This window comes from Xenopus tropicalis, chromosome 2 (assembly GCF_000004195.4).
Source record: "Xenopus tropicalis strain Nigerian chromosome 2, UCB_Xtro_10.0, whole genome shotgun sequence".
In the NCBI taxonomy this organism is placed as follows: domain Eukaryota; kingdom Metazoa; phylum Chordata; class Amphibia; order Anura; family Pipidae; genus Xenopus; species Xenopus tropicalis.
Window position 1 is genome coordinate 51,191,714 of NC_030678.2, and position 72,089 is coordinate 51,263,802.

Below are 72,089 nucleotides of genomic sequence, written 5' to 3' on the forward strand. Positions count from 1 at the left end.
TAATTACTGAGCAGTTACTGATTGGTTATATAAGTTTCTAAAAAGAAACAGTCAGCTACTGCCATGTGTGGGGAGCTGTGGGTTCACATAACTTCAAACACACCTATTCCAGACATACACCAGGCTAAATAACAAACCTAAAAATAGTCTGAAATTCTAAATGTTAAAGCAAATCTCACTAATTTAAATAAAATCATGAAACTAAGAGGGACTCGCTTTTGATGTCAGCAGCATTTAGCAACTAAAGGTTATTAAGCTTTTGCTAAACAACAATTGATCATACATATTATTGACTTAATGGAGAACTAAAGCTTAACTAAAGAAGTAGGTTAGAAATGTTGTACATTATGTTTTGGGCTTCAGTATCAGCCCAAAGCAACTACAGCTTTTTGTACTAAAGATCTGTGCCTCGAAAGATGCCCCAGTAGCTCCCCATCTTCTTTTTTGCTGATTCAGTTACTGAGCTTAGGGACTGATGCATATTATACAGTATATATATAGAATGTAAAAGTCACAATATAAGGCTGATTTTAATACACATCACTACTACATGGCAGCTCTGAAACCAGTGCAACTAGCAACAGAATTTAATAATCAGCATTATACTGTATTACAGGCCAATCTCATTTTCTCTAACCTCAAAAGTTAGCTTTTAACAGAGCAGCATGTTTAGCCATTTTTAACCATATTCATTTTTAGGGTTTAGTTCTCCTTTAAGCAACTGAAAGACTACACTTGCAAATGCCTCCAATTAATGAGCACTCGGAGTATATTGTGATAATGCCGTTTCATTGCATGGCATTTTGGATCTACTCTACTGTTTAGGAAGCCTCCAGTCAGTTAACTATGTCCTATGAAAAGGGCAGTTTAGGCATAGTTTAGCAGTAACATATTCCCCAGTCTATAAAGAGGGAGGAAATATGTGCTCTCTTTGGGCTCAAGCTGAGAAGGGAATAGATGTGCCTAAAAAGGAGGAGAAAGGCCTCAGTATCCATGAAGAAGCTTGTAATGCCCAAAGTAACCATATCCTTAGTGAAGTTGGGGATATGGGTCCCACTGAATGAGGCTTAGCTAGTGACAGACTAGGCCCTGTTGTAGTATGCTCAGGAGTGTAAGATTCAGGGCTAGTCAGACCAGTTATGTGTTCCATCAAGGAGAAATAGTTTGGGGTTAGTATTCCGCAGACAACAACTGCCAAGTGTAGGGCTTAAAGTGGTTAAGTGATCTAGGCTATATTTATCCCTAGGAGACTTCCACTGACATGACCAGTATCTAGAGATCTGTAGGGAAGGCTAAACTTTCACACTATGCTGCTTGTATGCCTAGTATATAGTTTAGAACCAGTAGCACCATTTTTTTCTATCATTTCTACTGTCACATTGCCAAAAGTACAAGTTCACATACAGCGCCCTTCCTCCAGGCACTTCTAGCTAGAACATAGTTGAGAAAAAGGGTTGCAATGTAACAGCTAGTCCATTCAGGATATGGGTTAAAAGTGTTCCTGACCTGTTCCAATCAATTGGCATTTTATAGATCCCTCCCCCTCTGGCTCATTACCTGAGCAACCAGGTTTAGATTGGGGTGGTTGTTGGTGTTCTTGGCAATTCTGTGAATTTCAGTGATTTCATTAGTTTCTGACCCCTGGCTTGTTTGACCTCTTTTGAAACATCGCCTGGTACTGTATTGACCTAGCCTTTAGTACTGTTACATTGAGGGCAGTTAGGTCTACATTTACTGTATGGTTTCGATGATTTCTTGAAAAAAATAATATGCAAAGCTATAGTGATACTAAAATCTACAACTAGTATAGATACTGACAGAATATAGTTAACATATGTCAGTGTATACATAGGTGTGTATAAGCATATGTAAGTATGTATATATATGGGCTCTTGGGTTCACTTTGAGTTGTAGCTCTAATTGAATTGTGCTAATCTTTTTCAGTGTGTGCAGTTACATTGTACATATTACTACTGGACTGAGTGCCAAATACTGGTTAGACTGGTAAGTGCTGATTATATACTGTACACTGACACTGCTTCTGAAATCCTTTTCTGCTAGGACTTGTTAAAGAGGAACGCCACCCAAACACAACTTAAGCTTTTTTGAAAAGTAAACATAAATACAAGCAACTTTGAGAAATACATCAGTTAAAAATATGCAGCCTTTTAAGGATTTTTAATGTAATAATATGGTTTGGAACAGTTCCCTAAGCCTGGCCCCGAGTTCTCCTGCTGATCTGGCTGACTACTTTGGGACTCAAATAAAATGTAACAGTAGTTTACTGTCCTCAGCTTGCCTTCAGCCTGCATCCTCCAAATCTCACAATCCCCTGCACACGTGATGTCAATTAGGAAAGGAATGTCACAATGCACTGCACACTGGATTATGTAGTTCCTGCATGCTGCCTGTAAGCTGTGGAGAATGTTGCAATTTGTAACATCAATGTTTTAGTCCCTCCTCCCCCGCCAGGATTTCAAATGATGCAGATTGAAGAACTGTTTTGTAGCTGGATTTCAGCATAAGATCACAGTATATGAGGGGTTTCTGTACTGTATGGGCAATGTCGGACTGGGATGTCCGGTGCCCACCAGGGCTGTTGCCTGTGGACCCCCACCCCAGTCCAGAGCTGCTACACCCCTCTTCCCAACCACCACATACTACACTTCCTCCTTACTGCAGCGATAGGAGGGGAAGCCACAACTTTTTTGATGGGACTGAGACTTTTTTCTTTCTCTGCAAATTTTTTGTTGCAGCAAATTTTTTCAGCAGTCTTGTGAAAGAATGTGCCAATTGCAAAATATAGAATTTTACAGGGAATCCATGTCTGGCAAAAAAAACAAAAAACGCTCATCACATATCTTTAGGGCTGTGACACACAGGGGGGATTAGTCGCCGTGCACCACGTATGCCACCCCACCGGCGATTTACATTCTAGCCAGTGGGATGGCATTTCAGGGAGATTAGTTGCCCGTGACAAGGGAGATCTCCCCGTGTGTCGTAGCCCTTATAGTAACTTTCCAGCAACTGGACTCATTAATAATGATATTCTAACAGTAACAATGCTCTACTGTAGTGAGTAGGGGAATCATTTGACCCCCTTATTTATAATCTTATATTACCAATTATCATTATAATGACATGAGGTTAGTTGACTTACCTAAAAACTCCAAATGCTCTTTCTCTTTAACTGATTTATAGGCATATTTATCAATGGGTGAAAAGAAAGCTCAACACAGTTCCCTAGGGGAAAATTTAAGGGTGAAATTAGAGTGAACTGTATTTTCATCTTTTAAAAAAAAAGTCCCTACAAATTTTATTCAGGTGAAAAGAGAGCTTTGTTAAACCATAGTGAAGTCTATTTTCACTCTTGAAAAAATATGCCCCATTGATATGTTAGTTTGGCTGGGGAGTTCCCCTCTGGTGAACTATGGTGAGCACTGCTTTCATGCTTTGAATAATATGCCCCTTGAAATATTCATTTTTTTAATACAAATGACAGTTTGTGCACTGATATAAACATAAAATAATTCCTTGTTCAATAAAGATTTGCGTGTATCATCACAATCCCATTTCTGTCTGTACACATAACGGTATTCTCTTATCTGTCAGAACTGATAGCAGCGTTCATTAAACTTGTCTATACAAATTGCCCTAGCTAATCAATACAACATCTTAAGTAATCATTACTCCTCACTAGATCTAACACTTTTTATGACATGTAACTTACAGCTAATGCATTACTCAGATTAAATTGGTATTCATTTACACAAAATGGGCCTGATATTTCTCACAAATTGAATGTTAATTAGATTTAATTATGTGCATGATGCAATGCTATCATCTTCACATGAGACTATTTCTAAATAGTGTTCTTAAGGGACTAGTATTAATAACGTATTTATCTCAAGCTAAGCATCCGCATGTCTGCCCAATAATGCACAGATGGAACAAACATTGTTCTAACATCTCACACAGTGCCCAATGACACAACATGTCACACCTTTCATTTTGATGGAAAGGTGTGATAATGAATGTGGATATAATTTTAATACTGCAAATAAAATACAGTTCTCAAAAAACATTGAAACCTCAACATTTTAAGATGCAAGAAGCTTTTTTACTGTCATAACCAAAATATAAATTAGCACTAGTGCTATCGCAAAGTTACACTACATGCACATTTTCAAGTATTATAACATGCTGTGGTTTGGTTTGTATTTATAACATGTAGGTGTTATAGGGCTATGGCTGCACAGGATGCTTCTTGGTAAGGTGCATTTCCGCCAGTTGAACTTTATTCAAAAGGCAGACATTCAGAACACATCCCTTTCAGCCTGAATATGTTCCTTTGAGGTTTGGGGCATTTCACATTCTAATGAATGGCAGCTGCAGAAGGCAACTGGCCTGGCTAAGAAGCATCATGTATCATGTGATATCAGCCTTGTTGTATGTGTGAATTTGATCAAGAGATCCAGAGACAGATACTGATGTGAATGATAAACAATTTATAAATAAATACAGGTATAAGCTCTATTATATAGAGACTTGTGATATGGGGTTTTCAGGATAATCTTCCATAATTTGGTTCACTATACCTTACATCAACTAACAAATCATTTAAAGGGATTCTGTCATGATTTTTATGGTGTTCTTCTTATTTCTAAATTACATAGCAAAAAAGGATTGCATCCTTGAACCAACGAATGTATCATTTTTTTAGTTGTAATATTAATGTGTAGGCAGTAAACTCAGTGCATTGTGCCTGATTCTGAGCTTTCAGAAGGACCAATGCTACACATTAGAACTGCTTTCAGATAACCTATTGTTTCTCCTAATCCCATGTAACTGGAGGAGTCCCAAGCTGGACTTGAATTTCATATTATTGAGTGCTCCCTTCCCATTGTTCTACTGATCGGCTGCTGGGAAGTGGGTGATATCACTTCAACTGGCAGCGCAGCATTAAATTATCAGAGCACAGGTCACATCAGAGCACAGGTCACATGGCTGTGGCATCCACAAAACAAAAATAATATTTTTTACACTGAACAAATTTACTAGTTTACTGCTTTTTTTCATCCCTTCTCAATGCCAGCTGTAAAAAAATGATTAAGAAGTATAAATCTCTGTTCTTGGCTGCCTGGAGGCTTTTAAATATAATATATACATAATATATAATTGATTAATGTGCTAAGTCATTCACTTATATAAAATAGTAAAGGTAATTAATGTGCTAATATGTCAGTATTTTAATTGAGAAGTCAGTGAAGTTTATACATGTTATGTAGGTTTCTTTGAAAGTAATATAAGTTTAAGCATAAGCTACATAAACTTTGTAAGTTTAGGGGCCCAATGATATTGCTGTGGAGCCCAATAACTAGTCAGTAATGGTTCATAAAAATAGTATAAATAGAATTCACTTATATAAAATAGTAAAAATAATTAATGTGCTAATATGTCAGTATTTTAATTGGGAAGTCAGTGAAGTTTATACATGTTATGTAGGTTTCTTTGAAAGTAATATAAGTTTAAGCATAAGCTACATAAACTTTGTAAGTTTAGGGGCCCAATGATATTGCTGTGGAGCCCAATAACTAGTCAGTAATGGTTCATAAAAATAGTATAAATGATTAATGTGCTAATAAGTCAGTATTTTGATTAGGAGGTTAGTGAAGTTTATACGTAAGTCACGTTACTTCTTTAGAAAGTAACATAAATTTTTGCACAAGTTACATAAATTGCATAAGCGTAGGGACCCAATAGAGTTGCTGTGGAGCCCAATAACTAGTGAGTTCCCTGCTTGAAAGTTTATGCAGAAGACTCTGATAGAATTCAGTAAAATACTCTCAATATAAATAGTTGATTTTACTCTATAATAAGCAGTTTCTAAAATGAGTTACAATAAATAATTAATGTGCTAATAAGTCAGTCAGTTCACTTCTTTTTGGGGTCTCTAAATGCCAGATACTTTGGTGATCCTATGCCACAATGGGCATCAAACTGTTCAGTGGACCCTTGACTTTCATTTCTAGGATGTTTTCTCTTGGTACCTAATGTTATGTGGGAGAAAAGATGTTTGAAAGTGGAAGGTTTGATGCAAATTTTTAGAGATTTCATAAAAAAAGCCAATTTTGGGAAAGCATCTCGATTCTGTAGTTTGGAGTAGAAAGACATGGGTGCCCATTTTTAATTCATCCGAATGTGTACTTTCCAAAAATATATGATTTTGAGGGGTTCAACATTTTTTTGTGTTTTTACCCAACAAAAATGCAGTAAATGTGTTGAATGTTCAGTTGAATGTTCAGTAGGTGAAGTGATCTCAGGGACAGTTTGAGGTGATTTTCATTCACTATTTGTTACATTTTGATGCACTAACTTCCTTTTGGGGGTCTCTAAATGCCAGATACTTTGGTAATCCTATGCACAATGGGCATCAAACTGTTTAGTGGACCCTTGGCTTTCATATTTAGGATATTTGTTTTGGTACCTAATGTTATGTGGGGGATGTTTGAAAATGGAAGCTTTGATGTTTTAGAATTTTTATACATTTTTTAAATACTTTGGAGTTGGAAGACATGGGTACCCATTTTGGATTTGGCAGAATGTGTACTTTTCAAAAATATATGGTTTCCTGGGGTAAACCTAATGTTTTTGGATTTGGAATCTAAAGTATCTAATGCTTTGAGAATTCGGTAATTTACTGCTGGGAGTTTTTGATCTATAGAAGTCTGAAATCTCCTATAAAAACCTATACTTATCTAGTATTGGCACGTTCAAGAGACATGAGGCTTTCCGAAGCAGTTGAAATTTGCTTCATAATATAAAATATTTTTCTGGTATAAATTCCTATATCATAAAAAATAACAAATTTTCTTTTGTTTTTTTTATTTTTATATATTTGGAGCTCTAAATCTTGTTCCAGAAGTGGAAATACATAAAAACAGATTTGATAAAGCTCAGGTTCTCCTAAAAAAAAAAAACAATATATAGTTTTTCTTCCTAAACTAGCCCCTAACCCCAATAAATGCCCCTGAAATGAGAGAGCACAAAATATTCAAAAAACGTCTGGTGCTGATCGTAACTGTGATGGGCTTTATATATTGCAGCCCAGTGTACTAATTCTAGACACAACTCCACTGATATACAGAAAGGGAGGTCATAATTGGCCCATACCTCATACTATTTCTACAAGAGCCTGAAAGTTGCCACTGCCTAGATTTTATAATAATGTATATTTGTGAATGTTGTTAAATAACCAATTATAGTAATTAGAATGGTTGCACAAAAACATTTAGCCTTATTGTGTTTTTGGAGATCCCAGACAAGCACCTAATTATTGTAAAGGTTCTTGTACAGAAAGAAGAATCATCAAACCAAATTGTAGATTTCAGATTATGGAAAACATTTGCAATATGTTTCCCTTTGACCCTGTGAAGTACTCCTGCTTCTCTCAACCATTTACTATATTTTGAACCACTGGAGAGAGAAGACACTATAGGGGCATTTACTAGCATTACATTTTTTTCACAATTCATATTTTTTTTTTGCACCAAAATACAATTTTTTATTTATTATTCAACAACAAAACTGTAACAAATCCAAAAGAAAAGGATATGACATCTAAAAACTGTCAAGATCATTTAATAGTCAATGGCAGGTGGCAGCTGGAAGATCTTTCTTTGCTTCATGGTAGTTAGAGTTTTTACTGTCTAAAAATTAGAAAAAGTGGTGAAAACAGAAAATGAATGAACAGTATGTGGTGTCTGGAAGTGTACGAAAAATTGGGAAGTTCTTTATTTCCAGCTGGTGCAGAGGGGCAAAAGTAATAAAATAAAATATGTCCAGATCCAACATCAAATAATAATCACATTAACATCTCTGTTAATGCTGTATGAAGAAAATATATGTTTCTAGCCTTTACAAGGTAAATTTTTTATGTTGAGTTTCTCTCCAGCACAGTTGGTGTTGTCCAGAAGATAAAAAGCCTTTCATTTTTGTTGAAAGAGGCTGTAAATTAGATTTGCCAAGGAAATCTCCCCTGAGCACAACAGATTCATTTCAGTCCTGTGACTGTTTGAACCAAAACAGAAAGCCTGAGATACTGGGATTTTCTTTTCAGCCCCCTTCAGGAGAAAACACACGTCTACCTTCGTTATATAAAGAAAGAAGGAAGATAGCCATTTAGCCTTTTTGTAAATGGTGCTCGATGACTATAAAAAAGGTTAAGTCTGCAGGCTGAATACTTTTATGCAGTTTATGGATTTTGAAGGTTGTTATATTATAATAAATTGTGACATCACTAAGCACACCCTATAAGGATAAATATATATATATATATATATATATATATTGTCTGGGCTTCTCTTTGTGTTCATGGGTGGGTTTGTGTTATGATCAATTGGGGGGGATGTGTAAAGGAGGTGTATTGTGTTAACATGTAGATTTGGAAGAGCACCATCTCTATAACAAATTGCAACTGATGAGCTTTTTAATATTTAGATAAAGAATGCCACTGGCAGAAAACTGCATTGAAGGGAAAACAGCCATTAACTAGGATTTTAATATAAATTTTCATTCTAGAGTATGTATTCATTTTGCTATGAGAAAATGTAAAAGGTACCTTTCTAAATGAACAAAGTAACAATAATGATAGCTTATAATTGCACATCTCATATAAACAGTGTATATTCACTTTGTAACTAGTCTACATCCCCATCTGAACCCTCTGTATCTGTGCTGTCCATATTTATTTCCTCTGCAACCTCTGCCATATCAGGGGATAAGTTAAGGTCAAAATTATCAATTCCAGAAATACTAAAAACCAGCAGATAAATAAGGGCAGCCAAGACAGCTCCTCCAATATAACCAATAATTAGCCCATATAACACAGGCCACATCCAGTCAGTCAGGGTCTGATTAAATGGTGGGAGATCTTTTTGTTCAATAATGAACTCCAAGTGATCATCTTCCTTATTATAAAGTGATTTTCCTGAAAGGAAACAGAAACAGATATAATGTAATTAATCTTATCTTTAAATTCACTTTTGTAAGTGGTTCAAATATAACTGCAAAATTCTGCTCAGAATACAGATATTTCAGGCCCGTATTGCAAACAGAACACATTATAGAACCAGTTATAGCGGAAACCAACTAGAAGAGGGGACACTGCTGCACTGAACTGCAAACATTTCTCCAGTTTCCAGGTACTGCAGCTTCAATAAAGTGCAGAATTATCCTCCCATGAGAATCCAGCATTGGACTTGAATGCGTGAGGCCCACTGGGGGTGCTACCCCAGGGGCCCCCACACACCCTCAGGAGCCCCCACTGCCCTCTTGCTCACCACCAGCCCCTTCCACTCCCTGCAAGTGTACCTTACACTATCTTTGCCACGACTGGAGAATGAAGGCTGCAGGGAACTGACAGCAACAGGGCAGTGACCTTACTTGCAGGTTGGGAACAGTCTGGTTTGTGGGGCCCATCTTAGATAATATTTAGGCCAAAAATACTTTCTCTCTCCCTCCCTAGGGGATGGATAGGGTTGGGAGACGATGGCATCTACTTGTTGCGGGCGACTAATCTCCCCGTCTACCACGGCCCTAAGAAGTACTGACTGGAATAAGCTTTGTGTAAATTAAGGAGAAGGAGTACAAGATAATGGTGATGGAAAAAGGTGCAATGTGCTTGGAATGCTAGTACCCGCCGTTGCTCTCATTATACAGTGAGAAGCAATGGGTACTGCCATCTCCACCACATTATACAGATTTCACACTACATTTTTCTGAATAATGTCAAATATTTTAGGGTTGCCATCACATTGTCATTTAATTAAAGGTTCACATCTGTTTAATTAAATCATGATCCTTATTATTTAACCCCATGCATGCTGTTCATGCCAGCATGGTTGACACCACACATAACTAATCAACATGTTTTTCCCATACGGTGCAATGGAACCCAGAAGTGTACAACTTATGGCATTGATACACCGTTACTGCTTGACAATGCTTTCGTTTTAATGATCTGCAGCACTTAAAATTTTAAAAGAACTGATGTAGGCAGAGATTTAACTGAAGCCTGAACTAGATTATCTTTGATACTGCCCAGTTGCTGACTACTTACCCTCCTGTGTATTTTTTTGGCTGAAAGGTTCCAGGTACTTCTTCATTTGAAGCCGTAATTTCTGGGCCAATCTGTTCTCAATCGCTGTTTAAAAAATGAATAAGCATAATCATTAAATGCTGGAGTACATACCATTAAATTGCTGGCCTGTGCCAAATAAACAATGGTAGCAATAACCAGGCAAAAGCATTTTGTTATTTTAATTTTATAGGCCCTTTCTTTAAACATCTATACTGCAAGTGTTGGTTTAGCTAAAAATTATAGGGGATCTGCCACTATTATAAAAATCCACAAAACTGTAGAGGATGATTAGTAAACCAATTTGACTAATATTTCTTACATATGTTTGGCAACATTTTTGAAATTCTTTATTTAGAGAGCAACAAAATATTTAGCAATTCTTTACAGAGGTTACAGATAATTCCTTGCTCCATTAGTTCCCCATCACATACGCTATTTTCGATTTTATCAGGAGCCAGTTGCCTGTAGGTTTTTGGAGTTGAGAAGGAAACAAGAGTTCCCAGATGAAACCCACACATGCACTGGGTAACTCCATGCACATAGGGCCCTTATGGGAATCAAACCTAGGACCCCAGGGCTACAAAACTTTACTATAAAGCACTGTGTATAAATGTTGTGCTATATAAAGCTGGTACTTCTCTAAAAGGTCTTTAGAGCACATTATTTAGCATTGTATTACAGTCACAACTTTTTGATCAAAACATCAAATCCCTGATATCAGATGTGCTACATTACCTGTACAAAGAAATGTAAACCCAACTCACATATTATTGGGTAAACCCATTCATAATATAACAAAGTCATCCAGTTCCAAAGCTTATTTGATAAAGCTGTCTGGGGGTTTTTGCTTTGGCATGGTTATTTGGTATTATTTTTTGTTCATTTTCTATGTTTTAAAATGTGCTTTGTTTATAAAGGAAAATAATTAAATAAAAGGAAAAGTCATTAACAAATCCAGAGTGTTGCAGGGTAATGCTTACTTTATCATTTTGTCTCCATATACCAGCACAAGCCCAGTTCTGCAGGAAGGTCCTTTAAAAATTATCTCCATTTATAGTTGCCAAGGACAAACCATATTTTTTCTATGGAATGCAGTCTATGGTGTAAATTATGTTTATTTACACTGTCAGTGGTATTCCTGTATTTTATACAACACAAATGTTAGTGTTGTCATGGTCACCAAAGCAATAATAATCCTCTGAAATGCATTATTTCAGTCAGATGTCTCTCTTAAAGCCCATGTCCCTTATAATGAGGTCGCTAATGAGGTCCCTGAGCAGCTGTTATGAACACTTGATAGCAGCAAATTGTTGGTGCACAGTTAAAATGCATTAAGACAGATCAGAAGCTCACTGCAGTTTTTAAGACCCTTTGTCTTTTATTTTCCTATTCATTAACATTGCTTTATCTGAAAAGGATGCTAACAATGTTGTATTTACATTGCAGTCACTGCAGTTACCCTTTTTTACCCCAGTCACTTCATAACTGGAATAAAACAGGCTTAAATATACTGTATGCCTGGACTGGCAATCTGTGGATTCTGGCAGATGCCAGTGGGGCTGCTGTAAAATCTCATAGAGAGCAGGGATGCGCCAAATTCAGCATTCGGTTTTGGATTTGGCCAATATTCAGCCTTATTCTGCAAATTTTTTCAGTTTTGTGAAACATGACAAATTCGCTCATCACTAATAATGATGTAGGCATATAGTAAATTCTCAGTGTGTCAGGTTCAAAATAGGCCACTTCCATCCTTTCAGAAAACTGATCAGAGAGATAGAAGGATTGATTTAACAGGTATAAAAAGTAGCTTTTATAGTGGCCTTTTTACTTTTTTTTCAAGGAAAATGGATTTTCTGACACGCTGAGAGCATTGTTGTTGGTTTACCCCTTTAAGTATAAAGCCATTCCATTACACTCCATGCCTTTGTCTTTGATGAGTGAATTACTGCAAATATTTTGGCCCCACAGACAATCAGCAGCACTATCCTTCTCTGCTCAGGGTTATCTATAATGTTTCTATAGGTTCTAAGAAGTATGAAATTCTATCTACAAATGAGTCCCAAAAAGCAGGGTCACTTACATAAAGTTCCTTGATGTGTCCCAAGGCAGTCATGTCGGCAGTGTAGTTTGTCTTGGGAGAGTTTCCTTTTCAGCACATTTCCTATTCTGCTGCTCTATCCAGAGAGCAGAACTCTAATCCTCATCACAACAAAAAGTTGGATTTACAGTGAAAGTTATGCAGGATTGGTACACTTGATAAAGGGTATTGACCCGAAACATGTCGTGTTACCACGACCCACAATAAATGTTTTGCAGTAAACCTGCTGAAGCTTTTTTCCTATTTTTTGGATTTCTACAATTGTGCAGGATTGACTGGTGATGTCTGTACAGCTTATTTATTAGAGCTCTGGCATTACTAAATATGTAAACACATTTGCAAGAAGTAAGTATTTATTACCATAAAAAGCAAGCAGAAATGAAGCTAGAAAACATATCCATTAATAGAATACATATTAAAGGAAAACTATATCCACAATGAATGAATACCAACAGATAAAGTGAAATCTTTGAACTGGGGGGTTCTCCAGCAATGTTCTGCTTTTTGTTTGAACATTTTTGGGGGAGTGAAATGCTGCAAAATTGGTCATCAGTATTTGTCACCAGTTGTGCAATGCAGTAAATGTTAGCCAAATTATACAAATAATATAAATGAATATATATATATAACAGCACAGAATCTATGTTCCCTAAGTGATTGCCTCTAGGCAGTGTCGGACTGGCCCACTAGGATACCAGGAAAACTCCCGGTGGGCCCAGGTGTCATTGGGCCCTCCTGTCTGACCATTAGGCCTGCTTCATGAACATTCACAATTTCTGAATGGAAACAAAGAGGAGAAATAGATAGAAGAATAGATGCTAGCATGTAAATAAAAGAGACTAGGAGAATAAAGAGGTTGGGTGAGGAAAGGATGAAAAAAAGTTTGAAGAGTGGGCCTAGGGTCTAAGGTTTTCTGGAGGGCCCCTGGAGGCCCAGTCTGACACTGGTTCTCTAGTCCCCTAGAGTTTTGGACACCTAAGTGTGGCCCTCCAGTTTAGATGGGAAGCTGTTTTCTGTATTCTGTGTTCTCCTGCCAGTTCAGTAACTGGCTTGTAGATGTCAGTGTTCTCTTCTAAAAACAGGGAAGCGCACGTGTATAGCCTCTTTTGGGTCACCTACAAATGCAGCCAGCGAGTTTTCTCATTTTGTCTTACTATGTTCCAGACACCATTTTTTGGGTGTTAGGTCCTGCTTCTAGATCAGTGGTCTCCAACCAGTGGCTCACGAGCAACATGTTGCTTACCAACCCCTTTGATGTTGCTCCCAGTGGCCTCAAAGCAGGTCTTCATTCTTGAATGTCTAACTTGGAGGCAAGTTTTAGAGGCATAAACACCATGGGTACTACCAAAAGAGCCTCCTGTAGGCTGCCAGTCTACATAGGGGCTACAAAATAACCAATTACAGATTTTTTTGGTCTCCCCAGGACCTTTTTTAATGCATGTGTTGCTTCCCAACCTTTTTATATTTAAATATTGCTCATGGGTTAAAAAGGTTGGGGATCCCTGCTCTAGATGGTGCTACAGTGCAAAGACAACCAGTTAGAGACATAATGCAACAAAATGGTAGAGGAACTACGCTGCATCTGTACTTGCTGGAGAGTTCCATGTGATAAAGATTTCACATGAAAACAGAAACGTCTTTCTGAATTGATTTGCATCTCAAATTAAATATCATCAATAGTGATGAGCGAATCTGTTCCGTTTCGCTTCGCCGAAAAATTCGCGAATCTTTCAAAAGATCCGCAAAACGGCGAAAAATTCGCGAAAACGCCGAAAATGTCGTGCAACAAAAAAATTTGTCGCCCACGGCTATTATTTTGTCGCGCTGCAATTGTTTCTTCGCCCGCGGCTATTATTTTGTCGCGCTGCTATTGTTTCGTCGCCCACGGCTATTGTTTCGTCGCGCGGCTATTGTTTCGTCGCCCGCGGCTATTATTTTGTCGCGCGGCTATTATTTTGTCACCTGCGGCTATTATTTTGTCGCGCAGCTATTATTTCGTCGCTCGCGGCTATTATTTTGTTGCACGGCTATTCGTTCCAATATAAGGTTCTTTTGCACACAATGTATTAACAGTGAGCACAGCACATTATGTAACATTCTGATAGTGACTCGGCCCATAGTCTCCCACATTGTTCCCATTTGTTTAGTACATAATGTTCTCTGTCTTCTTGCAGTCTGGCTCAAAGTTCCTTCTAATATCTTGTAGGCTGTGTGCGTTTAAGTTAACTTGTGTGTGCTTTCTTTAAAGAAATGCAATAAAAGTCAGAAAAAATAGCTAAAATGAAAATAACAAATAGAATTTCACGCTGTTATATTGTTCATTAGACAGTTTAGCACGTTGTACAATGCAAATGCCCATAGTGCATTTTTAAGACCTGCTTGAATATCTTTAGTGCAAAATAACAGCTTTTGCTGTGCATCAGTATAGATTCAGGTGATAACAGGGGTATAATGTACAACTGAAGGGCAATAAAGATTGATGGCACAAACAAATATTGAGCTGGTGCCCCTTATGGATGTGTCTTATACAAAGGCCTGTTTTGCGAATTTTTTTAAACTAGCAGTAGGCTTGCCAGCTGGACAGTACAGAACCTGCCAAGGCTGGGCCAGTGTTAAAAATTTACTGGCAATTTAGTTGCTGGTAAATTTTTAATACCGTTAAGATGAGCCCCTGGGTCACCCTGACCCACCCCAATCTGCCCAAACTTTTTTCTTTGGTGATTCTGTCCATAACCTGCTCTCCATCTGTCCACCAGCTGTAGCTCTGCCCATTTTACATTACTGCTCCACCCCTTTATATCACTGCCTGCCCCCCACCAACCAGTAAAAATCATTTAAAACAGTGGAAACCATAACCTAGCATAGGGGCTGTTTTATTATTTGTTATATATATAGCACTGGTATTTCTTTTTCAGTCTAATACTTTAATAAATAATACATTTAAAATCCACCCCTGACACAAAAGACAGACTGAGGTCTACACAAGTGGATACCAATCAGAGCTAGTAGTAGGCCAAGGTCCAAACTTAAGAACTCATAGAGAGTTCAAGATGGAAAAAAATGGTCACAGAGACCAGACACCCATAAACACCCAGGGGCAGTTAACATGCAGGCAGTCTCTTATTTATTTTATCTCTTATTTATTTAATCTCAAAATACTACACATCATTTACAGGAAATATTAATCAGGCTTGCATTTAATAGAAGGAAATCATCTGTCACATTAAATCTGACCCATTAGAACTCATTTCTGTGCCTTAGAGCTCCCCATTGCTTGCATCTTCCATTAATGGAAGCAAAGTGGTGCTGGACACAATAATTATTATTTAATTGTATTATTATTAATGATATAATAATTATTTAATAAATTTTGGTAGAAGCTGCAATCAATAAGCAAGCACTCAGAGAAATCACTGGTATACCCTAACCTTGTGTTCATTATTTTTGACTTTTCATCCACTTTAAAGGCATCCAAAGACCTCAGAGTCTCACCAGTAAATCCCAAATCACTCATTACCTCCTCTCTTGTTAGTTTGTTCCAGACTGTGAGTGGCCTGACAGTGGAGAAACCCTTCCTGTACTGACCATATAATCTCCTTTCCCCTAGTTTCCCCTAGTTTCAAAAAGAAGAGCATAAACTTTTTAATTTGACCTTTTTATATTTTTATATATAATGATCATTGTCTCTTTTAAGTAAAAATTCCAATTTTAAAAAATTGATTTCTAAATTCATTGATCTGGTTGCTTTTCTCTGAATGTATTACATATTTAATATTTTCTCTAGGACTTTATTATATATTTTTACTGTACACTGCACAATGGTCCGTGCCTGGTAGGATAAACCATCCAAACTCATAGGGGAGTCTTCACTAGAAACTGCCATCAGCATTCCAGCATCAACTGCCTCTGAATTATAGTAAAGTAGGTGCTTCCATATTCCTTCAGCATGTCAGTCATCATTTTAAAGGAGATGGAATCAATGTTCAGTTTTTAATATTCACTTATTTATGTGCAACACAAATCTCCTGTGCCTTTTGTTTTGCACTGAAAATCATATATATATCATATATGCTCTCATACATGTTCCTATGAGTGTTTTCTGAGTGCAACCATAGGGTTGCCAAGTCTGTAGAGCAGCAGACGTCACAGACTCCATAAAGCAATTTTATATAGTCAGCCCATAACAGCCCCTAACATATCACTGTGCAGAACTGGTGCTACAAATGTTCATGATCAGTGTTGGCCAACCTGGAGGCTTGTGGGCAAGATGCTAAATGAAGATAGTTGAACACCGCTGGTCTGGATTCTGTGCACAGAACCATACATTTCCCAGTCCTGAATGGTAATGGGGCTCATTTACCTTTGCCCTGGGGAAATATGCCTGAGGCAAAGGGACCAACTTTAGTGAAGGGAAGACATTTATATTGAAGATGTAATAAAGGTGGAGATTTAATTTAAACAATACCTAATACTGATAACAATTGGTCAGGTTGTGCCAGTATTTATTTCTTTCCCATAGTACCCATCTCTGCATATGAATAGAACCTCTTGCTGTTCCCTGGATATGGAATGTAAAAGACCTTTTCCCCTGTTGTTTGGCAGGTGTAGCGTTTTGAATCTGCTTATCGGGAAAGGAATGGAGACTACACATGGGGCAGCAGCTTATATACAACCCACGCTTTCTAATCACTCTTCCACATGGCAGCCTGACCCACAATGCCCTACATGCACATCTGGAAGGAGGCTCACCCATTGGAGGACAGCCAGCTACACTCTTGTACCCACCATCCGCATCACTGAGCAGCACTGCGCCCATAGCCCACCTTCTTGCCTCTCTGTGCCCTCAAGGCCTATTCCTCAGCACCCAACCTGCAGGCTTTCATCTTAGTGGCATCAATCAACAATTTATTGTGGCCATCAGTCCCCATCTCTTACCTTCCCCAACTCTCAGTCAGACTCAGTTCAAAACAATGTTCCCATGCAATTTGTACATCACAGCAGCTCTGCTTTCCAATGAGCCCTACTAAACCCAACCAGCATCCGCACAGTGAGAACTCAAGAATACTAAGAAGAAGATAAAAGATTCAGCCCTATTTTAAAGAAAAATGAAAGGCATGGCTTTTAATACTTTTTCTATGGCACAATAAAATAAGGATATTTATGAAATCATGGAGACTTGGGTGCCATTTTAACAATCAAACATCACATCACTTCTAATGTGTTTTGCATGTTTGGTTTAAATCGTCTTTGGCCCTGTGATCTGCTGCTATAGTAAATCTAGTGAGGTGACTTTATACAACGTGCAAATACACATTCAGTATAGAGGCTTAGAACAACAAATACACACAACTTGTGGGGGCTCATTTATAAATACCAGGCAAATGTGCATATGGCAATAACCTGTAGCAACATATCAGTGACTGCATTTTTTCAGTCAATTGCTGGTTGAATAGTGAAAACAAAAATCTGATTGGTTGCCATTAGTGATGAGTGAATCTGTCCTGTTTCGCTTCGCTGTAAATTTTACGAAACTCTTTATAATTCGACGCACGACAAAAAAAATTGTCGTGCGCATAAAAAAATGTTGCACAGCAAAAAAAAATTGTCATGTGGCACCACCTTTACTGTATTTCCCAGTGATTTATTGCAGCAGCCCAAGACCAGGACATGTGGTGTATAGTAACTACAAACATTTTACTATAGTGTGAATGTGCCAGTCCCAGACCGCTGCATTTTTTAATCTCCAATAGTGCAGATTATAAAACCACTTAAAATGCATTTATTAAAACACTTCTTTTACGTGAGATTTTTAAAAGGCATATCAGGCAAATGTTATATTAATTAACACTGCCCTTTGGCATTTATTCCATGTATTAAAGCTCTGATGTGCCTATGTATAAACCTGCAGATACAGAGTTACCCCAGCATTTACTCCAAATTTTGCATCTCTTTGTAATTGGTGGAGGAACAAAGCCTTCCTGTCTGTGTTATCTTTCTTCGCGATTAATGACATAGAGGGTAACTGTTAGCAGCCAGGCAGGCAAAATACCTACATGGTGGCTAATGTACATGTATTTCTGCTTTTAATCCTTAGCCCCTTAAGCTGGGGGCGCTGCCCATTACTGTGTCTCATGTACCCCTATAGGGCTGTACAGACAGTCAGATGCTGGCGGGTGGATTTATTATCTCACCAACCATTCAAGGGCAAAATACCCAAAGTTACAATATATATTGCTGCATAACTATCATATTCATAGGTAAGGGCACCAGGGATGTAGCTGTAAATAAACACAAAGGGGCACACTTACTAATCCACGAATGTCCGAAAAGCGTCCGAATGCGTTTTTTTCGTAATGATCGGTATTTTGTGAATTTTCCGTAAATTGACGCAACTTTTTCGTAGCCGTTACGACTTTTTCACAAATTGTCGCGACTTTTTCGTAGCGTTACGACTTGCGCTAATTGTCGCGACTTTTTCGTAGCCGTCGCACCGAGTACGAAAGTTTCGGATTCAATCAAGCTTAAGTATCGTGACTTTCCTTGGGCCAGGTTGGAGCTGCAGAGTGCCATTGAGTCCTATGGGAGGCTTCCAAACTCATGCAAAGTCGCAAAGGTTTGCCCGCCGTTTACGAGCGCTCAATACAAAAAAGTCGTGACAATATACGAGCAAATCGTAACAGCTACGAAAAAGTTGCGACAATTTACAAAAAAGTCGTAACATTGACGAAAAAAATCACAAAAAATATGAAAAAGTCGCAAAATGTTTGTTTCCAATCCGAATTTTTCCCATTCGGATTCGGATTCGTGGATTAGTAAATCAGCCCCAAAGTGTTTTGCAAAGTGTAACCTTACTGTAGTTGGTCTGTTTAATAGAAAAAAAAAAAATCGCCACAACCACAAATATAAATAATATGGTTTATTTCTCTTTACTGCAACTCTAATATCCCTGTGATTCAAACAGGGGTATCCAGTGGTGTCTATAATTTTATGTTTCTGCTCAGGGGTACGAGAAAGATGGAAATGTTCAGCCCAGGTGGGAGAGCTCATCGCTGGAGACGAATAATGGCAGAAAATAATGGCAGAAATGAAATAAGGCATCTGGGGTATTAGCTTTGGTTTTACACATATTCTTTTATTTAATAAATATAAAACTCTATTATGAGAGCTGGGTTGGTAGGAAGAATTGGGGAACAGGGAGCCTGCAAACCTCTCAGCATAGATACATAGAAGTATAAAATAACATTTGGTATCCACATTCTTCTAATATATTGATATTCCCATTGATTATTGTAAGTCACACTGTATTTAAAAGTGTCTGGTTTGTATGATTTTAAGCTACAAGTCTTAAAGCTGCTATTTTGCAGCCACCAACTGTCACTGTGACACTGCCATAAGCCTGATGTGTGACAGAAGCATTGTGATGCCCTTAAGTTTAACTGTCATTTGGTTGCTAGAGTGTCCGTTAATAACGGCTTTCTCACTTTCATTTCTGGGATCAGAGGTAAGTGGAGCGTGCCACGCTGGGGGGACATTTTAGGAAAATAATGACATAAATGCAGAAAATCACTACTTAATTGGATCACTAGATAGCACCTGGGATATTAGCCTTGGGTTTGCATAGAGTTTTTCAAGTTTAATACATAAATACATACATATAAAACATGACTATTGGAGAGTAGTGGTTTGGGGAATAAATAGCGGAGCAGGGAGGCTACAGACCTCTCAGAATAAATACAAAAACCATAAAAAAACATTTGGGATTCAGATTCCTCTTCTAATATTAATATTTATGTTGTTTTTAATTTTGCTTTGTATTAAAACAAGTTTGGAAATTATTAAGGGCAAAGTCTGACAGTGTTTGGGATGACAGTTGGCCACTTGGTGTTCAGGTTTTGCCTCCAATGCTCTTAATATTCATATTTCTCTCTCTGTTTCTTACTTTGTACATAAAACTGCCTTCTTTAAAAAGCTTTTAAGCATAAAGTTTCAGAGTTGCCATTTTGCAGGCATTAATGGGCAACTGATGCTGTCTGAGGCAGTTAATGACAGGCAGCCATTGCTTGTCCCAACTCTCAGCATCCCCTATCATACTTTCAGCCTGTAGTCCTGTTATTGTCACTGACCTACAACTCCCATCATCCCCTATCAGACCTGCAGCTTGTGGCCCTTGTCCTGTGGTTTCTAGGGTCCCATTCAGCTCAGCATTATTTATATACATGTTGGATCTTGGTAGCCAGTCATAGGTAAAATCTTAAACTCAAATGTGATTGGCTGCAACCCATTTCGGTATATTAATCTTTACTATAGAGGTGAGTGGAGTGGACCTAAAGGATAGAATACTCCCAGTATTATCCATAGTCCCCCAACATGTGGCCCCCAAGGTGCTGCAGAACTACAACTCCCAGAATCCTTATCTGCTCTCCCACCGTTGGGCCTTAGTTATATGGTGGTGATAACATTGCAGGAGGGACTGGGCATTATGTTCTAATAGAAGGAAGGATGGTGCCAAATACGGGGAAATGCTGCAACCTGTTTCACCATAATTTAAAGGGGAACTTCACCTTTAATGCCGTTATTGCTGCAGAAGCCAGCAGCATGATTTTTGCTAACCTGAGATAATGTCACATTACACAGAAATCAGATTTCAGAAATTTGAATGAAAATATCACAGAGAATAAATATCAGGTTTCCAGTAAAATGGAAGGATTGGTCAGGGGGGAATAATGTGAATATAATGCAGTGTATCCTGATCTGTATAGCAAAGAGGGCCGGACCATGGAACTTATATCTTTTCATTTCTGTCCCCACATACAGTGAAATTCTGTGCGACAAAGCGATTTCTGAGTGATTTCAAAGCTTTTTCAGAGCGATTTTCAGTGATTTTCCTGAAATTTTCAGCTTTTCTTTGGAAAAAACATCTTCCATTGATATCAGCTGATTTTTTTTTCTAAACCCAACTGCTCTTTTAAGAGCAAAACCACTAGGGCGCAATGCCATTCTGCGCCCCCCGGAGGAAGGTAAGGCTCCTGCTATGGATTTCATTTGACTCAAGGGTTTTGGTGTAAAGTATAGAATGTTAACCCATTCAGTGACACACAGAGCAGTGTTCTGCCCATATGGGGCTCTTTAATGAGCCTGAATAAATATCTACTTCTATATGGGGCCAATTTATCCCAGAATCAGACACTTTATCAGACAGTTCTTTAATATCCAGGGGTGTTATTATAGAGAAAGGAGACCCTGTGACTGCTGGGGGCCCAGGGGGTGTAGGGGGCACAGTGGGGCAAAGACTAATAAGTTAGTTTGTGAATAAAGTCCCATTCTTGGCCAAGGTTTAAAAGGCCCTAAAGTGAATTTGCTATGGGACCCCACTTTTAGTGGAAGGGCATGTTCCACAAGGGGTAGTACCATTTTGTTACTCAGCAAGTGTTGGGCCTAATAATGTCCCTTTAAACTAACAAAATCTTTTAATTTTCCCTCAGCGAACAGCTGAATTCGGATGCCTCTCCGAAATTTATAAGGTGAGTAGGAAAGAGGGTGACATACATGACCAACACCCTGTAGGGGCTGCTAGAGCATGGAGTTTGGGCGTTGGTTTGGTGATACCCCCCCAGTTTTATGAACCTCACACCTGCCAATTGCCTTTGTCTCTCATGTGTTTGTCATGCCCCTCCTTCCCAAAAGTCCCTCTCTTTCCTATCTGCCCCCATTATAGTTAATACATATTTTTTACTCCGTGGAATATTATGTTATCAATAAAATTCCCCTTTAATTCTATTTATCTATTTTTCCCAGCCTCCCGATGGTCGGCTGACCAAGGAGACACAAATCGGAGAGGGCGGCACTGGAGCCGTGTTCATGGTAAGGGACCAACCAAATTCTTAGAGAGCAGGGGGAGCTGAAAGCAAGTTGAAAGTGCTATCACTATCCCTGCTATGCACATGATTACATTCCTTAATAACTCAATATTTCTGTCAGTTTGTTCCCAATATGAGTCTTGATATTTCCAGCTAATACTGAATGTCAGTTACACCTTTCTGTGTGTGTTACAGGGCCATCATCATCGAAGAGGTAAGGTAGCCGTCAAGATGGCCAACATCACTCGGGTAAGGTTTCTTTATAGTTCCTTTCTCCATATCATTTCTATTGTGTGGCTGCCTATGTGAGCTAAAGGGTTTCTATTTTCCCTCTCCAGGATGAGGAGTCAGTCTGCCGAGAGGTAAACTTTCTCCTGAAGTTCAGCAGGCACAGGAACATCGCCTCTTACTATGGAGCTTATTACCACCCTGCTCCAAACGAGGAGTCATCGGAGTATCTGGAAGTAAGAAATTGTTTGTTGCATCACATTCATCCCTTATGTGCCAAAGAGATCTCCATTGGAGGCAATAAAATACATACACGGCCTGAAATCATTCCTTCCTATTGCAGCTTGTCCTTGAGTACTGCAGCGGCGGCTCCCTGTATGACCTGATCAACAGCACCGAAGGCCAATCCCTGAAGGAGACCTGGATTGGCTATGTCTGCAGGGAGGTATTGAAGGTAAACTTGGATTAACTCCTTAAAGACTCTTCTATTATTTTACTTTACGTATACACGCTCTTTGTTAGGAATATTTAACCAAATGTCTGTTATATTCTTATAACCTACATCTCAATCTCCCCAGGCTCTCAACCACATTCACCACCACCGGGCCGTTCACAGGGACATCAAGAGCCCCAACGTGATGCTCACCAAGAAGGGGAACATCAAACTCAGTGAGTAAAACTTATAGTTGTAAGATGAATGGATGGGGGGAAGCTTCTGTGGATATAAAATACAGAGGGTATCATGATACAGGTTTTTATCTTATTGCCCTTAAAATGAATGAATTTTCCATTTATAAATTTAATCTGTCATTTCAGTCGATTTCGGACTCTGCTGGGACCTGGACCCACAGACAGGAAAGTGCAAGGAGACCGATGGGACTGCGCACTGGATGGCGCCCGAGGCCTTTAGGAGGAGGGACAGGGAACCGGAATTCGACAACAAAGTATGTTGTAGAAGCAGTAGGAGGACCCAATGGCATTTATGTGTCTGCACAAATGAGTGCTGCATTCAGTACCAATTCAGGCCAATTCAGTTACATGAGTGCTAAACATAAAGCCATTGGGAACCCCCCGGTAACAAGTAACTAAATCATACGCTAACCCAATTCTATCCTAATGCTCTTTGGTGTCTTCTTTTCCAGTGTGACATCTGGTCCCTTGGAATCACTGCCATCGAAATGGCCGAGGGAAAAACACGTAAGTGAATCACAACAATTGTGGGTTTCTGTACATTGTAACCAAGGAATTGTTACCCAGTCTGGCAAAGAGCCTTTATTTAGTCATCTGTTACATTCAGAATTACAGACCATGCCTGTGTTTCTATGTGCAGGGGTATTGTTTGTTTGTTATGTATTGTTTGTTATAATTATTCTAAAGCAAAATGTCTATTATGGTGGAAATAGCGAATAAGCCCCAATACTTCAGCTTCATGTTTGAAGGGACTGATATATATATGTTTTTAACTTATAGCATACGCCGATCAGAAACTAGTGTCGGAGCTGATCATCAACAACGACTCTCCGAGGCTCATATCAAGGACCTGGTGAGTCCTTCCCAGCTCATGTCACTGTGCGACGCTGATACTGCAACTCTCTGTGTCTCTCGCCTTAGCATATTAGCGATTAAAGCGATACATCTGTTTATCTTGCTCAAATCTTTTCCTTTTTCCAGGTCTCAAACTTTTGTGTCCTTCTTGGAGTCGTCCCTTGAGAAGGATCCTTCCCGGAGATGGAGTGTGGAAGAGCTCCTGCAGCACCCGTTCATTACTGAACTGCCCCCTGCGAAGACCATCAGGGCTGAAATCGAGGAACACCTTCGGGCTGTGCAGAACCGGCCGGCCAAACAAGGTGAGGGAATCCATTATATTTGTTATGGCTGTATTATCACATCACTTAACTTACTAAAATGAGAAGCTGCTTGAGCTGGAATTGTAATAGTGGTGCTAGGAATAATAAACATATTTTTAGAGGGGTACTTTAACTTATTATTACATTTTAGTACAATAATATAATGTAAAATAATGTTGCTTTTGAATCATAGAAGTTTTATTTAGCAGCTTTCCTGTTATAAATCTCAAGTGCTAGTTAGTTGCCATTACTCTAGCAATACATGCGCTAATTAGTAGGTGCTTTTGTAAACTGAAGTTCATTCTGCGCAGCAATAGTAACAGCATTTGCATCCACTTCGCTTCCTGCAAGTCAGTAGCAGACACAGCATACTCGTAGTAGAATCATGGAACTACCGCCATGTCAAATCTGCTGGTAATTGTAGTGAAATGGGTTCAGTAGTTCAGACTAGTTGGATGAAAGGCCGTCCCAGGGATTCATTTTCGTTTTTTTTCCTTACTGTGATTTTATTTATCTATATAGGATTGAGAGCAGTTCGCTGGGCCAGAGAACAGCTACGGCAGGCCAGGGAACAACTACGGCGGGCCAGGGAACAACTACGGCGGGCCAGGGAACAACTACACGGGGCCAGGGAACAGCTACGGCAGGCCATGGAACATCTACGGCCTTGCTGGGCCATGGAACATCTACGGCATTGCTGGGCCATGGGACATCTACGGCCTTGCTGGGCCATGGGACATCTACGGCGAGCCTGTGACTTCTGCACAATTGAAACATCGCCAGAACAGAAGGAGGCTCAGCAAATGGCCCTGGAGGGTTTTGCCTGTGTGTGATCCTGTGGCCAATAACATCAAGTGCCCAGGGTGAGTCTCCTGTATACCATCCAAGGAGAAAGGAATATCTGCAGAGAAAGGTACCATCTCTCCTTCTTCTACTGCTCCTTTACCACTAGGCTCTTTCCTCAGACTACCACACCTCTAGCATCTGTAGCTCCATCAACACTATCCTTGCAGCTGCCCCAGCTCCTCCACAGTGGCGTCTCCTCTTTAAATAACTGTAACTCCACCAGCAGTCTCTGCCTTTAACATCTGCATTCAGATCTGTTTTTCTAACTGTAGATCTGTTATCATTATCTGTCATCATATCTCAGACTACCACTGCTCCACCAATGATGTCTTTCCTTTAATATCTTCATTTCAAACAACCACAGCAACAGTGATACTCTCCACAAATTTCTACAGATTCACCAGTGGCATTCACATTTTTTAAACACCACAGCACCACCAGTGGGACCTTAGATTCAAATTACCATAGCTCAACCCAAGGTCTCTTCTCTTAATTTTAGCTCCACCACCTGCCTTCCCTTTATTTGTCTACTCCTCAACCAGCATGCTCTTTGCCTTATTCTAATCTCTTTTTTCTCTTCAGCTAGTCTCTTCCATTTATCTTCTATTCCACCCTCACACACTCCAAATCTCCCACTGTAGAGCCAGCGACACCTCCTCTCTAATCCCCTCACATACACACTGACATAAACCCTTAGTACAAGTTGATCCAGGGACTTGTCCGATTGCCCTTTTGGGAGTCAGGAAGGAATTTTTTCCCCTCTGAGGCAAATTGGCTATGGCTTCAGACGGTGGTTTTTCGCCTTCCTCTGGACCAACTAGCAAATAGGCAGGTTTCTTTTAGACTAAAATTTAATACAAACAAATAACATCTATTTTATAAATAAAGCTTTAATACATATTTTGTGGTGTTCTTGCCTTTTTATAGTATTGCCAGGGAGTGTTAGAGATGATGGACACTTGTAGTGCAAGGGAAAAGGGTAACTGAAAAGAGAAGGTGCAATCAAGAGGCAGGGGTGGGAGAAATGGGTGAAAAGTGATACTAATATTGAAGAAATAAAAGCAGGGAATAAGTCATGTCTGGGCCCAGTGTTACTGATCTTGACTGAGGCAGGTATTTTGGTCAGTGCTGAAGCCTCGAGGGAGACTTCAAAAATTAAGAAATATTACTATACAGGTATAGGACCCATTATCCAGAATGCTCGGGACCAAGGGTGTTCCGGATAAGGGGTATTTCCGTAATTTGGATCTCCATACCTTAAGTCTGCTAAAAAATTAATAAAACATTGATTAAACCCAATAGGATTGTTTTGCATCCAATAAGGATTAATTCTATCTTAGTTGGGATCAATCACAATGTACTGTTTTATTATTACAGAGAAAAAGAAAATCAGTTTTAATATTCTGAATCATTTGATTAAAATGGAGTCTATGGGAGATGGGTTTTCCATAATTCTGAGCTTTCTGTATAATGGGTTTTCAGATAATGGATCCCATACCTGTATACCTATAATAATTGCTATATAAACAATATATAGCTTATATAAACATATCATTGGGGTTAGAACAGTGTGAGGCTTAGGAGGTACAGACTTATTAATACTGTATGTCACTGTGCTTAGTACATGTTGGGCCTCTGTAAAATATGGATGAAGCTGAGAGCAGTTTTTAGTAGCTTAATGCACAGAATGTTTTCTGTCCTATATATATATATCGATAATGGGTCAGTGCATAGGACCTCTTGTCTCTGTATGACTTTTGTGGTCAAAGACTCATATCACCCCGCCTAATGGCTTAAAATTTAGTGGTGAGCACAACTTTCCCTTTTTGCTGTATGACAGTTTAACCAGCAGACAATGGTGAAGCCCTGGCGGCACTCTGTACAAAGGAATAATCCTGAAATGACACCCTATGGACCGGAGTGAAAGCTATAATGGGTGTCGGTGACAGCTGTGGCAGCTGGTGCGCTTATGTGTTTGGTAGGGCCACTGGGGTGAGATTCTCTGGCCATACCTGCTCTATGTTCCCGGGGTGATCAGTCACTGTGTCCATTGTGTAGAAAGGAACACGCATTTTCAGTGCATTACTGCCGGAGAAACAACCGCTAGAGCTTGTGGGGGAAGTGATTGACAGGGGCCGGAGGCTGCTACCCCGCAGTATAAAGCAATAGGATACATACCTTGTAATCGTTTATTCACCAGTTGGGCAGAGGGACTCAGTGAGACAGCAGTTTATTTATGATACAGTGATGATAGAGTGTTCTTTGACTCATATTTATCCAGATAGGAGATCATTAACTGCCATGCTACATCTGTAACACTAACAGGAGATGGGACATGGGTCATTATTATGTAACTTGTCTGCCCACATTCTGACTGTATGTAAGTGGCCTACATTACTCATATAGCCAAGTAATGCACTCTCTTATTATTCTGGGAACTCCGGCCAACACTGAAAGGCTAAGTCTGAATGGCTGCTGCAATACGGCCTGCAGAAAGGGATCAACACGGGGCAGTGGCAGCTCTGTTTCTCTTACTAACGAGCTATAAGATGTTGCCTATAGATCCTTTCCTTGCACAGCGAGGCATATTAAATAAATGTAAATAAAGCCCATAGCTATACACCATGTCTCCATTCCAATGGATGTTACTTGTAGGAGAAAAGTCTTAGACATTATTACTTCCACTCAGCCCTAGCCGAATGCTCAATCATTTCGGTTCCTTCGGACTCACTAACATGACAAGTCATTAGGGAATGACAGAAGCAGGAAGAGGAGACGCTCGCTGCAGGTACCCTGGGCTGGTACGGTTTTCTCCCAACAGGGGCACCAGCCCAGGGTACAAGGTAAGCAATTAAAGTCACTTGGGGGTGCCTAACATTTTGGCACCCCCAAGTGACTTAGCCTTTCCTTCTCCTTTAAGTGCTGGTCAGCTTCTGTGCAGCGTTCCTAAGGACTTGTCATGTTAGTAAAGCATTATTCTATAATATTAGTAGTAATAACAGTGGCCAGTTGATTGGCTGCCTCCCCGCCCTGCTGCAACTGCAACCTGATGCATCTGTGTGACAAGAGGACATATTTGTGTACTTATACACAACAACAAATATATATACCAACACTGATATACAGGTATAGGACCTGTTATCCAGAATGCTTGGGACCAAGGGTATTCTGGATAAGGGGTCTTTCCGTAATTTGGATCTCCTACCTTAAGTCTACTAAAAAATCAATAAAAGATTAACTAAACCCAATAGGATTGTTTTGCTTCCAATAAGGATTAATTATATCTTAGTTGGGATCAAGTACAGGTACTGTTTTATTATTACAGAGAAAAGGAAATCATTTAACCATTAAATAAACCCAATAGGGCTGTTCTGCCCCCAATAAGGGTTAATTATATCTTAGTTGGGATCAAGTACAGGTACTGTTTTATTATTACAGAGAAAAGGAAATCACTTAACCATTAAATAAACCCAAAAGGGCTGTTCTGCCCCCAATAAGGGGTAATTATATCTTAGTTGGGATCAAGTACAGGGACTGTTTTATTATTACAGAGAAAAGGAAATCATTTAACCATTAAATAAACCCAATAGGGCTGTTCTGCCCCCAATAAGGGGTAATTATATCTTAGTTGGGATCAAGTACAGGTACTGTTTTATTATTACAGAGAAAAGGAAATCATTTAACCATTAAATAAACCCAATAGGGCTGTTCTGCCCCCAATAAGGATTAATTATATCTTAGTTGGGATCAAGTACAGGTACTGTTTTATTATTACAGAGAAAAGGAAATCAATTAACCATGAAATAAACCCAATAGGATTGTTCTGCCCCCAATAAGGGGTAATTATATCTTAGTTGGGATCAAGTACAGGTACTGTTTTATTATTACAGAGAAAAGGGCATCATTTAACCATTAAATAAACCCAATAGGATTGTTCTGTTTTATTAATACAGAGAAAAAAGAAATCATTTTTAAAGTTCTGAATTATTTGATTAAAATGGAGTTTATTGGAGATGGACTTTCTGTAATTCAGAGCTTTCTGGATAATGGGTTTCGGGATAAGGGATCCCATACCTGTACTGTATATACCCACATACTGTACAAGGTTGAACAGCTGGTGGGCCCCGTCGGCCCAGGCCTGCTCCATGCCTTGAAGTTGTGCTGAAATTAAAGTAAGGAGATGCAATGTGTGCTCATACACGTGTGGGCCAGAGGTGCGCTATGTACGTGCACACATGCATGGCGGCTTGCTGGTTGCAAGTGTAAGGAACAGGGTGTGCAACTGAGGTGGGGGCCCTTGAGGTAGCAGCCCCGGTGGGCCCCAGAAACCCCAGTCCGAGCCTGCCTCTAGGCCAAACCATCATATCCTATTAGTAGACAGGACAGAGGATGAGCATTTAAAGCTTGGGAATGGAGACTGAGACTGTGCATAATAAAGTACTATGAGAAATAGGACTGCAGAAAGCAATACAGGTATCGGACCCCTTATCCGGAAACCCGTTATCCAGAAAGCTTCGAATTACGGAAAGCCTGTCTTCCATAGACTCCATTTTAACCAAATAATTCAGAATTTTAAAACTGATTTCCTTTTTCTCTGTAGTAATAAAACAGTACCTTGTAATTGTTCCCAACTAAGATATAAATAATCCTTATTAGATGCAAAACAATCCTATTGGGGTTAATTAATGTTTTATTGATTTTTTAGTAGACTTTAGGTATGGAGATCCAAATTATGGAAAGACCCCTTATCCGGAATACCCTTGGTCCTGTACATAAATACCTGTACATAAATAATATGATATTAAAAAGAAATGCAGCACAGTTCCTCAAGGTATTTGGCAGTACTCTCTATGGCTTTGAAAGAAAAGACATTGCATTCATTAAACAATGAAGGTCCCCAGATTTTAATTATTGTATAATGACATAGGTCACAGGGGTATGATGGAAATAATAAGATATATATATACACGCAGATTAATTCATCAGCTACAATCCATCTGCTATATTTACAAAGCAACAGACAAGTATGAAACTTTTATTCCAATTGTTTTAGGCTCATTTACTTACACAGACACATAGGTGTTTTTCAAATTATGCTGTGCCCATGCTTAGCTTCTTGTGGTCTGGGGGCATATTTACTAAAGATCGAAAATTTAAATTTGGCATATTATCACAACAAATGGAAATTTGCCATGACGCTGGCTACTAAAAGACACAACTTACTTTAGGTAAGAGCACAAAGGACAAATCTCTTCAGGTTCAGGCTGGCAAATTGGTATTGACAGTGCAGCCACTTTTGCATCTCATTATCTACATCACTTCCTCCATGCTAATATCCCAAATACCTAATTTCTTTATTGGGAAATGCTATAGTGAACGTATGGGGAAAATACAGTGCTGAATTTTAAAGGTTAATTCACACCAAGAGAAAATTGGACACATTTTTATTACAATTACACTTTACACTTTTTAGAAATATGATATGATGAATTGAGGCAAACTTTGTTGAGTTAGTGAGGAAAAAATGTGCCCTTTTGAAAATATGCCCCCCTCATGTGCTATTCCATTGTGTAGCATTTTTTCCTTAAGGAGAAAGTAACATTATAAAATTGAACAACTCCTCAGAAATGTTCATTTAAAGTTCTCTCTCTTCCTAGTGATACTGTACTTTGGAGTGGCTTATCTGATGGACACTGAGGCAGAAAGACTGCAAAAACTCACATTCAATTTTTAAAGCAACAGATGCCACAAATCCTAGGAAGACTCCACCTTCTCTATACTCAGCACAGTTAGTGTGTCTAAAGGGCCATGGCCATAATTTTGCAACTTAAAGCTGTTGGATTTGTTTGTTTGTTTATAATTGGGATTCCTGCCAATGTTTCACTGATCCTGAGATTTGCTCACATTGGTTTCATAGAGAAAAAGCTCTTACCAGCCAACATAATAAGGATGTCACTTTCATTTGCTAATCTTTTTGTTCTGATTTCTTGTATTGTACCCCAAGCCTTATTCTCCACCTGGCTAAAACTTTTACTTAGTGACAAACAGTGCCAATTAGTGATATTTATTTTCAGAGTAAGCAGAGCCATGTCCATTTGTATAACCAGTTTCCTTAGCTGCCACCAATGTATAATTATTGCTCCGGCCACAGGAAAATGGAAATACCTCAAACATGTATTTAGTCATTATGTACTAATAATAATGCCTCAATGAATATGGATATTTATACTAATCCAATTTTGTTTGGTCAAGGGTCAATGTAAGATTGTTGAATACAAGACTTAAGAGCTGTCATCTTTTTTGATACAATGTCATGCTTTGTTTGGCATACATTATTATCATTAACATATTTTATAAAATGCCAACATATTCTGCAGCATTGTAAAATAAATGGGCTTATATATTAATAATACAAGAAAACGTACAAAACAAGCAGTAACCAATACATGAGGTAAAGAGGGCCCGGACCAAAAGAGTTTACAACTTAATGTGGATGTATACCCTTAACATGTCTAATGTGTATCCAGGTGTGAGCGACACTAGAGTGTTTGTTTTTGTCTTGAGTTCAATTCATGTTTTCATTTTTTGGTTAAAAATCTTCTATAGGCTTAAGTACAAATGTTAACAGTATGCCAGAATCGTCCTGCTACTAACCAGACTGAGTGACAGAACCAGCTCTCCAGTCTCAGGTAACTTAACCTGCTAAGAGTGTTAGAAAGGAGTAAACACTCATGGGATAGAGACAGTTTGGGGGCTATTGTTTTACCAAAGATAATTGCAGTTCTTCATATCTAGTAATAATAGTAGAGTGTTGTACAGGTATAGGATTCGTTATCTAGAAACCCATTATCCAGAAAGCTCTGAATTACAGGAAGGCCATCTTCCAAAGACATTGTAATCAATAAATTGAAATTTTTTTCAAATTATTTTCGTTTTCTCTGTAATAATAAAACAGTACCTTGTACTTGATCCAAACTAAGATATCATTAATGCTTATTGGAGGCAAAACCATCCTATTGGGTTTAATTAATGTTTAAATAATTTTTTAGTAGACTCAAAGTATAGTGAATGTCCCAAGCATTCTGGATAACAGGTCCCATAGTTAGCCATAGTTCAGAAATAATGTCATACCATTTATTGGCTTACAGCATATGTACAGTAAATTTTTGAGAAAATAAATTAACTGAAGATATGTATACACAAAGAGACACTATAGGATGTGGTTACATCAAGTAGAAATCTGACATGGACATGTGAAATAAAAAGTAGATACCAGACAACTGAATAAGGTTAAGATAAAAATCTTGTTTGTCTTAAAAGCACTTGGGTACCAAATATGCAATTTAAATATTCAGTGAGGACATGTACCATGGTCATTTGATGCTGTTCAGGCTCTCTGTGGTTCCCATGGGGAAAGGGGGTGGGGGAAACTGAAGAAAGGGGAAGATAAACATCTAAAAATGATTTCCCTCCTGCAGGTTGAAGCACTACAGCGAGCAACAACGAGCAAAGTGACTGTCAGCATCGGAAACCAAGGATGTGTCACTTTGCCCTTTCTGTAACAGATTATTTCCTACTTTACTATTCTTTTAAGCAAATAGGCCTCTCTGGACACCCCCTTGTCATTTAAAAATGTCACTATGCACTTAGTATGGACTCATTTTAAATAAATCAGTTTTACCTAGGATATTAACTAGGATATTAGCTTAACTACTGTTAACAAAAATAACCATATTTAGATCTTAAGGAAATGTATAGTCATAGACAAACAGCAAGCAAGACACAGATTTCAAAGTACAGTGCAATATAACCTGCGTTATTGCTAATTTAGAAAATTAAAATAAACATAATTTTCATGTATAATTACTTTATTGTTTTCATTAAACTAAAGATGAGATTACTAGTTAACTAGAATTTCTTTATCCTGTATCATTATTGCAGGTGTAAGGCAAAATGTACTTGTTGATAAAAGATCTCTTGAAAGCACTGGTGTTCATATTCCTAGCTGTGTTGGGGATACCTGGAAACAGCTTTATTCTACTGAAGTTTGCCTATGTCAGAATAGCAGAACGGAAATTATTGCCGACCAATATCATTCTGATGTTCCTGGCTTTTATGAACCTCCTTGTGGTTCTCTATCGAGTTATCCTCCAAATCCTATATGCCTTTGGTGTCAAAAATGTCCTGGACCATGATGGTTGTAAATTTGTTTTCTTCAATTACCGAGTAGGGAGAGCTATGTCCATCTGTGTTACTTGCTTGCTAAGTTGCTACCAGTGCATCCTAATTGCCCCTAACACTAAACTGTGGATAAACCTTAAGTTAAAGATGACCAAACAGTTCTTGGTTTTCACTATCATGGTACTCATTTTCATCAATGGCTGTCTTTATTCAAGCGTCCTTCTCTATGAGGCTGCAAATGGGAACTTTACTACATCTCCATATTCAATACACGTAATCTACTGCCATGCAGACTTTTTGACATACATTTCCTATGTTGGTTACGGAACAATATATACACTTCGGGATTTCTTGTTTGTGGGCCTGATGACAATTGCAAGCAGTCACATGGTTTATGTTTTGCTGAAGCACGAGAAAACTCTTAAAAACTTAAAAAAGTCTGAAAGGCAGACAAAATCAGCTGAGTACAAAGCTTCTAGGTCTATAATTATGCTTGTAGCACTTTATGTGTTTCTTTTTGGGCTTGAAAATATAATATGGGTTTATACATTGACAATACCTAGTCCTGACATTAGTATAAATGATGTGCGTATAGTTTTAGCTTGTTCTTATGCTACCATAAGTCCTGTTATTATCATTAAAACCAACCCTAAACTGAGTTTATGTATAAAAAATTCAAATACAGAAAGTCACATTAGGATTCAAAAAAATTATAATATTACATGTTTAAGTAGGTAGGTTTGTATGGTTTGGAACAGACGGAGGTGCATAACCAAGAGCCAATGGAGCTTTGAATTGATCCAATGACAGCTATAGGGGGAGATTTACTAATCCACGAACGGACCGAAAGCGTCCAAATGCTTTTTTTCGTAATCAATGGTATTTTTGCGACTTTTTCGTCACCGTTGCGAATTTGTCGTATATTTTCCGCAACTTTTTCCTCGCCGTCGCAAAAAATCGTATTGCCGCAACGAGTACGAAAGTTTCAGATTCATTCAAGCTTCGGTATCGTGACTTTCCTTGGGCCAGGTTGGAGCTGCACAGTGCCATTTATTCCTATGGAAGGCTTCCAAAATATGCAAAGTCGGAAAGGTTTTTCCGCCATTCATGATCGCTCAATACGAAAAAGTCGCGACAGCGACGAAATAGTCATGCAAAATACAAAAAAATTGCGACTGCAACGAAAAAGTCGCAAAATTTTCGTTTCCTATCCGATTTTTTCCCTATTGGGATTTGGATTCGTGGATTAGTAAATCTCCCCCATAGTGTGCTTGGTAGTCGAGAGTAAGTACAGATTCCCATTTGAGAATGGGAGTATATATATACTGTATATATTTTACTAATTTAAGCACTGGATTGGGAACCACAGGGAATGGAGTACTGGGCTGACACCTATCATAGCCATTAAATAATGTGAACTACTCTGAAAGCAAAATGAAACAGTAATATTACATTTTTTCTTTACCTATTTTTCAGTATGTGAAACTATATGATTATAGTCCCAGTTATGTATTGTAAGCTCTGTAGGAACCATTTTCTCTTGTCACTTCAACACTTAGCACTTCAATTGGAATGTAACTATATTTTGTATTTATCTTTTACTTTATTATTCCATCGATTTCTGATTGTTCTGATTTCTGAAGAATGTATTTTCCTAGTAAAAAGTAGCACTTTATAAATGCATTTCTTTATCAATGAAACTGAGTTTGTATGTGTAAAATGATTTAACATTGTTTCATGAAGACTAGAAAATGTGACCAGTCTATTGAACAGAGGAAGAGACCTTTTTGATAATAATCCTTCTCATACACACACACAAGGAATTTTCTGCAAACTGACCCTTTTTGCTTGATGAACATTCTTTGAAAATGTGCCAAATAAGAAAATAAATATATGTCCAAAACTCACCACAGATAAGGAAAGGCCAAGGTGCATTCAAATAGTCCATTAATTAGAAAATGCTAGGTACAAAATAAAGGGAACTATTGCTTCAACCCAAACAAATATCTCTTTATTGAACAAAATCACTCCTGACTTGCTTTGAGGCCTAAGCTCTCCCTTGCAGTGACTGCTTTTTCTCAACCAATCTTTGCCAGAAAGGTTCACTACTTCCTGTTTCTCCCCTCTATATTATTACATAACTTTATTCAAAATCAACAATTTATATTATTATAGTTAAAGCAAACAGCAAAGGACAATTACAGACAAATGTAGTCTGACACTTCCTATTTGCTCCTACAGCCCTCATTATGATGAATAGCAAAACCAAGCATCCCTATTCTTTTCTAAAGTTTGCATCTGTTTTAGAACACCCACCCTGGAGTGATAAGTGGGTGATACAAAGGTATTTATGGGTTCAACCCCAGGTATTGTTGGTTTGTCAGGCAAAACCTTATTTGCTAAGCAACCAAGATGTAGAGGTCAAGGGGGTGACAAATATACCCACATTTACTATTTTACCCTAATCTACGTACCAGTATAAATAGGTGTAGTACCAATGGAACTATATTATTTCACAGTTTAATTTATCCAAATACACAGAATGTATTGTGGAATTATTAATCATTCATTAGCACCATCTGAGTTGCCTTTACATTACTTTACGGTTCTTTATGGTACATCCAGACTATCCCTAGTATTTTATGTATGTATACTATAGGGCAGTGAATGGCTCATGGGCAACATGTTGCTCGCAGACCCCATTGGATGTTGCTCTCAGTTCCCCCAAAACCAGGTAGTTATTTTTGAATTCCTGACTTGGTGGCAAGTTTTGGTTGAATAAAAACAAGATTTACCACCAAATAAAGCCTCTTGTAAGATGATGTGTGCACAGACGCTACCTAATAGCCAATCTTAGCCCTTATTTGGCACCTCCATTAACTTTTATGGTGCTTGTGTTGCTCTCCAAGTCTTTTTACATTTGACTGTGGCTCACAAATTAGAAAGGTTGAGGATCCCTGCTATAAGGGGTCATTTAAGACCTAGGGGGTGCAAGTGGAAGATCACTAAGAATCAACAGAGTGTGCCCCTTAGTGCTCATCTGCTAAGCACTTGCACCCCCTTACCTGCTGTGCTCTGTGCAAAATGCAGAGAGCAGTGCCAGGACACACAGCTTAGCCCCAATGTGAGCTGCACATCCTGCTGCCCTGTACCTTGCTCCTATGAATGAAGCGCAAGGTACAGGGTGGGTAGGGAAAGGATGTGGGGATGCCCATTTTTCATCCTCCTCTCTTAAATGGAGCACTGTCTAACAGAGCACTGGGGCCTGTAACTAATTGCACAAAACGCCACACTGTGGGCAAAGTCGAAAACAATTGTGAACTTTATTTTTTGGACTTTGCACACTGCATGGGGCATTGTAAATGAGCCCTTATGTGTGCATGGAAACTACTCTATTTCAGACTGTACAGGGCTGGAGTTAGAGGGCCAGCAGAGGTATCTGCCTAGGGACCCCCATTACTGTACCTTAGGCACATGCCTTTCCTGCCTAACCCTAGTTCCAACCCTGAATGTAATACAATGACATTAGCACAAATATAGCACATTATTTACTACTATAACTACATTTTGGCGTGCTTTGGTGTTTGTCTTGAAAGAGAACACATAAATAATAGTACAGTCAGTTTCCACATTTTTACCTTTAGCTAAATCCATACGTCCCACTTTATACAGCTCATCTAAAAATCGATCAAAATATACTGTGTTTCCATTAGTTACAAACCATTTATGTAGCTTTTTTTTGCACTCTTCACGGGTCACTGCATTGAATGAGATAAGAAAAGAATGCTCTTGGTTAATATGTAAGGACAAGAGAACTAGAACTTCCGACAGCTAGCGACCACAGAACCACAAAAGTATGTTATTTCACCTGGATTCCTCTGGGACCACATTATAAATGCTCATTAGCTATTGAAAATATTGCTTATATTTGTGCCCAGCACTGGTTACCCACAGGTAGGCGTTATGATCTGCAGAAACTGTTACAGAAACTGTAAGTTAAGGCTGCATTGTTATGTTGTGCAGTTCATACAAGTAAGATGTAAGAACTCAGATAGCTCATGATATACAAACTAGGGACAAGTTGCTGGTGTGTGTCATCATGTTTTTCATACAGGTCAAGACATTTTTGATTGTATGTGGAATGCCCTGGCTACAGCTGCACTTCCACTCCATTCATCTCTTCTTGAGCATCAGTAAAGGTATTGGATCCCTTAGCTGGAAACCCATTAAACAGAAAGCCCCAAGTTATGGAAAGTCAATTATATAATAATTTCTCTGTAGTAATAAAACAGTACCTTGTACTTGATTGCATTAGACAATGGGTATCCATATTTGAGTTAAGGAACAGATATCTTTTTATACTATATGAGGGATGTCACAGTTGTAATGATACTGGTGCAGGAGTCCAGCAACAATTAGTTGTAATATGCTCCATGTAACCGTTTTGTCTCACGTTCATATCATGCTATTCACTTACCGATCTCTAGGTCGGTGTATGAGAGTATCCCTGGAGAAACAATACGAACAGACTTTTTAAGGTCCTCCTTTGATCCCCTCAGCCTTTTATAAAATTTATCACACTGAGCTGGGGACAGATGATATGCAATGCGCCAAACTGTATGAGGCCCAATGGCATCTGCAACTGTAGAGAAATGGTATATAATATAAATACATTTTAAAATAAATAATTTTGCACATATGATTCAATATTAAAATTGCTATTTAAAAATGAAAGCACAAGTGCAAAGTCAGACTAAATAGGCCTGGGCCCTGAGTCCCCCGGCCTCCCCCCCAAAATTGTATATTATGTGCAGCACACTAGAATCCTGGTTTCCCTTAGCATGTTGCATCAATAGCAAAAACTGAATTCCTTACTTAAAAGTATAAGAAAACACTCAACTGTGTCATATTAAAAATAGTGATGAGTGAATCTGTCCCGTTTTGTTTTGCCGAAAAACTTTTTTACTGCTACTGCAACTTAATTGACGCAATTGTGACTTATTTGATGCGAGAGCGACTTTTTTCTCACTATGCAAATTTTTGCAGCTGTTACACAAACAAATTTGCCAATGGCAAAATGCAGCATTTCACTACTATGATCTGTGTTTTATTTTGAGTGTTTATATGTACTGTGGGGGCACATAAACATTTACTTACTCCAGTTATTATTAGTTATTTACCTGAGTCATCACAAAATGCTTTCCTAAAGAGAAGGAACAGAAGTGCTGCCTTGCAGAAAAGGCCCATGATTGTACCTGGGGAAGAGTGAGAGAGAATTAGCCAAGAATGTAACATATAAATGTTACTATCATATAAAATAAAATTTATGAGCAATATGCGCCTACAATTTTCCATGTTGAATAAATCTGTTTCACAAATAGCTTCCATGTTTAAAACACTTGTTCCTACTCACAGCAAAAGCAAACTGAGCTCTGCACCTTGCACAGAATGATCCAATGCACAGGATTCTGCCCAGGAGTTTAAGGGTCTTGCAGCCCCTTGTGTTTGCTGGCACTCTTTTCGTTCACTACCACAATGACACAACCAATTTAGCATACAGTGACAGCTGTTTGTGTTCATGATCATTAACTGAAAATCCTGACAGGCAGATATATTATGGGCAAAAAATATGGCGCTAACATGGCAGCTTCTTTCACTGCTGACACCTAATATTCAAAATCGATAACACTGTACTATACAGATGTGCACAGAGTACATTTGCAATACCAAGTGGCTGATATATGGTCAACGTGGAAGAATGTTCCCAATTAATTCGTTTTAAGTTGACGCAGGACGCAGGGATTCTGACATTTATTTATTAGTAACACTGTTACATTGTGAAAAATTCACTTCACCATTTTAAAATAGTTTAAAATTAAATATAAAAAAAAGTTTGGTCTTTAAAATAAATAAATAATTTCATTGCAGAATTCTGCTAGAGTAGCAACATTAAAGGAACAGTAACACAAAAAATGATTAATTCCAAAATCTATTCTATACCCCCCTAACAATGCATCTACTCTGTAAAATGTTTCTTATTTTAAGTGCTTTATGTAAAAATACTGTTAAAAAATTCTCTTCCTTTTCTTAAAAAAAGGCGATAGGGCAACTTTAACATGTGCCAAACCCTACTTGTGCTTGCTCTACTTCGCCTCCTAACATCACCTCCTCCAACCAGCAGCCAGTTGCTGCAGGTTTACAAAGGATTTTCTAGCCAAGGGGTGGGCAAACTTTTATGCACAGGGGCCACATTGACTTTTAAAATTTGACAGATGGGCCGGGCCAGCGCCGTCTCCACTTGTCAGTCCCCTAGGTTTTGCGTCGCTGCGCTTACATGCAGTCTTAACACCAAGTCTTGTGTGATGAGACTTGCGGAGTCGGGATTTTCTGAAAGACAGAAGATTGCTGACTGTGGTCTCTGTTAGGAAAAGCGAGACCAGTGCTCGGTGGGCCAGATTAAAAAGACCAACGGGCCGGACGTGTCCCGTGGGCCGTAGTTTGCCCACCCCTGTTCTAGCCCCTTGTGTTTTAATTCAATGTGATTTATTGCTGTAAATGCTGTAAGCACCAAAGACAGCATCCAGTCAGCCATTAATCCACAGTCAGTCGGCGCATTCCTTCACCTGCTTGCAGCACTTACAGCAAAAAAGATAGTAACGCTGCCAATGTGCACCCTCCCCCAGAGTGTAATTCGCAGAAATGTTAAATAATAGAAACAGAAAGCTTACAAGGGGCTAGAAAATCCTCCTTAAAGTTGAAGCAAATGGCTTCCGGTTTGAGGAGGGGATGCCAGGAGCTACTGTGGAGTGCGCACGTATGTGTCTGGCACAGACCAAGTTGCCCTATGCCATTTTTAGAACGGGAAGAGTACTTTTTTTGGTAATTTTACATAAAGCACTTGAAATAAGAAACATTGTGCAGAGCAGAAGCATTGTTAGAAGGGTATAGAATAGATTTTGAACTCATTTTAGCATTCATGTTCCTTTAACTGTTAACTGTTTAGCTTTGTTGAGTATGTGACTTCCTGGGGGTCACTATACAGAGGCAGTGTTAATAGTCACGCCTCCTGCTTACAAGAGCTGCAAATCAATACACAATGTAATAATCTGTGTTGTAAACCTTTCATTTTTAGAACAATCGTGCATCTTAAATAACAAAATATTTTTTAATAACAGACTTTTTCCCTATTGTTTAATTACAAAAAACTGTGTTTTTGTTATTTCTGCATCTGAACAGGGCAAATAGGGAATAGTCATAATTTGTTTATTAGTGCACAGATAATCAGCCTGCATAATGGACTTCTGTTTATCTGTAAGTCAACACATAACAATGACTTGTTTATACCGTTCTCATTATCTCTAATTAACGATTTATGTATTTTAAAATGAAAAAAAAAACCAGGAAAAATGTACTGTTAGCATAAGATCCAATTACTGAGCTCATGTAGCTCGTTTTTTTTTTTACATAGCAGCACTTGCCTTACTATTTGCACGTGATTATTACCCATCCATTTAAACTGTAAGCTCTGTGGGGCAGGGACCATCTTCCTCTTTTGTCCTTGGTGCTTAATTAAGGCAACGCTAATTATTATTACCTATAATTCACAAGGCTTATGGCCTGCCACATGCTATTAAACCAAGGTAGCCTGAGAAATGTAAATCCTGCCAGTTGGACAGGTAGAAGGAAAGTGCTTTGATAACCTTCCAAACCCCCTCGCTTCCCTGTATTCCCTTGAAGGAAGCTTTTCATTTAATCAACTCTCAGTGCTGAAATTAACTGATCAATGTAATCAACTTTTACCTCCTTTTCTCCACCTCTGTAAGTTATGTTATTCCTTTCCTTCTGTAGCAGAAAGACAGCTTTAAAAACTTCAGTTGCTGTTTATGTTTACAACTCTCTGATGTTACTTCCTCTTCCTTCTTCCCATAAAGCCTCACTGCATAAAAACAGGACAATGTAACCAAAACTGCAAAGGTTGCAATCTAAAGGAACCAATCAGGCGTTTGCTTTGAAACAGCTGATCATTAAATGATGCCTGCCGATTGCTTGCTAAGGCTCATCTGCCTAGTGCAGTATCCCACAGTAACCAATTAGGGATTTCCATTTGTGGCCAAGGCCCATAGTGAGATTAGTCGGCTACCTCAGGCGAATAATCTCCCTTAAATGTCTTTCCACCAGCAATAAAGTGAATCGCCTGTGGAAGGGCATTTCAGTGAGATTAGTGTTCCACAGTAGCTGAGATTTACACATGGGTGGCTAATCTCCCCATGGGCCATGGCCCTTAGCGATTGGTTGCTATGGTTTACTTCGATCTGTAAATTTGCCGAGTGTTAGTTAATGAACCCCTGTGACTTTTAATACTTATCCTATTAATTTAACATAGGTGTATTGTACTTTTTAAGGGAATCCCTCTGTTAAAAAGAAATCTGTGTAACGGTAACTAACACTCACAAGTGAATAATATAAATATCTAGGGTTGACACCTTTTCGGAAAAAAATACTTTTCACTATATTTTATATTTTTCCCCTATTAATAACATTGACATCATGCATCACTGTTACCGGCCAGGTGGCAACCCTATAAATCTAAATGCAGTAAACTACTACACTGCAAATGCACAGAACTTGAGTTGGAGAGTTGGAGTTTATTGCATGTATAGAAAATGATGATATAATTAGTATTACCAAGGCCTGGTGGGATGAACCATGGTTTGGCTGTTAATATAGATGGTTACAATGTTTTGAAGAGCAAAGGGGTATTAAAAAGGCAGAGGAATCTTTATATTAAGCCAGAATCAAAGCTATGCATTAAAGAAATTACAAGGATTAGCTTGGGGGTCCCTAAGCTATATGCCCCTATACCAACTTCTTCCTGTAATATGTAGTGATGTAGCGAACATCGCCGAAAATGTTCGCGAACCCGTTCGCGGACTTTCGCCAAAACTCGCGAATATTCGCGAACTTTGCGAACCCCATAGACTTCAACTTTAAAACCTAGAAAAGCCATTTCTGGCCAGAAAACTGATTTTAAAGTTGTTTAAAGGGTGCCATGACCTGGACAGTGGCATGCAGGAGGGGGATCAAGGGCAAAAACTTCTCTGAAAAATACTTTGTAAAAAAAAACGCCAAAAAATAACGCCAAAAAAAAAACGCAAGCTATTCCTATGTATATGCATAGGCGATAAAACGAAGCGAAAAAACGCGGCGGAAAAACCAAGGCGAAAAAACGCGGCGCCAAAAAAAAATGCGGCGAACCCAAAGTGGCATTTGCGCGCCGGCGAACAGTTCGTCGGCGAACAGTTCGCTACATCTCTAGTAATATGTGGAGGCAGTTAGCACAATTTCCATATGCTGTAAAGAAATGCCCCCTCTTTGTTCAAAACATTGTTAATATAACTACTTATTTAGAAGGAAGCATAATTTGAGAGACATCTAGTCTTTTTGGATGAGGAGGATAAAATACAGATACTTGTGCAGGTAATATCTGTAAAGAAAGGGAAAGACCCTTTAACTGCCCTGAATACCAGGGCTCTGATGTTATGTTTAACCAAGGCATTGCCTTCCCTGATTTCCTTTATAGAGAAGGTAAGAATGGCAGGATGGAGGTTTTGTTGTGTTGGTTGGCATAGTAGCCCTGTTTAATATGGATTATGTATTATGGACTATTTTGAAAGCATCCATATGTATGAAAGTAAAGTTAGGTCAAACATGCAGGAAGGAACATTCAAAGTCAGCCAGTGCAGCTGTAGTGCGACCTTCTTAGGCTTGTCACATGGATGAAGGGTTGGCCAATTGATAGAACTGCTCTCCAGAGCCAATTAGGAAGCAATAAGAGAGATCCAAGGCAAAAATTTATTATCTAGGCCTTCTTGGTCCACATTGACAGACCAGTAGCATTGGTCACTTTGAACTGGATGGTGCAAAGGAATTAAGCCAATATATTTGTTTTATAGGGCCTGATTACCCAAAATTCTGACCAACGGAGGCTGTGGTGCAGGTAGATGTTATTACTGGGCCTCATAGCAGATTCATATTAGGGCTACAGACATTGGCAAGTTGATCCATTCTGCCAAGATATATTAAAATTGCTCAATAATAAGGGCCTTGTACTGGGCCTGTAGATAGAAAATAGATTGTTCCTTTTATTTGTGACATGCACCATTATACAAGTACAACATGTAGTGAAGTCAACTCTGATTGTTCACTTCCTGTTCACTTACTGGGCTGCCCTGCAACTACAGGGTCTGCTTCTCCGCAGTTATGCCCCTGGGTAAAAGTTATGAGCAATTCATTTTTGCATATCAGGAATACAAGTATGCAAGTGTAAATTACATTATCTACCTATATCATGGAAATGCAAAAAGATAATGCTATAGAGGTTGTTGCAGTGAAAGAAACTGCATCATTCATGAGCATTAACAGAAAGTTATCTGTCCTGCAAACTCACTCACGAAGAAAACTGATTGCTCAATTCTCTCAAGTCAGTGACATTTCATCATTATTTATTTTCTTCTATCCCTGCAAACTCACTTTTGACCTTTGCAGTGTATTCCATACAGATACAGGTACTCTTAGTTTAACTCCAAATGAAGAGGAGATATCTTTACATTTAAAAACTCCTTGTTTAATCTTTGGAGTTTCCATGGGGCAGTCAAATGACGAGGAAAGAAAGCAGAGTCTAGCGTCACTCTTTTTCTTCAGAACATAGAAAAATGTCTCTCTAAATATAAAGGAGATTACACTCTAGGTTTTTTGTTTTATTTGGAAGGAAACTGAGGTAGAAATGTCATGGAGTCTGTAGCAGATAAAGAAACTGCATCCTCCATGAATGCTGAGGTAAAAAATCTAACGTCCCCGTTCAGCTACTTTCCTTCCTGCTATGCCGTCCAATCAGCACTGAGCAGACCTTTGCTTGCTCCCACATATTAAAGGAAGAAAGTATGTCACAAGGGGAAAGCAGAAACGTTGCTGTAGTGGTAAAATAAAATTTTTGAGTGTGTCTTCAGAAGGCTGCTGCCAAACCCATTAGTTGTTGCTAGGTAGCAATCTCCTGTAGAACAAAGGCCTACATATTGGTTCGGCTTTCCAAAGTCGCAAGAAGTTTCCTCCAGCAGGCAACTTGGCTCAACTTTTGAAAGCCAAATTGATGTGCAGGCCTTTCCACCAGCAATTCCTATTGATACCAGTGGAAAGGCATTTTGGAGTAGTTAGTCAGCCGTGGGACATAAGCCTAACATTGCAGGGCAGTAAAGAGATTTTAGCACCTGTAGTAGTAAATATGCCCTACTACGTGTAAATCAGACCTACTTACGTGTAATATATAAATATTTTAAACCCACACACACATTGGTACACACCAACCTCTGAAAATATATGTTTTCATGTATTTATCCCTCAGCATATAGTATTTATTACTGAGATGTACTTGCCAGGTTCTTGCACTATAAATTACTGAGCATAAAACTAAAGCTGTCTCCTCATCAAAATCACCAGTATTTTGTTAAGTTTCTTGAAGACATTGCTTTTTTTTTTAAAACTGATGTGTGGTGTCTGCAGTGACATGTAATGGAAAGTAATACCATCAGGCTTAGGCCAGCAAATAGCTTTATTTTCCCCCAGGCTCTAGAGTTAAACACTAAATCTAATGATTCTAACAGAATCAATGGCAGATCATAATATATTGCAGATGTAAAGGTGAATCCTACCTTTCTTTGGCTTTTTCTTATTCCCTTATCCATAATTCTTCTGTAGGAGGGCTCCATGAAAAGGCAATTACAGTGTGATTAGTAAAGACTCACAATCCTAGGTATCTACTCTTATTTAGCTTCTGCTAGATTTACACTGCTATTTTCAAAGATTTATTGCAAATACAGGTCACAAAATCTAAGCCTTCCATTATATAGAATGGTTGAGACTTTATTAAAAAAAGATATACATGGAAAAGGATTATTGGTTTGGGGACAGAGTCGCTTTGATCTGGCAATTTAGCAATTTTCGGCTGACTTTTATAGAGGAGTACAATTCTCAAAGCCTCAATCTTGTCTGTATCAAATCTGCTTTAGTTCAGCAAAATATTGACACAAATGACAAATTCTCTCTATTATATTCTTTTACAGAAGCTTCAAGATGTGCATTCTTTATAAAAACAGAATTTAACAGTAAAAATAATAATAAAAAAAAAAATAACCACAAAGGTACAGATAACTTTTTACTACCTCCCAACCCAATATGGCAAATGGGAGGGAAAGCTGCACCTCCTACTTTATAAAAAGAAGAAGGTTGAGCTTGAGACTTAAATTACAGATTCTTCCCACTTCTGTCTTTATAGGATGGTTTGGTTATAGTTGTCTTGGTTCTCCATGAAAAAACATTTGTTGAGTCTTCAACACTGTAGTGACTTGAGGGGCAGCTTTTCAAGAAGTGGCCAGGAAGTATCACGCTCTGCTGGCAAAGACTAGCTTGGCTTGTAGGGTGGCATATATTGCATGTTCCAAAAAAACCAAAAACAAAACAGGTACCCTCCTGCCTCTTCCAAAACCCCCTGTCTTTCCAACACATGTGAGAGGGCACCTGATTTCTCACATCCATTAGCACCCCATGTGGTCAGCTCTACTCTAGGCAATTCCTTGGCCACACCATCTTAACATGCAAAATCCAAAAAGTAGGAGAAAAAAAGCTTCAGCAGATTTACTGCAATCCATTTATTGTGGGTAGTGGTAACACGTTTCTGGTCAATACCCTTTATCAAGTGTATTTCGGGTATTGACCCGAAACATGTCGTGTTACCACTACCCACAATAAATGGTTTGCAGTAAATCTGCTGAAGCTTTTTTTCTCCTACTTTTTGGATTTTGCAGTTGTATTTGGTTGCAGCACAGAGCAACAACTAGGAGCTAAAGCTTTTTTCGTAAGTACTTTATACAAAGTTCTCCAATAATTTCTTATTTTTGACCATCTTAACATGCTGCAGAACTGTGGTTGGAGGAGCCTTGCCATTACAGCCTCCTTGGGTGAGCATCCAGTAGGAGCTGTGTTTGGTTTCTGAGGTTTGTTGTCACTTGATGTGGAGTATTCAATTCCATGCTTGCTCTCTTTGATTTTCCTCTGGGCACACTTTTCAACCAGGGTCTTGCTTATAGCTTAGGTGGGAATTGAAGTCAGGACCTTGTGCTCTATAGGTGGTTGCCTTAAAGGAACAGTAACACCAAAAAATGAAAGTGTATAAAAGTAACTAAAATATAATGGGCTGCTGCCCTGCACTGGTAAAAGTTGTGTATTTACTTCAGAAAGTCTACTATAATTTATATAAATAAGCTGCTATGTAGCCATGGAGGCAGCCATTCAAAGGAGAAAAGGCACAGGCACATAGCAGATAACAGATAAAACACTATTGTATTCTACAGAGCGTATCTGTTATCTGCTATGTAACCTGTGCCTTTTCTCCTTTTTCTTAGCTGAATAGGCTGCCCCGTGGCTACACTAGAGCTTATAATATCCAAAGTTATAGCATTGTGTTTGTCAGCAAAATAAACTTTACTTACACCATGCAAATAGTTCATCTATATTCTTCGCTAATTACAGTTGCAGCAAAGACTCACCATTTTTGTGACACTGTTTTAATTTTAAGGCTGGGTTATAGGGGCCTGTCACCCTAAGAAAAAAATTGTCCTGTATTTCTGTGGCCAGTAATTGGAGACCTGATACCATGTTCATGCGCTGTTTCAAATTAGATCATGCACAAGGGATGGGAAATGTGAGTGCAGAACATCTAAGAAGTTCTGAATTGAAAGTGAGAAGTAACTGCCGACGGCCCACGCCTACTATTGACCTAAGGCATAGATGGCGGGGCAGGTCCAAAGAATGTTGATTGACACGGTTTGGGGATTTGTTAAATTCTTTTATAATGGGTATGGATGTGATAATAAAAAATGAGTTTGGGGTTCATATTTAATTTGAAATGGGCTTTTATTATACAGCTTTTTATGCCTGGGTGACAGGTCCACTTTATTTACTTAGAATGGATTGCCATGTGTCTTCAGTGGCCTAGGGCTTAAGGTGGTTGTCTTGCAAGTATAAGGTTGTGAGTTCAACTCCTTCTTTTGTTCTTTAGTAACTTGACCAGTGCTACAGCTTTGCTTGCGAGGTGGTTTCTGGTTTCTTCTCTCTTTTTTGGGATGTTTTTGTTAAAGGGCATTTTCTTATCATCACGAAGGACCACTAGCTAATAAATTTAGCCAACAAATATACCCAACCTGGACAATGCCTCCAGCAGCCTAGGGGTTAAGGTGGCTGCCTTGCCAACAGAAAGTTCAATTCCCACCTCAGACACAATGAGATGCTTTGGTTCATTGTGAAGGGCTGTCTGCCTGTACATTGCTTAATCTTGGCTATGGCCTTGCTTCTGAGTGCAATCTCAGATTCCTCACTCTTTTTGGGATGCTTCTGTTAGTTTGCCAAAATGGGTGTTTGTCATTAAGCAGCTAGTGTTTAAGATGCCTGCCTTGTGAAATGAGGCTTCAGTGGTGCAGGGGAAAGAATAGCTGTCCTTTCCTCCACTTTTTGGAGAAATTGGATACAGTTGCCTTGGTTTTCAATGAAGCACCATCTGCCACCAGATTCGCCAACTCAAGTGTAGAGCTTCAGCGATGTGGTGCTAAGGGAGGCTGCGTTATTAGAAGAAGGTTGAGACTTAAAGATCCTTCCCACATGTGATGGTTTGGTTACAGTTGTTTTGGTTCTTCAAGAAGGACCACTTGCCCAGCCAAGCCTAAGTCTTCAACAGCATTGTGTTGAAGGAGCAGCTTTTCAAGAAGTGGACAGGAAGCATCAGACGCTCTCATGGCAACAAAGAGTTAATTAAGTTTGGATTAAGGCATAAGATTGCAGTACTGATTCCCACTGATAGCAGCCCTATGAGAGTAAGCCCATGTAGACAGTCTGAGGTGGAAAGAAACAATAGGATTCATTTACGACCCACAAGTGCATTTGCAGTCCAAAAAATGGGTATAATGCAGTGGTATTCATTTAAGCTACTTTTGTTCAAAGTTGCTTTTTGCACTTCAGCAAAGGTGTGCTGAACACCCATTTATTCGTTCTGAAAATTGTCCACAAGTGTGTCTATTATGCAGGGGAACCCTAGCGCTACCACCTGTACTGAAAGTGGCATATACAGTAGCTCCAGGGCCCCCAGAGTGTCCTGTTCCAATTGCTGCAGTACACCTTGAGTAGACATCATTTTGACATAGAAGGATAAAAGGGACACCAACCATAAATAATTGCACCCACTCTAACACCCATTATTTTGTTGCTCTATAAGCACATCGATCTATGTTGCATTCACTTTTTTCATGTAATCATTAACTATGATGTCAACTGCAATTTCCTAATGCAAAAACAAATATCTACACATCTGATACTAACCATTTTAATCATGTATAATATAATATATATGTATAATATAATTAAAAAAAAACTAAAGACATTAAATCAACCCAGTAGGATTGTTCTGTCTCCAATAAGGATTAATTATATCTTAGTTGACATATAGTATAAGATACTGTTTTCTTATTACAGAGAAAAAGGAAACCATTTTAAAAAAAATTAGAATTTTTTTTGCTTATAATGGAGTCTATGGGAGATGGACTTCCCGTAATTTGGAACTTTCTGCATTATGAGTTTCTGGATAATGGATCCCAAACCTGTATACCTGTATAAAATCTGCAGGAGGATCTCTGTCAACTGATCTAAGCATGTTTGCCTATTAATGTTTTTCTACATAAGGATATCAGATGCTTTTAAGCAGAATGAAATTGAAAAACATTTGATGTTTATAGCCATCCTTTCTGTAGCCCTAAGTCTTTAGAGAAGTAAAATAATGCAGAGCAGTTTTGGGGTTTTATATGCCCTTTAAGTCTTACATCCAAAATTTATTTTGCTTGCTGGTTCAGGGAAGCATATAAAGAAAAAAGATAATGTCTTTCATTAATTATTTTTTGTTTGTTTAATAACTGAATATTCTACAAGATAAAATAGTGGATATGGCTGCCAGCATTGTGTTAAAGATAGCAGTTAGTAGGTTTAGCCACTGGAGGGAAAAGAGAGTAAAACAATCTCAGCTTTAGCCTACACTATGAAAGGGAGGGAGACAAAATGGCCCAGCCTGGAAGGCACTATAGAAATATAACAGAATGTTGTAGCAGTGACCAGGGCCGCCATCAGGGGGGCACAGGGGGTACAGTCGTCCCAGCCCAGACAATTTTAACTTTAAAATATTAATTAAATCAATTCCGGGCCCTGTCATTGGTGGTCAGCGGGTGATCCTATTGGTACGCACGGGGCGCAACCTTATAAAAGGGCCTGGCTTCTTTCGGCACTCAGAAGTGCAGAGGCGTTGTACAGGAAGCGCGAAGGTGCCAAGACATGGGGGGCTGTGCTGTGCTGGCTACCAATGTACTAGGGGGGGGCACTGCTGGCTACCAATGTACAAGAGGGGGCACTGCTGGCTACCAATGTACAGGGGGGGCACTGCTTTCTACCAATGTACTGGGGGGCACTGCTGGCTACCAATGTACTAGGGGGGGGGGCCCTGCTGGCTACCAATGTACTAGAGGGGAACTGCTGGCTACCAATGAACTAGGGGGGGCACTGCTGGCTACCAATGTACTAGGGGGGCACTGCTGGCTACCAATGTACTAGGGGGGCACTGCTGGCTACCAGTGTACTAGGGGGTGGCACTGCTGGCTACCAATATACTAGGGGGTGGCACTGCTGGCTACCAATGTACTAGGGGGGCACTGCTGGCTACCAATGTACTAGGGGGGCACTGCTGGCTACCATGTATTAGGGGGGGGCACTGCTTGCTACCAATGTCTCATGTCTGTGAGTCCTTTGTACTGGTGGGAGGGGGGCCCAGAAAAGTTTGTTGTGAGGGGCCCCGTGATTTCTGATGGCGGCCCTGGCAGTGACAAACAAGTGAGCAAGGCAATGACGCACCTTGGGCACTTCTGCCCCTCCCTTAAAAAAATTCAGGAGGTCTGACTTTTCTTAGCAAATGAGTAGGCTGGCAGCAAAGTTTAAGGCACAGAAGTGGCCATTACGGAATTATGACTGCAGATCTTGCGATCCAGGCTCAATTTTCTTCCAACCCCGGTCTTCTGTATTGTAGTTACACCATCATAACAGACAGCTTGAACCCCACCAAGTAATAAGTAGTAATAAGTGGGCACAGTTTCCAGACAGGTACCCTGTCAGTTAGGGACGAGAGAGGATTAGAAGAGAACCCTAATAAGCTATGGGCCAGAAGTTAAGAAGGGTGTTCAGAGGTCTGTCCAAGAGTACCTGGTAAGATTGGTTGAACTCTTGGAGTTCAACCCTGTAGAGGGGAAGGTAAGAGAGACCCCCTAGACACAGCACTGAAAGCTGTTCGTAAAGATGAGCCGTGGAAACATTATAAAGCCTAACAGTGAGGGATAACTATTTTCTGAGAATGCTGTAATGTTATGTTTGACTGACAGTATAACTGCTGGAGATAGTGTTAAGTATTTGCTCAGAAGCTGTACAGAGAAAAAAAAGCCTGCCTAGATTTCTGAAATAAATTATGAATGTGGCTTGAAACTCTAAGAATGATTTTCTTACATTGATGAAAAGAGTTTGTTATTAGTGTAAAACTGGTAATGCGAGGGTGCCAACATGATAACAAAACATGTCTTGGTTTGAGCCACAAATAAAATATTTTCATTTTGACAATAATATCCCTTTCATCAATTATTGTAAACAATTACATAGACACACCACTCATTGGGTAAAAACAGAGCTTTATTGCTTTGCCTTTAAGTCTTCCACCTTTTAAATTCAGATGATCTGCTCCTTTTGATATATCAGTTATAAGCCTGCATTTCTTGGGTCAGCTTAATCATGATGCTGCAAATTGGTTGAGTAAAAACCCATCCAATTGATCACAGGTTAAGATCTTTCTCTCCCTAATGGCCAGTTTCAGTGCAATCCTACAAATCGGTAAAATTATTGTAGGCTTAGTGGACACAGAACAATTGTACATCTAGTGATTTTTCATCCAATATCGGTCAGAAAATTCATCAGTAACAATAAAATTTGCTCATTGTCCAATTGTTTGCAGGACCAAGCTGGTAGTTTTTCTAGCTCCAAATAGACAATATTGCTTGAAATGGTCCTTTTCATTGATGGGCAAATCATACTTTTAAACTTTTTAAAAGATCTTTTAAAAATCTTAATATGTATGGCCAGCTTTAGAGTAAATGATAATGAGGTGAATAGTAAGCCTATGATACAGCAGCAGATCTGCCAGCTTGATCAATAAGATAATGGACAGATCAACAGCAAATGTGGCATTGGATTCCAACCTTGTGGGTCAAATTAACAAGTGATCCCATCTTTTGGCAGAAATTCTGAATTGCACCTGCCGTACTGACCTCCATGTGGCCATTCATAGTACAGGTATAGGACCCGTTATCCAGAATGCTTGGGACCAAGGGTATTCCGGATAAGGGGTCTTTCCGTAATTTGGATCTCCATACCTTAAGCCTACAAAAAAAATCAATAAAACCTTAATTAAACCCAATAGGATTGTTTTTCATCCAATAAGGATTATTTATATCTTAGTTGGGATCAAGTACAAGGTACTGTTTTATTTCTACAGAGAAAAAGGGAATCATTTTTAAAAATGTATACCTGTATACATTTTTAGATAACATTGCTGAAATTAAAGCATATTCCAATCAGAAATCTTCTTGTTTCTTTAAAGGAGAAAGAAAGGTAAAAACTAAGTAAGCTTTATCAGAAAAGTCTATGTAAATACAGCCATAAGCGCTCACAGAAACACTGCACTGAGGTCTCTGTCAAAAGATTTGTTGTATCTGTTTTTCCTGTGCCAGAGACATGCAGCTCTCTCCTGTCTCCCCTCTCTTGCTCCCCCCTTCCTCAAGAATGCTAAGAACTCATTCCCCCCCACTTAGGAATGTGGATCTGAGCCAATCAGCAGGAAGCTTCCTCATAGTCTAACTAACTGAGCATGTACACCGGTCTTGGTCTCGGTGCAGGAGTGAGGCATTAAGGGAACTTTCTTTAAACAGTTCAGCATTTTTTCTTCCTGTTTGGCTTCTTAAGGCCGCTATTGATAGAACTGAAGGTATGCCTGCAGCTTGAAATTAAATCTTTATTAACCTTTCCTTCTCCTTTAAAAACACACAGATGGATTTTGCCCAGTTCAGTTTTAGAATCTGGAATTTGCTAGTCTTGCCGGAGGACATTACCTGAACTGTTGTAATCAAATAGAGAAGCAAATCCTCTTTTAATATAATTTTTTTAATAAGTTGCAATAAGAGTAGTATTTGTTCTTATTTGGTTTGCTTTATATGATTTGTGCAGTTGATAGAGGCATATTAAAATGCACTGGGCAGCAATATTTTAATTAGTCCCTTAATGCAGTATTTTCCTTATTATATTTACCCAAATAATGCTTGCTCTTCAGTTTTGTATAAGCTTAATGTAGGAACACGCAGAATTCACAGACAGATCTATATACCCAGAATATTAACTGTACTGGTGAGCTTGCTGTGCTCTGGGCTATCCCTTTGCTTTGTAAATGACTGTAGAGAGATGGTAGTCTTAAGCAGAAAACAAATAAAATGTGTTTGCAATTTGAACTACTTCACCATGTAGCAAAGATTCTTCCAATATATAATGCTCAGAAAAAAACATAAAAAGTAGACCTAAAAGGTACTCTAAAAATATTGTGCTGAATTGAGTGAATTATAGGGGATTAGTGCTATGGTCTTTCTCTCTGTACAACAATCTTGGAGCATTATTCCACCTAATGCTGTGGCTTGAGTTTATATCTAGACTTATTATTTCCCCTATTATGTATTGTACAGGTGTAACAATCTGTGTCTGTTTGGAATACCGAATAGACCTCACGGTGATGGTAACCCTTTCAACTATACCTTACACCTGATTCATTTGTCTGCTGCATGATATGTTGCACTGATTCTATGGCATGATCTTTGACAACAGCAATCTTATATTCAATACTGTATTAATAAATATAGGTATCTAGATGCAGTAAGTTTAGGCAAGCTTTGTGACTGCCTTGACAGACAATTTGGTGTTATGAGGACATCTACTGCCACCTTTGAGAAGTTAAAGCAAAAGAATGAGGACCCCATGCCCTTACTATCACTTTGTAACCTGGATTGTAATGGAATAAGCTGTGCAGCTGTTTTAAGGAGAACACATAAACACATAAACACTAACAGGAAAAGATCCTGATTGCCCTTGAAAATTATGTTTTATTTGGGATTTTTTAAAATATCATTTTGGCTAGGTGTAAAAACCTGTCCTATGAAACTATCTCAGTGTTTGCATAAGGCCCTTGCCTGATGGAATTCTAATCCTTGGTTGTTTTTAACCAAACACAATTATAATGGAGTGCAACAAAATTACACACGGCACAATGGGAGTAAGGCATACCAACACTTAATTTTATTTCAGAGCAATATAATAGATGATAATATATGTATTCTCAAAAAAAAAACAAAATAAATTGTTTTTCCTAGCACTGAATAATGATTTTTTTTACAGTTGCAATAGATTTTTCTTTCCCTATCAAAGGCAATGAGTAAGTTATTGTCAAATGAATGTATCTTAACTGTTTAACTGAATAACAAAAGTGCCCTGTCATTCTCATTGTACATACCATCTTGGCTCAGTTTGGAATTTGCAGGTTGTGCTGAGACTGCTACATGCCTCTTGTGCTTCACTCCACTGAAATCTGATTATGTATGAGACAGACTCCGGTGGAATGAAGGACAGCAGGACACGTGGATCGTTCTTTTACCGTTGACCTGAAATTGGCAAAACGGTCTCATGAACTGAGATATTCACTTAAGTAGCAAACCCTTTGGTGGTCATTATCTGTGTGTGTTTTCGTTCCACCCAAAGGAATGTATATTGCAAACACTCAAAATCAATTTATTACAATAGACAGTACATTCAGTTCATAGAGAGGTGTTGATTCCACATATACATCTAAATCACTAATACGCACCAGAAAGTCTTTATCCACTGTAATTTCCAAATTTCTTTTCAGTGTGACCTAAAGATAAACATAACATTTGCTTGGGAAAAAAATGCTTTATAATTCTCAGACCAATGGAATATAGCATTTTTAAATTCTTTAACCAGCAATAATGGAAATGAATCACTTGTAATTGCATATACCTATATTGTCATATTGAAAATATTATGTGGAATATCTTCTATTTCTTTTTCCCAATAAATTATGGAAGCATGATTTCTAGCTGTAGACCCTTATTTGACTGAACATTTATAAATGCAAATGGGGCTGCTATATTGCATCAAACTCTTGGAACAATAGGAATATGGCAGATTAGTTTTGCAAATATAGTATTTTTAAAAATTTTTATTGTCCTGGTATTTTAATTTTCATAAAAATATTAGTGTATAATTAAATCTTTACTCCATCTTGCGAACCAAATATCGCCAGAAAAGACTGTGCCACAAAAAATATAGAGAAATCAGTAATAATATTGTTATATCACAGTTGCCTATTAGCATGCATTCACTGAACCATAGGGAACATTTATATGCTTTTAGGAACATATTGTATTCCTCTTGTATGCCTATTCTATCATTGGCATACCTCCAGTTTTCCATAAAGACCAGGAATGCCACACCTACTGTCTTCTGACTGTTTGTTAACTGCACCTCTCAGAACCAGAGTAAAATCCTGACCATGAAGAGAACACCTAAACTAAATGTTTCTATTTTTTCAGCTTAAGAAAGGAAGGGTTTACCCACTCATTATAACTTAAAAGTTTGTAGTGCACTATTGCAAGTATAAGAGGCCCCACACCTGAAAAACAGATTTTAAGGTCTTCTCCTAGGTACCCCCACCACAGGTGTATGTAAATGATAGCAAAGAATGAAGGGAACCGGAATTAAAGGGTTGTACAATTTTTGACACCTCAAAGAAGTGTAAAAACTGACATAAAAGAGTTGTATTTATAAAGCTCTGTTGTTATCCTTACCTTATAAATTAATGGCATGTACGGTGATCACAGAATTAAGCTATTATAAAATCCTTGGTAATGTCTGGTCTATTTCAGTGCCATATGTATAATAAATATGCCCTGTAGTCTGCTTTCATAATGCCATTGCCAAGGACCAATGGATCTGTTTCTGAATCAGCCTGTTACTGTCATAGTCAAACATATAAACATTGTACACACCCAACACTGCTGTGATAATGAACCTCTCTGGCCATTTGGAACCATATTTCATTTTATATTTTAGAGTGAAGAAATATAAGATTTTCAATTAAAAAACAGGACTGGTTTATTATCACCCCAATGCAGGTGACTGATTAGTCATCACAATATGTTTCTAAAAGCATATAAAGATTCCAAAAGGTCAGTGAATGCATGCTAACTAGATGCTGTGAAATAACAATGTTTCCACAAATTTGTCTACTGCAGGAACCATTGTATACACTTTTATTTCAGGCCCATTTAACTGTACTTGCTATAAATGTTTTCTGTAAATCCACTTCCAGTGGCAAAAACTTTATGCACAACTTAAAAGTACAAAATGCGGTATATTATTATCGGTTAAAGATGCCCACCACTTCAGGTTCCATAATTATTAGGAAAGCACAGTGGAGGAAACTCATCCATGGCAGTCCAAGGTAAAATCTGCCCTGTTCTAGTTTGTTGGACATGTGCACATAAATGAGAACATGCTAACTGATCACAATCCAGATCAAACTAAGTCAAATAACACCACAATTAAATACATATCTGTTAAAACAGTAAAAGTTTAAATGCATACATGTTGTGTAGAAAGCTGTGGGAAAACCGGCTGAGAATTCCAGAACTGGGGTAAACACTTGGATTGACTCACAGTATGGACTGTATATAAGGACTGTTATTATCCGCCTCATCGTTATGAATCCCAGCCCCAATAACACATACCGAATGTGTTATTGCTAACCATTTCAGGTCCATGGAGCAAACAACTATCCCTGCAAAATGTGGAGTAAATACATTTTCTGTTCTAAGGAGAAAAAGTAGCACCTCTAGCAGTTTTGGTACAAAAAGTTTTAATCAAACAAAAACTCACTTTTTTATATCCCTCCCCCCAAAAAAACCCAAAACTTTATAGAAGTTAGCTACGTGTTGTGGTACACTAGACCCTTTATGAATAGAAAATGATTCCAATCTTGAGCAAGTCTTTGGCCTGCTAGTCTTTCTGCCTCTCCCTAAATCTGTCAGGACTTGTAGATGCTGGTTGTCTTCCAATCCCCATATTTGGAGCTAAATACACCTGGACACCTGAATTCCTCCATGTAACTCACTCGTCTTATTGAATTGCCTTTTCTTTCTTTGCTTTTTCAGGACAGGTTGCAACGAGCCTTTACTGTGCAAACAGCTCCCACAGCATCAACACTCAGCACACTGAAGTAAAGTGGGCTTTCAATGAACAAAAAATAGCTTGAGGGTAGGATCAACTTAAAGAGTTTACTGGCACTGTGATCTGGTGTAAAAGGGAATTCCCACAATGTTTTTTGGTTGATATACAAATTCCTTTGCTGGTAGGGATATCTTTAAATGAAAAAGAAAAGATTTCTTGTTTACGTATAAAACAGTAACATTTGTACTTTAACACAATGATATTGCTGCAAAAAAAGTCTATTATTCAAACACAAATAAAAATAAATACATTAACAATAGTAATGTATTTTGTGCACAGAACACCACTTCTCCCATTCATTCATACAGTTAGCACCCACACAGACATCACTTGTTTGGAGGATAGGGGTAATTTACAAACTAAGAGCAATGTGCAAAATACACATTCTGCAATGTTTTTCCTACAACACAGCCTTATTTCTAAAGAAATAGATCTGTGACTCATACAATGGTGAGACCTGCAAACTAGTGTGCGAGGCAACTCACACGTGATTTACCAATCCGAAATTGTAAATTGCCCACAAATTGTGATGACATTTTGCTTGTGAAAATGTTAATGGAAACTGCATCTCTGGTATTGGTGCGCAATATATTAGGTGTAACACTCAAAGGGGGCACTGAAAGTAAAAACTAGCTAGGGGAGGTATTAATCCGGTGTTCCCTTGAATCTTGAATAAGGTGCAAAATGCAAGGTCTGCTTTGATGAATAAGGTGCAAAGTTGGCTCAGATGCAAGAGAGCCCTAGAATTAGCACCTGCCTTATGTCTGCTTTGTTTAATAATTTGCAAATTACAGGGGGCACAGAAGCAAGGGAGCCCTGGAATTTGGTACCAAGTGCAAAGTATGGTGTTAACATTGTGATTTATCACTTTTTTTTAGGTTTACCTCCTCAGTTGCAACTTTTACGCTCCAGTATGTGTTAAAAGGATATGGGAATGGAAGATAACTGCATTTATAGATAGGAATTTTTTTTTTTACAAACTAAATTGAGAAAAAATTAGTTTACACCAAAACATGGCTACAAAACAAAAATCAATTCTAAATTAGAATAAAGAGCTTTATACATCCAAGTGACCATCCAGAGCTAAAAAGATATGTTTAGGCCATACTACTGATCTTTATTCTAATTTAGGATATTTCACTGTTTGCCTGTCTAGCTATAGTAGTTTTATACTCCAAACAACCTCCTACATTCAAAGTCACCAACTGAACAACTATGCCCTGAGAATTAGGGAACACAGTAAAACAGGCAATGCATTATCTTCGTATTGTACATTGGGGTTGAAAAAGAGTCTGAGTAAAATCTGCAATGATCAAAAATGGATACCAGTTAGCAGTCAACTTGACCAGTCTAGAGCAGTTCGATGGTAGCAAATGTCTGATTGGTTACTATAGGTTATTGGATCAATACATTTACATTTTAAAATATAGCATGATTACTTTAGGTGGTATATACAATATACCATTTTCTCTGCAGGCTCAGAGGAGTAGCTTTGCTTTCTAATTCAAATTTGCTGAAAGTTGGCACTTCTTATGCGCCATGGGTGTGGCACTAAGTAGAATGTAAATATGTCACTGAACTCTGCAGACACACAACAGGTCAGTTTTGATTCCTCCTCTGCCTGCATTACCAATGTACTTTACTTCTAAGTATGTATGTTACGCAGATGACTGTGTCTGTGTCAGCATAGACAGACATACAGATGCATAAACATATAAGTTACCCCATGAAAACATTGCCCAAGTTCCAATATCTGCAACTTTGACAAGCACAGCCAGACATATATGCATCTGTACTCATACATGCTTACATACATACACATACATTGTTTGCAATCCCAAAGAAGTATAATTGAAGTTTCTGCTACAGCTTTACTTAAAGCAGCTGTCTACCAAATAAGCATATGAATGTAAAAGGTTGTAAGAAACTGTGGCAAAGTTCATTCCCAAAATGCAAATTCTAATCAATAACCACTAAAATATTTAAAATATAAGCAAACCCTCGTGGCTTTTACTTTTTTATAGCAACATAAATAATAATTTAGCAATGTGACAAACACTGAACATTAGTAAGTTTAACTCACCTTAAAGTGTTTAAAAATCCAGGACCTGGTCTCTAGTCCACTCTAAACAGATAAATAGCAGAGATAAGGAGAAAACAATAGGAAACTTGGAAAGAAAGAGAGAGGGGAGGAATATACAAGAGACTGTAAATAAAAGAAAAGGTTAAACATTTAACTCATTCAGTACTGGAAAGGCTGCCACAGTTTTTGTTAGATAATATGGTAAAGTGCAACAGTGATTCCAGGTCACAACATGTAGTTAAACTCATGCAGCATTACAAAGGAATGAAAAAGAAAGCTAAAATGCTTGTGACATCTGGGTTTGTAGATGTTACAGCACTGCTGGAAAGAGAAAAAGAAACTGCAGGTAAGAATAAGAATAAGAGGTTCAGTATGGAAACATTGAAAAGTTTGCTTCTCGTATAAGTGTTCTGCCCATTTTAAGGTGATGGCTTATGTATACTGCATCATTTAAGGGGCTGTGATAGACAGAGGGAGCCAGCCAATCGGTAGCTTTGAGGCAGATGTAAGAGATTGTCTACCATCGCCTTCTTACCTGAAGGGCACAAAGAGAGATTGCATGAAAGCCACACCTTAGCAGAACTCAGGAAAACCTCTCAACAAATAACTCCAGTCATTCTGAGATCCTGGGAGCTGTATTTTTTGTAAGCAAAAAGGCAAAAAGTAAAGATACAGAACTGTTCTGGGCAAAGCTTAATATCACTAACCGCAACACAGCCTGTTGATTCAGTCACAATACACACACACACAAAAGGGGGGTGTACAATACATTTGCAGACACAGGAAAGATCAAAAGTAACATATTCTGCGACTTGCTGCAATCTCTATATACATACCCAGCACAGCCCCAACCTCCTCTCCATACATTACAATACACTACACATAAGCACAGTGTAAAATCATGGGTGTTTATCAAATCAAAATTCTGGTAGAAAAATCTGTGTGACACCACTTTTTATTTAAGAGCTTCTCCCCAGTCTCACTGACCCACTGATATTGGGTTACACCAGGTCTGAGGTGGTGTAAAATAATAGTATATATTTCTGAAACTAATCAAAACACACACCTCATACATATCATCACTTTTAACCTAGTAATGGATCCTACCTGCTGATTGCAGAATTGAAGGTGAAAAGCATTAAAGGAAAAAACACAGCTTGATAATTTAATTTATACCATTTTAACAATATTGTTTTGTTTTAAAGCATTTGAAACACTTTGACAATTTGTGCATTAATATCTCATGTGCTCGGCTCTACATCTGTGCACCTCTGCTGCTGCAGGGGTAACTGCATATCTACCACAGTACAGAGGGGAATATATAACATGAATATGTATTAACTTAGCATTAGCCTATGCAGTTATTTAAGCTGAAACTTAATAATAATAAGCATGGTGTGCATTCTCCTGGAGGAGGAGGAAGTTGGATGGCCATGAGATTGTATGAGAGACTCTTGCAAACCCACCTTTATACCTTAATAAAATAGACTCACAACCAGAACATGGTAGAAAGGTCGCTGCTTTTTTAGGGGGTTTTAGGGGTTAATACAACAATAACAATTGTTACATAAGTTATTTGCCAAAAAAACACCCCATAAGCTTACAGAATGTAGTTCCTTGCCTTAAAGCCCAGGAAGAACCAATACAACCGGAAACTATTCACCCTAACTGTGCCATTTGCCCCCAAAATAAAGGCGACAATAGCAATATAACTAACCAATACAAGTTTTTTTAAAAAAAAATAATAATTTGGGGGGAGTCGAAGATCACTTCAGCTGCTGCAGGCTCCATGAGGTTCTCACCTTTCCCACTTGTAGCCAATCCATTTACACCTGTCAGGTAATTACCAGCCTGCATCTATGCTTGGCACTTTCCATTCTGGTAGTGGGTAGTTAAAGCAGGAATTCTCAACCTTTTTTACTTACTTTTTACTTGCCGCATAAGCATAAAAAAAGTTCTTTGTGGATGCCAGAAAAAGGCTGTGATTTGCTAATTGTTGGCCCCATGTTGACTGCTAGCCTGTGGGAGGCTCTCTTTGGAGCAAAACTATGTCTTATGCTTATAAAACTTTCCTCCGAGCCAGAAATGTAAAAATGTGCACCTACTTTGAGGCCACTGGGAGCAACATCAAAGGGATGGGGAGCAACATGTTGCTTATAAGCCACTGGTTGGGGATCAATGCAGAAACAGCAATCTTCTACTGAGGGAGAATTCGGGTTAATAGCCCAAGCCATGTGGGAGGGTCCAGAGGCTAGTAAAGCCTAGTGTTCTGATGGTGACTGTGAAAAAAAGAATTTTAACCAATATATACTTTTATATGAGGGTTGGGCAGACTCGGGCCCCCACTCTAACCCCATTTGTAGACCTTCAAAGGTCTCTGCTGGCTGTTACTTATACTCTCATGCATTCTCAGTCCCCAGGTTTGGCGCATCTACTGTATATAAAAAAAATGTTGCAATATGAATGAGGGAGGGTTACGGTCTTAGTGCCTTCTATTATAACACTCCTTAAGAACGGTCGCTTGCTATGATATAAATTATCTAATGAAAAAGTTTTTATTCAGAACTTACTTATGATAAGCCACAAGGGGCCCATGCTTTTAGCCTTTTGCTCCCTGCACTGCAGTAAGATCCTTGAGCTGCAGAGCTTTCCAAATGAATACAGGGCTGTCTGTATATCGCTATGGTATATTCATAAGAGGCAGGCCATGGGCAGCACATAAGCACCTTCAATCCCATTTCTGAACTGGTATGATGTGCAGAATGCAGCTATGCCCTAGATGCAAATGCTGAGTAAATGAGCACTTGCTCCACTTAGTGCCTTGCACTTGTTTGGGCATTTATAAATGAATCCCTGTGTCCCCTTGTTCAACATGAGTGCAAGGAATAGGCCTTGTACTGAACATATGTTTTGCCTATTGTTTTAATCACAAAATCTATGGTTTTAGGTATTTCTTAAACTAAACTGGGCAAACATGGAAATTGTACTTATCCCATATCCCAAGTCAGATAATTAGATTACCATTGTACAGATTATCCCACTAAATAACTGACTCCTAACAGCAAAACATTCACAATATAGGGGAAAGGGATGGGGTGTATACAAGCAATCTATACAAGAGCCAAACATGGAGTGGCTTCAGATTCCCTGTTTGCCTGTTAAAGGAACAGTAACACCAAAAAATTAAAGAGCTTTAAAGTAATAGAAATATAATGCACTGTTGCCCTGCACTGGTAAAATTGGTGTGTTTGCTACAGTAACCCTACTATAATTTATATAATAAGCTGCTGTGTAGCCACGGGGGCAGCCATTCAAGCTGGAAAAAAGGAGAAAAGGCACAGGTTACATAGCAGATAACAGATAAATTCTGTAGATTACAATAGTGTTTTATCTGTTATCTGCTATGTGCCTGTGCCTTTTCTCCATTGAATGGCTGCCCCCATGGCTACACAGTAGCTTATTTATATAAATTATAGCAGACTTTCTGAAGTAAACACACAACTTTTACCAGTGCAGGGCAGCAGCACATTATATTTTAATTAGTTTTATACACTTTCATTTTTTGGTGTTACTGTTCCTTTAAGCTCATGAAATAATAAAAACCAAGATTGCTTGGGATTTAGACATTAGGCAAAAAGTATACTCTGCACAAAACCTATTCATTGCACTCATTTTGAACAAAGGTGTATATTGCCCCTTTAATGTGCCCATGTCAGTTGTTGTCAGAATTGTGTGATAGGTGGAAGGAATATACATAAAATGCAATAATTATTATTAATAATTTCCTGCCTATTGACATGATACATGCAAAAATCCCGAGTTTTTTTGTCACTTAAGCATTTAGTAGCTATGTTAAAATTGCACTTTGGAAAATTTTTAAATGAATATAAAACCACTATATCTTGCATTCTATTTTTGTTATCAGTCATTTTGGGACCATAGACTTCTATCACACTAGAGGTTTTGATTAAAATGACTTCTCGGAAAAAGTCATCATGACAAAACACAGGTTATTAATATGGATTTCTTATATTTATAGTTAATAGGAATCTACTTGAGTAGCACACAGTTGTGATTATCTCCAGAAACTGTACTGGGAGCAATTTCATGTAATAATCCTTCTTGTGTGCCATAGTCATAGTGGTTCCCATTTGCTGTAATTGGAAACAATCCATGATGATTACATGAATGGCCCACCATGATTTCTTCCTAGACAAATCACAGAAAACAAGTGTAATGTGAACTAAAATTATTGCCTGCTGTTTTCCTGTCAATTAAAACTAAAGACAAATACATGTGATGTGCATGCTACATGTTTCACGCATGACAATATACATGTGGTGAATTCTTTGTATGGTTGTGTATTTACAAGTATTGGAACTATTATTGCCTGTTTCACTTCACCGAACCCTGTGATTGATATTAATTAACCCTATATATATGCATGGTAATGATAAATATATATATATATTTGCTTGAGCAGATTTGAGACTTGGTGCTCCTAATTACCACCACTCTGTGGGTCCTTAGCCTAATAGTGAAAAGTGGGTCTGCAACTAACATTATTGTATATGGCTCATTTTTTTAATTACAATACATTTAATGAGTTGTCCCATTGTTGAACTCAAACTGTAACCATCATGAAGCTCTATGTATCATATGCATTTTGAAGGGCATTATACTGTGTATAAACTGAAAGTGAGAAAGAGAGCTCTTTCCAGTTTTTTTCTTTACTTTTAATGGAGCTATCACAATGCCCTAATTTTCATAACATAATTTAAAGCCATATGTAATGCACAATGACTAGTTTTAATGCATACTGAGCTACAGAAAAATATTGCCAAGGCGTTTGAAATCCTAGCAGAGATGTTGTGAAGGAGTCCTCATATTCTCATGTGAGGGGTCTGAGGAAATTTTTTTCCTCTCATTATAAAAACGTGATAAAAAGAGAGGAGAGAAGAGGTTGGCTTGGACATTTTACAATTATTTTGTTCCTGTCTTAGTTATAATAAATGGACAAATCAGTCATCTATTTTGTAATTTGTCCACACATGTTGATGGCCACATTGCACTGGTATAAAGTCCCCAAGTTTATTTGGAAACTTTGTTATTAGGAATATAGGCCCATGGCCTCAGATGCTTTTCTGCAATAAGGAGAAGTAAGACGCTAACCTTAGGTGTCTTTTCCTTGGTCCATTGTGTTCTAGTTTGACTGACCCCCCCCCCCTTATGTTGAACTTTGAACATCATTGCAAGTTAGTCGAATTTGTATAAGGATACGAAAAAGCATTTGCAATTACATCGGTTAACATAATATAATTTTCTATAACAGTATCCCAGATTATTTATAGTTGCAAATCTATAGTACAGTACCTCTCAAGCTTTCTAAAGGGAACCTTTTGCAATTTTTGTAGTACGTCTACTCCCAATGCGGGGACTGGGTTTTTGTTATTCCAAGTGCAGTTATATAGTTTGCGTTTCTTTATAACTACCATGACCAAGCCAATTGGAATGTACAAAAACAGCTGCAGCTATATTGTTAATTTCCCTGCTATTTGGTGAAATATGGCAAAACATTTCCCTGCAGATTCACACCAGAATGCTATGCATTTAACATAGGGGCTGGTGGTTTATATTCCGCAGAGAAGGTTAACTATGTATATAAGGGCCAAGGTCAGGCTTCATTCTCTTTTGAACTGCTTTAAAGTGTTACCATGAATAATGAACACTTTAGGGCAACTTCATTCCAGAAAAAGAAAATATGTTTACATACATTTTGTGCAGGTATGTATAAAATATGTGGACATAATAAACAGCTCATTCTATATATGTTTAATTTATAAAGTGCAAAAATATTTTGATAGAGGGAGCAGCAGCAAAAGACAAAAGACTCATGACAAAAATGAATAAAACATATGACTGCCAAAGTATTTGGGGTCTCTATCTCTCTTCTGAACTTACAGTCTGGTGGTGGAATTGGAATATAGAGATGAATGACAAAGTGAAAATAATACACATAAACAAACAAGTGTACTTGGTATCTAACAACTGACAGAAAATGGCACCAGGGGCTTAGCATTCAGAGAGACAATGTTGTGGCTAAACAATAATTATGTGTAATTACATGTTGCCAATTACAATACAGCACAATAAGTGTGCTTTACTATTACCTTAACGAATACAATAGAACTGTATATACCAGGGGAAAATGCTAAGGTTTGATAATGATCCACAAGTGGCATCCCTGGGGAGTTAATGGCAAAAGTTCTGAAATATTTATTTCTGAGGAAAAAAGGAAATACCTTGATGTCTTGTCACATTTCCAACAATATAATAATGTTTGTTTCCCTTCCTGATATGCACAGGCTGAAAAGAGTCTGCGGGATAATCCTGGAACTGTATTATGTCCCATGCAAACTGAATTTCAAAATATTATGACTAATTTATTTCACAAGTTTGCTACACTAATTTTCATTTTCAGTTTCCCATGACCAATGACAGATCCAGTATAGGACTAAAGGGCTGAAGCATTATTATTTGTTACAAACCATAATTTGTATAAATATTTTAGAACTTGAGATTTAAAAATGAAGATTTAACAGTGACCCCTTTAGGAATTCCTTCTTTAAATTTGAAGTGATGCATGCCACACCAGTAACCCAAACTGATCACCCAAGACCGATATTTACAAGGCTTTAATCATCTGTTGGCCTAACAGAACTAAACCACAGAAAGGAGAACCTCTACTCCTATTAATACTCAAAACAGTTAAGGAAAAATGGGTGGTATACTACTCTCTACACTGCCTAACTTCCCCCTAACCTCGCTGCACAAACCTGCACCCTCCTGCCCCCTGTCATGACTTTTTCCCCTAACAGTCTGGAAGCCCCTAACCAAAAAGCAATGAAGACACTTTGGGCTCTCATTTTCATTTTTTACTGGTTTTCTATCTCCTGCAGTGCATTCCTAATACATCAGGAACACTTTGAACAAGCACCAATATAATACAGGTATGGGATCCCTTATCCAAAAAATTCCTTATTACAGAAAGGCTATCTTCCATGGACTCTATTATAAACAAATAATTCTAATTTTTAAAAAGTATTTCTTTTTTCTCTGTAATAAAGCAGTACCTTGTACTTGATCCCAGCTAAGATATAATTAATCCTTATTGGAGGCAAAACAAGCCTATTGGGTTTATTCAATATTTAAATGATTTTTAGCAGACTTAAGGTATGGAGATACAAATTACGGAAAGATCCAGCATTCTGTATAACAGGTCCCATACCTGTACCTAAATCTGATGAACTTGATATCATCATCATCATTTATTTACATAGCGCCAAAAAATTATGCATGATGCAATATGTCAAACTCAAGTACTGAATTTGCCCTGTGTCTATTATCTGGCCAACATTCCTTTCTATTCACTGAATAAGCAGACTTTTTAACACACATTCAAGGTGTGACTACTGCATGTAGGGTACAGCGGCACTTTAATGTCAGTAAGAAGATCTGTGGGTGCATAACCTTACATATTTTGCAGAACTGCAGCATTATTATTTCTGCCTTATGGGTCCCATTCTGTAAATAGAGAGAGCTCAAATGTCACAGGCATATTTAATAGCTAAATTCATATTTGGAGCAACTTTGACTTTGAGATAATTATGGTGGGCTGACATTCAGAGTTGTGCTATTAAAGATTCTGAAGGGCTGCTTTGTCCCAGTACTTCAGCACGATAATATCTAACTCTTTGGTACGTTCGCTGAGACTTTGATGGCACTAACTAAGAGAGCGTAACACTCCAAAGACATGAAAGCAGACATAAAGAATAATTACAGTGAAATGTTAAATAATCCATCAGCATAAATGAACTTGCCAACTATATGCATTGGAGACATTTAACCTTCAACAGGTAGTCCATGAAACCCCCCAGACACAAAGTATTTTTGTTGGCGTGAGACTGACAAGGTATGATTTAGTTAAGTGACTTCTCTTTGGCTTACTGAGTCCTTGATATGATTTCTAGTTAACACTTGTGTGTCATAGCCTGTTAACCTTGGCCAAGTTACTTAATTCCCTTTTGCATCGGATATCAGGAATTTAGAGTGTATTTAAAGTTCTATAGGTCATGGCACCTGAATAATCACTTCCACCACAGAGACACCATTATGGAAATATCTGGGCAATATAATAGTAAATGTAATTATGAGAAGGTACTTTATACCCTGTGTTGCCACACCTATCATTTACAAAATAAAGAAAACAGCCATTGTGATTTGCTTACCAAAGTGTCTTTCTCACACTGTATGGCTGCTCACTTTTGGATTTATAAGAAAGGTCATATCCTTCCCGCCAGGAGAGAAAAATAGCGAGCTGGGGCCTGTCAAATTTACAGCATATATCCGAGGCGTTCACTCTCCTTGTTCTTACGGAGGCCTGCGGGCAAAGTAAGTTATTAGGACCTGCAGACTTCATGGTGCTGCATTCAATTCCCACCACTTCATATACACAGTTCCAGGTTTCATTTTTTTCTGCACTCAATGAATAAATCATTTTTCACCAAAGTAAATGTTTCATTCGGAGTCTCAAGTCTTATAAAAAAAATGGTACGTGACTAACATGAAAGCAGCAAAACACTTTTTTAGATTAAACACAGAAATTGGAAGTAACTAGTGTATAGAAAAGTCCCTTCTCTTTCCACTGCACAACAGAAAAATACGGAAGATGTTGCAGTAATTCTAGAAGTATCATTTCATAAGCACAAACACCTTGTTCCAAGGTAGTTTTGTAATATTTAGGGAAATGAGAGTGGTGAGACTGCTAAAAAATCAAGATTCATATCCTGTCATTGTGGTACATTGCGGTGGATCCATTATCCAGAAACCTGTTATTCAGAAAGCTCCAAGTTATGTAAAGGTCTTCTCCCATAGACTTAGAAGATTAGAGAAAATAGCTATTTGCTGGTTCACTATGGATAAATAGAACATGGGGATGGTTAGCATGGTTGCCTTGAGAAAGGTCCCGATGGGGACTGAAACGTAACGTTGGCTGTTCATGTGTTTTTAATACACGATTGATCTTTTTGGCATATAACTCGGTGTTGCTGGTCTTTTTTATTGTATATATATATATAGTTTCTATCGGCACTCACAAAATGAAAAATAATAAAGATACTAGCCGGGCACTGACAAAATAATATTGCAACAAACATAGTTTGGGAGGGTGGTGCATGGGGAAGAAGTCATAGGACTGGAATCTTCCAGCCTTTGGAATCTGAGAGATTTGTAGGAGGATTACAATGTGTCTCAACAAGAACGGTACCTTCTAAATGGGATAACTGCCACACAAGGTTGCTCAGCTCATCACCAAGTTTGGCTCCTTGTAAATATCATATATATCCCTGCAGTTAATTATTTTTCTTTATCTTTTTCTTGCACTGGGTCTTATAAATCATGTCTGCAAAAAACTAAATAGTAATTTAATAGTGTACTGCAAGGGCAGAATGCATGCTGTCTAATGGAAGAGCCTCATAATCTTTTATGGACATTGCTGTAAGTGTTTTCTTATATAGCCATAAAACAAATCTGTCTTTTTCTGATTAAAAAGTTGTGGAGGTAGAGGATCTATTTTCAGTAAATCCATTATGCACAAAGCTCAGAAATACATCAATCATCAATTTTTGCTTTCCTATTTCAACTATATTCATTATAGCTGATTAACATTGCTCTATAATAGTACCCTGTACTTGCCCTTCTCAACCCATTTATTTAAAGGCAAAGGCACTACCTTTGTAAGATACTGGTACAGTCAACACTTGTAAGATTGCAAAATTGAGCATCCACCATAGCTAGAACATTTCTGGAATGCACAATAAATATTTCTCACAATTCACATTATTGTATCTACCACTGAGTAATAGGATAGGTTTGCCTTTACTGTAAATAGCCCCCTTTTACCACTGACTACTAGAACTATCTCCTTTAGAGCGAACATCAGTCAAATAGTTGTACTGAATGTGATTAAAGATAAAAAACATTTATATACCTCAAAACAAAAAGGTTTAGGATTGTTTCAAAATACAGAGAAGAGCCTGGGAATCCAGAAAAAGGCTTTTTGAATTTTGCATTTTTTTCTCAACTCCCTTAGCTTCCTATAACTATGTGAAAACAATGTGAAAGGAAAATGATATGCCAATTTCCAGAATCAATTCTTAAGAATTAAATTGGCTTTCTAGATATGTTACATATATCACAGAAAAATACACTGAGGCTATATAAAATGTGGTGTGTGTTACATTTGTAGGAAGGCAGATAATATCTGCATGGTTCGGTGGTAGTTATATATGTTTCCCATTAATAAAATTTGTAGAGTGTAAATAGGGTCTAATTTGGTATAGTAGAGTTGTGTATAGGGCATAGAGGTGAGGTCACCAGGAACATAACGAAGGAGAGAGGAATTCTTAAAAAGGTGGAGCAGACATCTCTGCTAGACCTGTGCCAACCCACAGGAAATCATTCTTCCAACCTACTGTACATCAATCCACACCACTCACTCAACACCCAAACAGTACTGCAGAAAACTAACCAATCACAGCAGTGAGATAACTAAGGAGTATGAGTGAGGTCTTCTCATGAAGTTGTTACTATTTGTTTGACAATGAACAATAATTCTGAATACGTTGTACCACACAGTCTGCGACATAAATGATTTCCAAAATCTGAGTTGCAACCTCTATCCTACTGTTGTAAACTGAAAAGTCATTTGTGGGCCAAAAACATGGCTGCTTACTATCCATTTTGGTACAATGATAAATGATTAGATATCTCAGGGTTATTCAAATAGTTAAGTGTTGTAAGATGGATTTTCAGAAGATACCAAGATTAATGGGACATTGTGCTGGAAAAATTAACACAGAACACTGTACAGAACTGTGAATTATATTGATCAAATTAACCCTAATGTTAGAAAACTCTTTGGCAAATCATTTCAGATAACTAGATCTCTTTTTGTACAGAGTTTGGGAAAACTTGTTTAGTTAAATGGTCTTTATTTAGTAACAATGTAGCCCTAAGACAAACAAGGACTTTTTACATTATCAAACAAATGAGCACATTTCCTTTAATGTTTTTATCACTACCGATTCTGGCTAGGTGGAATTTCTTTCAAAGAGTCAAGCATCAGAAAATGTTAGGAGAGTCCTCCAACTGATACACTATCATCACCATGCTGACCTTAAAAAGGCACATTTGTAATATTTATAATATTTATTATATTTTATAAAATTATGCATTGGTCACTCTTAAAGCCATCTACAATTGGCATGCCATCTTTATATAATAGGGCCCATATATGTCATGGTGAGGCAAAAGACAGGGTTACCCTTTATCTCCTATCTTATTTATTCCAGTCATAAAACCCTTGGCTGCAGGACATTCCCTGGTATATCTGGGGTCAGATTGGACCAGGACCTTTTTAAATCATCATAAACAATGTTTGTTCTTAGACCACTTGCTTACTTGCTCAACCTGACATAAACCTAGGGATGCACTGAATCCAGGATCCAGTTCGTGATTCGGCCTTTTTCATCCGGATTCGGATTTGGCTGAATCCACACTACTGGTGAGCCGAATCCAAATCCTTAAAATCATGTGACTTTTTGTCATATAAATGCAGAAATTTTTTCCGAAAATAGTGGATTCGGTGCATCCCTACTAAAATTATGAACATGTTTGGAAGAACTAGGGCCAAAAATTTATGATTTCATATATCTCTCCAAGCATGTACTGTTGAATGCATTAAAGAAAACTTGCTTTTACAATTCAATAAGAAAAACCTATATACTGTATTATAATAAGTTCCCCTATAACCTAGAGTGAGTTAAATATGACCCAAAATTTCACAAGATACATAACTCTACACATTCACAGTTTTCTTTACCCTAGATTTCACATTTTTTACATTCAGTCTATCTTTAAATGGCTGCTATACCAACATTTTTTAATGAATTTCCATTTTTATATGTCAAATGCAAAAATAGCAGCATATAATGTCCCTTGTTTATATTGCTTTGATGAAACACTTGCTGCTGGCAGCTGTATATATTTGTGGACTGAAGGTTTGCACTAACAGTAAAGCTGCCACTTAGGATTTTCATTTTATCTTTATAGATGTCAACACCAATAACATGTTCATGCTGCAGGATTGATCACAGAATGAAGGTTCTATTGGTAAGGTAAAAGGCCCAGCCAATTACCTTACATGGTAACATCATCACAGTCCCTTAGTGGGACTTCCAGGCTGTGGTGAGAGCTTCAGAATTTATTAGATGGGGCATCAATGGTTTAACCCACTCCCCAGTAGTAAAAGTTTTAATAAGGTTTAAACTCTGATGCAGTCACATTATGAATTTTTTAAACTGCCATTCCAGGGGCCCCCTACACGTTTAGGCTAATCAGCCATGTGTGGCCATTTCTATCCTTGCCTACTTATAAGATTGAAGTTATGTTATCTACCCTTTCAGATGGTATAACCTACATTGCATTACCTAACACAGTGTAGTGCAGGGGGCTCTAACTCAATTTACCTGGGGGCCGCAGGAGGCAAAGTCAGGATGAGGCTGGGCCGCATAAGGGATTTCACAAAAAATTGGCTATCAAGGGATAATGCAAGGCACGGCGGGCGGGAGCTGCTGATTGCGGAAATGACGTTATGCCATCATAACAGTTATTATGGGAAGACGTTCTGTGTGCACAATTAGCTGCTAAGGAGCTAATTGTGCCCACAGAACGTCTTCCCATAATAACTGTTATGATGGCATAACGTCATTTCCGCAATCAGCAGCTCCCGCCCACCGTGCCTTGCATTATCCCTTGAATCGCAATAAAAATCGCGATCCATTCATTGCTTTTGAGAAGGCGTTGGTGAGGGCCACAAAATATTGTACCGAGGGCCGCAAATGGCCCGCGGGCCACGAGTTTGAGACCCCTGGTGTAGTGTGTAACTTCTTAAGCTACGTTGTGTCTGACTTGTCTGACTTGTGATAAAGTTTTGGTTCAGCATCTGTTTATTTTTATTTTAAATAAGCAGCAGTCTATCTGGATCCATTTGTGTATCCACTCTATTAAATTGTTTTCCATTTTATGTGTTTGCACTGAAGAGCACAGACCTCTTGTATTGTATGGGGTGCTGTGTAGTGATGCAAGTGAGTAAAGTAATTTCCAGAAAGCCTTCTTCCAAAATGTGTCTGCACATGCCTGACTGTAGTTCATCTACTTTTAAGCC

General features: G+C 38.3%; 1 protein-coding gene, 1 long non-coding RNA gene and 1 other non-coding gene across 4 annotated transcripts; all 3 read right to left on the reverse strand.

The window, feature by feature from the left end:
- Positions 1–8,356: 8,356 nt before the first annotated feature.
- Positions 8,357–41,196, reverse strand: LOC108645767 (transmembrane and death domain protein 1). 2 transcript variants are annotated; one of them, XM_018091496.2, is made up of 6 exons: positions 40,999–41,196; positions 38,379–38,453; positions 37,676–37,840; positions 36,837–36,956; positions 10,121–10,204; positions 8,357–8,989 (listed from the first exon to the last, which is right to left on the reverse strand). In XM_018091496.2, the coding sequence occupies exons 2-6, from the start codon at positions 38,443–38,445 to the stop codon at positions 8,700–8,702; spliced, it is 726 nt and encodes a 241-aa protein (XP_017946985.1). In that variant the 5' UTR covers positions 38,446–38,453; positions 40,999–41,196; the 3' UTR covers positions 8,357–8,699. The 2 variants fall into 2 exon arrangements, with proteins under 2 accessions (XP_017946985.1, XP_017946986.1); XM_018091497.2 differs by lacking the exon at positions 36,837–36,956 and having other exon boundaries at positions 40,999–41,195.
- A 10,521-nt stretch (positions 41,197–51,717) lies between these two features.
- On the reverse strand, positions 51,718–59,231 carry LOC116408813. The gene is made up of 3 exons (XR_004221274.1): positions 58,805–59,231; positions 52,681–56,852; positions 51,718–51,756 (listed from the first exon to the last, which is right to left on the reverse strand). It is a non-coding gene; the product is annotated as an uncharacterized LOC116408813 (long non-coding RNA).
- mir205a (microRNA mir-205a) lies at positions 53,969–54,054 on the reverse strand. The gene has a single exon (NR_049694.1). It is a non-coding gene; the product is annotated as a microRNA mir-205a (primary transcript).
- Positions 59,232–72,089: the final 12,858 nt, after the last annotated feature.

Coding starts and splice junctions, on each gene's coding strand:
- LOC108645767 (XM_018091496.2), bottom strand. CDS start 38,445: ATGGGCCTTTTCTGCAAGGCAGCACTTCTGTTCCTTCTCTTTAGGAAA. Junction 37,841..38,378: donor AGCATTTTGTGATGACTCAG/GTAAATAACTAA, acceptor ATTTCTCTACAG/TTGCAGATGCCATTGGGCCT. Junction 36,957..37,675: donor ATACACCGACCTAGAGATCG/GTAAGTGAATAG, acceptor CATTCAATGCAG/TGACCCGTGAAGAGTGCAAA.